Genomic DNA, 60948 nt, shown 5'->3' on the forward strand with positions numbered 1-60948 from the left:
GCCATGAGCAGCCAGAGCCGCCAGCCAGCCATGAGCAGCCAGAGCCGCCAGCCAGCCATGAGCAGCCAGAGCCGCCAGCCAGCCAGGATCCGCCAGAGCCAGCCAGCCAGGATCCGCCAGAGCCAGCCAGCCAGGATCCGCCAGAGCCAGCCAGCCAGGATCCGCCAGAGCCAGCCAGCCAGGATCCGCCAGCCAGCCAGGATCCGCCAGCCAGCCAGGATCCGCCAGCCAGCCAGGATCCGCCCCTCAGTCCGGTGCTGCTCCTCAGTCCGGAGCTGCCTCTCAGTCCGGAGCTGCCCCTCAGTCCGGAGCTGCCCCTCATTCCGGTGTTGCCCCTTAGTCCGGTGCTGCCCCTTAGTCCGGTGGGGTTAATTTGGAGGGTGGCCATTTGGAGGAGGCTACGGAAGCGGGGATTGACTATGGTGGGGTGGGGACCACGTCCGGAGCCGGAGCCGCCACCGTGGACAGATGCCCACCCAGACCCTCCCCTAGACTTTAGGTGGTGCGCCCGGAGTTCTCACCTTGAAGGGGGGTTTCTGTCACGTTCCTGACCTGTTTTCCTTGTTTTTGTATGTGTTTAGTTGGTCAGGGCGTGAGTTGGGGTGGGCATTCTATGTTCTGTGTTTCTATGTTTAGGTTCATTGTCTATTAGCCTGATATGGTTCTCAATCAGGGACAGGTGTTTTACGTTTCCTCTGATTGAGAACCATATTAAGGTAGGTTGTTCACACTGTTTGTTTGTGGGTGATTGTTCCTGTGTCTGTGTCTGTCGCACCACACGGGACTGTTTCGTTTTCGTTCGTTTGGTTAGTCTGTTCCTGTTCGTGCGTTCTTCGTGTTTATGTAAGTTCACAAGTTCAGGTCTTTCTACGTCGTTTTGTTGTTTTGTAATTTTCCAAGTGTTTTTTTGTGTTCGTCTTTGCTTTAATAAATATTCATCATGCCTTCACAACACGCTGCGTTTTGGTCCGATCCCTACTCCTCCTCTTCAGACGAAGAGGAGGAGAGAAACCGTTACACAGTGTATCAAACTTCATCAAAGCATTCAATGTTTTTGGGGAGCATAGCCAGGCAGTTGAGTCAGCAGACCGAGACTCAGCTGAGGAAGCAGTAGAGAAGTTGAATTCCAAGACACATATTCCTTCCTGGAAAATGACAGTGGCCTAGAATATCAACTCCCTCAGCATCAACGGTCAGGGCGTGAGTTGGGGTGGGCATTCTATGTTCTGTGTTTCCATGTTTAGGTTAATTGTCTATTAGCCTGATATGGTTCTCAATCAGGGACAGGTGTTTTACGTTTCCTCTGATTGAGAACCATATTAAGGTAGGTTGTTCACACTGTTTGTTTGTGGGTGATTGTTCCTGTGTCTGTGTCTGTCGCACCACACGGGACTGTTTCGTTTTCGTTCGTTTGGTTAGTCTGTTCCTGTTCGTGCGTTCTTCGTGTTTATGTAAGTTCACAAGTTCAGGTCTTTCTACGTCGTTTTGTTGTTTTGTAATTTTCCAAGTGTTTTTTTGTGTTCGTCTTTGCTTTAATAAATATTCATCATGCCTTCACAACACGCTGCGTTTTGGTCCGATCCCTACTCCTCCTCTTCAGACGAAGAGGAGGAGAGAAACCGTTACACAGTGTATCAAACTTCATCAAAGCATTCAATGTTTTTGGGGAGCATAGCCAGGCAGTTGAGTCAGCAGACCGAGACTCAGCTGAGGAAGCAGTAGAGAAGTTGAATTCCAAGACACATATTCCTTCCTGGAAAATGACAGTGGCCTAGAATATCAACTCCCTCAGCATCAACGGTCAGGGCGTGAGTTGGGGTGGGCATTCTATGTTCTGTGTTTCCATGTTTAGGTTAATTGTCTATTAGCCTGATATGGTTCTCAATCAGGGACAGGTGTTTTACGTTTCCTCTGATTGAGAACCATATTAAGGTAGGTTGTTCACACTGTTTGTTTGTGGGTGATTGTTCCTGTGTCTGTGTCTGTCGCACCACACGGGACTGTTTCGTTTTCGTTCGTTTGGTTAGTCTGTTCCTGTTCGTGCGTTCTTCGTGTTTATGTAAGTTCACAAGTTCAGGTCTGTCTACGTCGTTTTGTTGTTTTGTAATTTTCCAAGTGTTTTTTTGTGTTCGTCTTTGCTTTAATAAATATTCATCATGTCTTCACAACACGCTGCGTTTTGGTCCGATCCCTACTCCTCCTCTTCAGACGAAGAGGAAGAGAGAAACCGTTATAGAATCACCCACCCCCCAAGGACCAAGCGGCTTGGGAGAAAGCAGCAGCAGCGATCGCAGGATTCCTGGACATGGGAGGAAATACTGGAAGGTAAAGGTCCATGGGCACAACCTGGAGAATATCGCCGCCCTCGTGAAGAGCTGGAGGCAGCTAAAGCCGAGAAGCGGTGGTATGAGGAGGCAGCACGGAAGCGAGGCTGGAAGCCTGTGAGTCAAGCCCAAAAATTTCTTGGGGGGGGGGGCTACAAGGGAGTGTGGCGAAGTCAGGTAGGAGACCTGCGCCAACTCCCCGATCTTACCGTGGAGAGCGAGAGTACGGGCAGACGCCGTGTTATGCGGTAGAGTGCACGGTATCTCCTGTACGTGTGCATAGCCTGGTGCGGGTTATTCCACCTCCCCGCACTGGCAGGGCTAGATTGAGTATTGAGCCAGGTGCCATGAAGCCGGCTCAATGCGTCTGGTCTCCAGTGCGTCTCCTCGGGCCGGCATACATGGCACCAGCCTTACGCATGGTGTCCCCGGTTCACCTACACAGCCCAGTGCGGGTTATTCCACCTCCCCGCATTGGTCGGGCTACGGGGAGCATACAACCAGGTAAGGTTGGGCAGGCTCAGTGCTCAAGGGAGCCAGTACGCCTGCATGGTCCGGTATATCCGGCGCCAACTCCCCGCCCCAGCCCAGTACCACCAGTGCCTACACCACGCACCAGGCTTCCTGTGCGTCTCCAGAGCCCTGTTCCTCCTAAACGCACTAGCCCTGTGGTGCGTGTCTCCAGCCCAGTACCTCCAGTTCCGGTACCACGCACCAAGCCTCCTGTGCGCCTCCAGAGTCCTGTGCGTCCTGTTGCTGCTCCCCGCACTAGCCTGAAGGTGCGTGTCCTTAGCCCGGTACCTCCAGTTCCGGCACCACGCACCAGGCCTACAGTGCGCCTCAGCCGGCCAGAGTCTGCCGTCTGCCCAGCGGCGCCTGAACTGCCCGTCTGCCCAACGCCGTCTGAACTGTCCGTCTGCCAAGCGCCGCCTGAACTGCCCGTCTGTCCCGAGCCTTCAAAGCCGCCCGTCTGTACTGAGCCTTCAAAGCCGCCCATCTGTCCTGAGCCTTCAGAGCCGTCCGCCAGACAGGAGCAGCCAGAGCCGTCCGCCAGACAGGAGCAGCCAGAGCCTTCCGCCAGACAGGAGCAGCCAGAGCCTTCTGCCAGACAGGAGCAGCCAGAGCCTTCCGCCAGCCATGAGCAGCCAGAGCCGCCAGCCAGCCATGAGCAGCCAGAGCCGCCAGCCAGCCATGAGCAGCCAGAGCCGCCAGCCAGCCATGAGCAGCCAGAGCCGCCAGCCAGCCATGAGCAGCCAGAGCCGCCAGCCAGCCATGAGCAGCCAGAGCCGCCAGCCAGCCATGAGCAGCCAGAGCCAGCCAGCCAGGATCCGCCAGAGCCAGCCAGCCAGGATCCGCCAGAGCCAGCCAGCCAGGATCCGCCAGAGCCAGCCAGCCAGGATCCGCCAGCCAGCCAGGATCCGCCAGCCAGCCAGGATCCGCCCCTCAGTCCGGTGCTGCTCCTCAGTCCGGAGCTGCCCCTCAGTCCGGAGCTGCCCCTCATTCCGGTGTTGCCCCTTAGTCCGGTGCTGCCCCTTAGTCCGGTGGGGTTAATTTGGAGGGTGGCCATTTGGAGGAGGCTACGGAAGCGGGGATTGACTATGGTGGGGTGGGGACCACGTCCGGAGCCGGAGCCGCCACCGTGGACAGATGCCCACCCAGACCCTCCCCTAGACTTTAGGTGGTGCGCCCGGAGTTCGCACCTTGAAGGGGGGGTTCTGTCACGTTCCTGACCTGTTTTCCTTGTTTTTGTATGTGTTTAGTTGGTCAGGGCGTGAGTTGGGGTGGGCATTCTATGTTCTGTGTTTCTATGTTTATGTTCATTGTCTATTAGCCTGATATGGTTCTCAATCAGGGACAGGTGTTTTACGTTTCCTCTGATTGAGAACCATATTAAGGTAGGTTGTTCACACTGTTTGTTTGTGGGTGATTGTTCCTGTGTCTGTGTCTGTCGCACCACACGGGACTGTTTCGTTTTCGTTCGTTTGGTTAGTCTGTTCCTGTTCGTGCGTTCTTCGTGTTTATGTAAGTTCACAAGTTCAGGTCTTTCTAAGTCGTTTTGTTGTTGTAACGGCTTTCTTCCTGGGATGAAGGAGAGGACCAAAATGCAGCGCGGTTATTGTTCAACATGTTTAATAAGACGATAAACGATGAACATTAACAAATAACAAAATAACAAACGTGAAAGCCGAGACAGTCCTATCTGGTGCAGAACACAAATACAGAGACAGGAAACAACCACCCACAATCCCCAACACAAAACAAGCCACCTATATATGATTCTCAATCAGGGACAACGATTGACAGCTGTCTCTGATTGAGAACCATATTAGGCTGGACACAGAAACAGACTAACTAGACACACAACATAGAATTCCCACCCAGCTCACGTCCTGACCAACACTAAACAAGCAAAACACATAAGAACTCTGGTCAGGACGTTACAGCACCCCCCTCCTGAGGTGCGGACTCCGAACGCACCCCTAAAACTCAAGAGGAGGGTCTGGGTGGGCATCTGTCCGCGGTGGCGGCTCCGGCGCAGGACGAGGACACCACTCCACCACTGTCTTTGTCCCCCTCCTTAGCGTCCTTTGAGTGGCGACCCTCGCCCACGACCTTGGCCTAAGAATCCTCCCCAAGGCCCCCACATGATTTAGGAGGTAGCTCAGGACAGGGAGGTAGCTCAGGACAGAGAGGTAGCTCAGGACAGAGAGGTAGCTCAGGACAGAGAGGTAGCTCAGGACAGAGAGGCAACTCCGGACACAGAGGCAACTCCGGACAGAGAGGCAGCTCAGGACGAATGGCAGCTCAGGACTGAATGGCAGCTCCGGACTGAGTGGCAGCTCCGGACTGAGTGGCAGCTCCGGACTGAGTGGCAGCTCATGACTGAGTGGCAGCTCATGACTGAGTGGCAGCTCATGACTGTAGGGCAGCTCATGACTGTAGGGCAGCTCATGACTGAATGGCAGCTCCGGACTGAGTGGCAGCTCCGGACTGAGTGGCAGCTCATGACTGTAGGGCAGCTCATGACTGTAGGGCAGCTCATGACTGTAGGGCAGCTCATGACTGTAGGGCAGCTCATGACTGTAGGGCAGCTCATGACTGTAGGGCAGCTCACGACTGGAAGGCAGCTCACGACTGGCTGGCGGCTCTGGCAGCTCCTGACTGGCTGGCGGCTCTGGCAGCTCCTGACTGGCTGGCGGCTCTGGCAGCTCCTGACTGGCTGGCGGCTCTGGCAGCTCCTGACTGACGGACGGCTCTAGCGGCTCCTGACTGACGGACGGCTCTAATGGCTCGGGACAGACGGGCGGCTCTGAAGGCTCGTGGCAGACGGACGGCTCAGATGGCGCTGGGCAGACGGATGGCTCAGATGGCGCTGGGCAGACGGATGGCTCAGATGGCGCTGGGCAGACGGATGGCTCAGATGGCGCTGGGCAGACGGATGGCTCAGAAGGCGCTGGGCAGACGGATGGCTCAGAAGGCGCTGGGCAGACGGATGGCTCAGACGGCGCTGGGCAGACGGATGGCTCAGACGGCGCTGGGCAGACGAGCAGTGCAGGCGGCGTTGGACAGACGGCCGACTCTGACCTGCTGAGGCACACAGTAGGCCTGGTGCGTGGTGCCGGAACTGGTGGTACCGGACTGGAGACACGCACCTCAAGGCTAGTGCGGGGAGCAGGAATAGGGCACACTGGACTCTCGAGGCGCACTATAGGCCTGGTGCGTGGTACCGGCACTGGTGGTACCGGGCTGAGGGCACGCACCTCAGGGCGAGTGCGGGGAGAAGGAACAGTGCGTACAGGGCTCTGGAGACGCACAGGAGGCTTGGTGCGTGGTGCCGGAACTGCTGGTACCGGGCTGGAGACACGCACCATAGGGAGAGTGCGAGGAGGAGGAACAGGGCTCTGGAGACGCACTGGAAGCCTGGTGCGTGGTGTAGGCACTGGTGGTACTGGGCTGGGGCGGGAAGGTGGCGCCGGATATACCGGACCGTGCAGGCGTACTGGCTCCCTTGAGCACCGAGCCTGCCCAACCTTACCTGGTTGAATGCTCCCCGTAGCCCGTCCAGTGCGGGGAGGTGGAATAACCCGCACTGGGCTGTGTTGGCGAACCGGGGACACCATGCGTAAGGCTGGTGCCATGTACACCGGCCCGAGGAGACGTACTGGAGGCCAGATATGTTGAGCCGGCTTCATGGCACTTGGCTCAATGCTCAATCTAGCCCGCCCAGTGCGGGGAGGTGGAATAACCCGCACCGGGCTATGCACACGTACAGGACACTGTGCGCTCTTCCGCATAACACGGTGTCTGCCCGTACTCCCGCTCTCCACGGTAAGCATGGGAAGTGGGCGCAGGTTTCCTACCTGCCTTCGCCCCACTACCCTTTAGCCCCCCCCCAAGAAATTTTTGGGTGAGCCTCTCGGGCTTCCAGCCGCTCTGCCTTGCTAGCGCCTCATAATGCCGCCTCTCCGCTTTAGATGCCTCCAGCTCCGCTTTGGGGCGGCGACACTCCTCTGGCTCTGCCCAGGGTCCTTCTCCGTCCAGAATCTCCTCCCATGTCCATTCCTCCTTGTACCACTGCTGCTGTCGCTGCTGCCCGTTGCCACGCTGCTTGGTCCGGGTAAGGTGGGTGGTTCTGTAACGGCTTTCTTCCTGGGATGAAGGAGAGGACCAAAATGCAGCGCGGTTATTGTTCAACATGTTTAATAAGATGATAAACGATGAACATTAACAAATAACAAAATAACAAACGTGAAAGCTGAGACAGTCCTATCTGGTGCAAAACACAAACACAGAGACAGGAAACAACCACCCACAATCCCCAACACAAAACAAGCCACCTATATATGATTCTCAATCAGGGACAACGATTGACAGCTGTCTCTGATTGAGAAGCATATTAGGCTGGACACAGAAACAGACGAACTAGACACACAACATAGAATTCCCACCCAGCTCACGTCCTGACCAACACTAAACAAGCAAAACACATAAGAACTCTGGTCAGGACGTTACAGTTGTTTTGTAATTTTCCAAGTGTTTTTTTGTGTTCGTCTTTGCTTTAATAAATATTCATCATGTCTTCACAACACGCTGCGTTTTGGTCCGATCCCTACTCCTCCTCTTCAGACGAAGAGGAGGAGAGAAACCGTTACACAGTGTATCAAACTTCTTCAAAGCATTCAATGTTTTTGGGGAGCATAGCCAGGCAGTTGAGTCAGCAGACCGAGACTCAGCTGAGGAAGCAGTAGAGAAGTTGAATTCCAAGACACATATTCCTTCCTGGAAAATGACAGTGGCCTAGAATATCAACTCCCTCAGCATCAACGGTCAGGGCGTGAGTTGGGGTGGGCATTCTATGTTCTGTGTTTCCATGTTTAGGTTAATTGTCTATTAGCCTGATATGGTTCTCAATCAGGGACAGGTGTTTTACGTTTCCTCTGATTGAGAACCATATTAAGGTAGGTTGTTCACACTGTTTGTTTGTGGGTGATTGTTCCTGTGTCTGTGTCTGTCGCACCACACGGGACTGTTTCGTTTTCGTTCGTTTGGTTAGTCTGTTCCTGTTCGTGCGTTCTTCGTGTTTATGTAAGTTCACAAGTTCAGGTCTGTCTACGTCGTTTTGTTGTTTTGTAATTTTCCAAGTGTTTTTTTGTTTTCGTCTTTGCTTTAATAAATATTCATCATGTCTTCACAACACGCTGCGTTTTGGTCCGATCCCTACTCCTCCTCTTCAGACGAAGAGGAAGAGAGAAACCGTTATAGAATCACCCACCCCCCAAGGACCAAGCGGCGTGGGAGAAAGCAGCAGCAGCGATCGCAGGATTCCTGGACATGGGAGGAAATACTGGAAGGTAAAGGTCCATGGGCACAACCTGGAGAATATCGCCGCCCTCGTGAAGAGCTGGAGGCAGCTAAAGCCGAGAGGCGGTGGTATGAGGAGGCAGCACGGAAGCGAGGCTGGAAGCCTGTGAGTCAAGCCCAAAAATTTCTTGGGGGGGGGGGCTACAAGGGAGTGTGGCGAAGTCAGGTAGGAGACCTGCGCCAACTCCCCGATCTTACCGTGGAGAGCGAGAGTACGGGCAGACGCCGTGTTATGCGGTAGAGTGCACGGTATCTCCTGTACGTGTGCATAGCCTGGTGCGGGTTATTCCACCTCCCCGCACTGGCAGGGCTAGATTGAGTATTGAGCCAGGTGCCATGAAGCCGGCTCAATGCGTCTGGTCTCCAGTGCGTCTCCTCGGGCCGGCATACATGGCACCAGCCTTACGCATGGTGTCCCCGGTTCACCTACACAGCCCAGTGCGGGTTATTCCACCTCCCCGCATTGGTCGGGCTACGGGGAGCATACAACCAGGTAAGGTTGGGCAGGCTCAGTGCTCAAGGGAGCCAGTACGCCTGCATGGTCCGGTATATCCGGCGCCAACTCCCCGCCCCAGCCCAGTACCACCAGTGCCTACACCACGCACCAGGCTTCCTGTGCGTCTCCAGAGCCCTGTTCCTCCTAAACGCACTAGCCCTGTGGTGCGTGTCTCCAGCCCAGTACCTCCAGTTCCGGTACCACGCACCAAGCCTCCTGTGCGCCTCCAGAGTCCTGTGCGTCCTGTTGCTGCTCCCCGCACTAGCCTGAAGGTGCGTGTCCTTAGCCCGGTACCTCCAGTTCCGGCACCACGCACCAGGCCTACAGTGCGCCTCAGCCGGCCAGAGTCTGCCGTCTGCCCAGCGGCGCCTGAACTGCCCGTCTGCCCAACGCCGTCTGAACTGTCCGTCTGCCAAGCGCCGCCTGAACTGCCCGTCTGTCCCGAGCCTTCAAAGCCGCCCGTCTGTACTGAGCCTTCAAAGCCGCCCATCTGTCCTGAGCCTTCAGAGCCGTCCGCCAGACAGGAGCAGCCAGAGCCGTCCGCCAGACAGGAGCAGCCAGAGCCTTCCGCCAGACATGAGCAGCCAGAGCCGCCAGCCAGCCATGAGCAGCCAGAGCCGCCAGCCAGCCATGAGCAGCCAGAGCCGCCAGACATGAGCAGCCAGAGCCGCCAGCCAGCCATGAGCAGCCAGAGCCGCCAGCCAGCCATGAGCAGCCAGAGCCGCCAGCCAGCCATGAGCAGCCAGAGCCAGCCAGCCAGGATCCGCCAGAGCCAGCCAGCCAGGATCCGCCAGAGCCAGCCAGCCAGGATCCGCCAGAGCCAGCCAGCCAGGATCCGCCAGCCAGCCAGGATCCGCCAGCCAGCCAGGATCCGCCAGCCAGCCAGGATCCGCCCCTCAGTCCGGTGCTGCTCCTCAGTCCGGAGCTGCCCCTCAGTCCGGAGCTGCCCCTCATTCCGGTGTTGCCCCTTAGTCCGGTGCTGCCCCTTAGTCCGGTGGGGTTAATTTGGAGGGTGGCCATTTGGAGGAGGCTACGGAAGCGGGGATTGACTATGGTGGGGTGGGGACCACGTCCGGAGCCGGAGCCGCCACCGTGGACAGATGCCCACCCAGACCCTCCCCTAGACTTTAGGTGGTGCGCCCGGAGTTCGCACCTTGAAGGGGGGGTTCTGTCACGTTCCTGACCTGTTTTCCTTGTTTTTGTATGTGTTTAGTTGGTCAGGGCGTGAGTTGGGGTGGGCATTCTATGTTCTGTGTTTCTATGTTTAGGTTCATTGTCTATTAGCCTGATATGGTTCTCAATCAGGGACAGGTGTTTTACGTTTCCTCTGATTGAGAACCATATTAAGGTAGGTTGTTCACACTGTTTGTTTGTGGGTGATTGTTCCTGTGTCTGTGTCTGTCGCACCACACGGGACTGTTTCGTTTTCGTTCGTTTGGTTAGTCTGTTCCTGTTCGTGCGTTCTTCGTGTTTATGTAAGTTCACAAGTTCAGGTCTTTCTAAGTCGTTTTGTTGTTGTAACGGCTTTCTTCCTGGGATGAAGGAGAGGACCAAAATGCAGCGCGGTTATTGTTCAACATGTTTAATAAGACGATAAACGATGAACATTAACAAATAACAAAATAACAAACGTGAAAGCCGAGACAGTCCTATCTGGTGCAGAACACAAATACAGAGACAGGAAACAACCACCCACAATCCCCAACACAAAACAAGCCACCTATATATGATTCTCAATCAGGGACAACGATTGACAGCTGTCTCTGATTGAGAACCATATTAGGCTGGACACAGAAACAGACTAACTAGACACACAACATAGAATTCCCACCCAGCTCACGTCCTGACCAACACTAAACAAGCAAAACACATAAGAACTCTGGTCAGGACGTTACAGTACCCCCCTCCTGAGGTGCGGACTCCGAACGCACCCCTAAAACTCAAGAGGAGGGTCTGGGTGGGCATCTGTCCGCGGTGGCGGCTCCGGCGCAGGACGAGGACACCACTCCACCACTGTCTTTGTCCCCCTCCTTAGCGTCCTTTGAGTGGCGACCCTCGCCCACGACCTTGGCCTAAGAATCCTCCCCAAGGCCCCCACATGATTTAGGAGGTAGCTCAGGACAGGGAGGTAGCTCAGGACAGAGAGGTAGCTCAGGACAGAGAGGTAGCTCAGGACAGAGAGGTAGCTCAGGACAGAGAGGTAGCTCAGGACAGAGAGGCAACTCCGGACAGAGAGGCAACTCCGGACAGAGAGGCAGCTCAGGACGAATGGCAGCTCAGGACTGAATGGCAGCTCCGGACTGAGTGGCAGCTCCGGACTGAGTGGCAGCTCATGACTGAGTGGCAGCTCATGACTGAGTGGCAGCTCATGACTGTAGGGCAGCTCATGACTGTAGGGCAGCTCATGACTGAATGGCAGCTCCGGACTGAGTGGCAGCTCCGGACTGAGTGGCAGCTCATGACTGTAGGGCAGCTCATGACTGTAGGGCAGCTCATGACTGTAGGGCAGCTCATGACTGTAGGGCAGCTCACGACTGGAAGGCAGCTCACGACTGGCTGGCGGCTCTGGCAGCTCCTGACTGGCTGGCGGCTCTGGCAGCTCCTGACTGGCTGGCGGCTCTGGCAGCTCCTGACTGGCTGGCGGCTCTGGCAGCTCCTGACTGACGGACGGCTCTAGCGGCTCCTGACTGACGGACGGCTCTAATGGCTCGGGACAGACGGGCGGCTCTGAAGGCTCGTGGCAGACGGACGGCTCAGATGGCGCTGGGCAGACGGATGGCTCAGATGGCGCTGGGCAGACGGATGGCTCAGATGGCGCTGGGCAGACGGATGGCTCAGATGGCGCTGGGCAGACGGATGGCTCAGAAGGCGCTGGGCAGACGGATGGCTCAGAAGGCGCTGGGCAGACGGATGGCTCAGACGGCGCTGGGCAGACGGATGGCTCAGACGGCGCTGGGCAGACGAGCAGTGCAGGCGGCGTTGGACAGACGGCCGACTCTGACCTGCTGAGGCACACAGTAGGCCTGGTGCGTGGTGCCGGAACTGGTGGTACCTGACTGGAGACACGCACCTCAAGGCTAGTGCGGGGAGCAGGAATAGGGCACACTGGACTCTCGAGGCGCACTATAGGCCTGGTGCGTGGTACCGGCACTGGTGGTACCGGGCTGAGGGCACGCACCTCAGGGCGAGTGCGGGGAGAAGGAACAGTGCGTACAGGGCTCTGGAGACGCACAGGAGGCTTGGTGCGTGGTGCCGGAACTGCTGGTACCGGGCTGGAGACACGCACCATAGGGAGAGTGCGAGGAGGAGGAACAGGGCTCTGGAGACGCACTGGAAGCCTGGTGCATGGTGTAGGCACTGGTGGTACTGGGCTGGGGCGGGAAGGTGGCGCCGGATATACCGGACCGTGCAGGCATACTGGCTCCCTTGAGCACCGAGCCTGCCCAACCTTACCTGGTTGAATGCTCCCCGTAGCCCATCCAGTGCGGGGAGGTGGAATAACCCGCACTGGGCTGTGTTGGCGAACCGGGGACACCATGCGTAAGGCTGGTGCCATGTACACCGGCCCGAGGAGACGTACTGGAGGCCAGATATGTTGAGCCGGCTTCATGGCACTTGGCTCAATGCTCAATCTAGCCCGCCCAGTGCGGGGAGGTGGAATAACCCGCACCGGGCTATGCACACGTACAGGACACTGTGCGCTCTTCCGCATAACACGGTGTCTGCCCGTACTCCCGCTCTCCACGGTAAGCATGGGAAGTGGGCGCAGGTTTCCTACCTGCCTTCGCCCCACTACCCTTTAGCCCCCCCCCCCCCCCCAAGAAATTTTTGGGTGAGCCTCTCGGGCTTCCAGCCGCTCTGCCTTGCTAGCGCCTCATAATGCCGCCTCTCCGCTTTAGATGCCTCCAGCTCCGCTTTGGGGCGGCGACACTCCTCTGGCTCTGCCCAGGGTCCTTCTCCGTCCAGAATCTCCTCCCATGTCCATTCCTCCTTGTACCACTGCTGCTGTCGCTGCTGCCCGTTGCCACGCTGCTTGGTCCGGGTAAGGTGGGTGGTTCTGTAACGGCTTTCTTCCTGGGATGAAGGAGAGGACCAAAATGCAGCGCGGTTATTGTTCAACATGTTTAATAAGACGATAAACGATGAACATTAACAAATAACAAAATAACAAACGTGAAAGCTGAGACAGTCCTATCTGGTGCAGAACACAAACACAGAGACAGGAAACAACCACCCACAATCCCCAACACAAAACAAGCCACCTATATATGATTCTCAATCAGGGACAACGATTGACAGCTGTCTCTGATTGAGAAGCATATTAGGCTGGACACAGAAACAGACTAACTAGACACACAACATAGAATTCCCACCCAGCTCACGTCCTGACCAACACTAAACAAGCAAAACACATAAGAACTCTGGTCAGGATGTTACAGTTGTTTTGTAATTTTCCAAGTGTTTTTTTGTGTTCGTCTTTGCTTTAATAAATATTCATCATGTCTTCACAACACGCTGCGTTTTGGTCCGATCCCTACTCCTCCTCTTCAGACGAAGAGGAGGAGAGAAACCGTTACACAGTGTATCAAACTTCATCAAAGCATTCAATGTTTTTGGGGAGCATAGCCAGGCAGTTGAGTCAGCAGACCGAGACTCAGCTGAGGAAGCAGTAGAGAAGTTGAATTCCAAGACACATATTCCTTCCTGGAAAATGACAGTGGCCTAGAATATCAACTCCCTCAGCATCAACGGTGTGCATGTCACCTGCTGAACCTCATTGCAACAACAGATTCAGCGTTGGCAGGAACAAATGGTGATAGCTACAAAAGGTTGCCCAGGTGTCTTGCCAAATGCCAAGCCATGTGGAATAAAACAGGGCGGTCAATTTTAGCTGCTGCGGTTGTAGAGAATGAGTGCAAACTGCAGTTGATCCATCCAAATCAAACACGTTGGAACTCAACTTACCTGGCTGTGGAGAGGATCATACATATCATACAAGAGAAGGGGGAGGATGCCATAATAAATATGTGTGAAGAATTAAAAGTGAAAATGTAAGTAGTGTCGTGGAAAATTGCAAGATTATGGTATAATGCTTGTATTACATTATAAGGGTTGTTTTATTCGACAGAATAGAGTATTCTGTTAACTATTGTGTGTGTGTGTTCTACTGAGGATGGGCCTCTATGAGATAACACTGACAGAGGAGATTTACGATGTCTTTGGGTGATAAAACCTAAAGAGCATTCCAGAGAACATGAGCTAATGGTTCTGTTCTATGCCGTACCAGGGAGAGGCGGTTCCCTTTTGGAGTAAGAGGGCCAGACACTGGTCTTTACAATGAAAACTGTTGACACAGCAGTAACTGTCTGCTATGTTTTATAGATATCTTTCACACAAATCATAACCTTTGTGAACTGTTCCTAAGATCTGTGGTTCGTCATGTAGGTTGAGAGAGGTGTATCTTGGCTATAAAATATCTTTGTAATTTTCTGTAGTGACTTCCAATGGTTCATTAGAAATGGTGCATCATTGAAAGTCAAAATGCTATTGCAAAGCTTATTATTATTAAAGATGTAGTTTAAGTATAACTCTGACTGGTGTGTGAAGTTTGTCTCTCTCCTCATTTGGTAATGCAGAAATATGCAACCACAGTACTGCATCAGATGACCTGGCCTCCACAATCCCCCTACCTCAACCCGGGCTCCTCAGCCAGTCCAATGTGCGGGGCAGGAAAGGACTTTGATGAGGGCCTCCATCTGTGGGAAATGGGTCAGCTGGGTGCAGACGAGCCCCTCACACCCTTCAGTGTGAGTCGGCTGTAATAAAGGGTCATCAAAGTCAGGACTGCAGTCTATTCCTTCAATCAATATTCCTCTTGCACTAAAAGAGTACTCGTTTGGATTCATGTAATCAAATAAACAGTGTTTTTTTTTAAAACATTGTGTTAAACATAGGACTTTCTTGCTTGTTGGGCAGAAAGTAATATTATAATTATCCCAGGAATGGATTCATAATATTTTTAACCACTTGGTCTAAAAATTAGATTGAATGGCCATATACATTTTTTTACTGTGTTTCTCCCAACGTGTTTAGCTAAAACCAACTGGTATTTCTTAGATATAGAATACTAATACTAGCTGATCTAAAGCATACCTTCCTGTCACCTAATTAACATACCCTGTGGTCACAAAGGCCAGGGTTCAGAACCAGAGCACTCAGTTCTTCTTCATATTCAGAGGAGTAGTTTTCATTGCACTCATATGGCACAGAGTGGAATAACATGGCAGTTGCTGTGCAGGGACTCTGCTGTGTATGTACTGTATGTTCAGAGATTAGCTTTTCATTCATTAGGTTTACTGTGCCTGCTGCTTCCTGTGGTGTGCCAATGTCTATTTTTCATTAAATGTTCATGAGTTGGAAAATCAAGGTAATACATTTTTTTTGTTATATGCTAATATCTTTGTAGCATTGTATTTATCAGTCAGTCAGCTAATATCAGTTTCATCATAAGCATCCTATTTTAATTAGATTAGCAGTCAAGTATGAATCGACTTGACCTTCAATTATGCTGGATCTTGTCTATATTGATTATTTCACTACAACAACAAAAAATAATTTTGGGGCTGAACAGTTTCAAGATGACCAAAGCTGAAAGAAAAAATGTTGCAACTTCTGGTCTAACAATATGCACTTTTTAAAATATTCCCATTAGAATACCACAGTATGAGTCATAATACCCATAAAACATAGCAGTCAAACAGGGAGTTTGTTCCAATCGTTTTTCTACCATTCATTTTAGAAACTCTTAAAACAAAGGTTGAGTGTCGTGTAGACTTACTCCGGAGTGACGTTTTGATAACTGTGTAAATCTCTCTAGGACAAGGTGACTTTTATCAATATATTTGCCTGTATTTACCCGCAGAAAATGAAATGCTAAATAGCTGCTAATGTGGCTATCATAAAGAACTACAAATACCATTGTTTTCTGGACGAAACTGCCGAATCGAGGCAAAGGTAAGGATCTCTGGATTTTTTTATTTATTTGTTTTATTAGGATCCCCATAAGCCGACACCAGTGGCGACAGCTAGTCTAACTGGGATCTGACACAACGAAAAAGACATTACAGACAAAATACTTTACAATTTACATACTGTACATTGAAAAACATTAACATGTAATGTGTGTGGGTGTGTGTCCATCTATCAGTTACACATACATGTCAGTACATACACACAAGAAGTAGGTCATTTGGGGGAGAGACGTTATGCCATAAGGTGTTGCTTTATTAGTTTTTTTAAACCAGGTTTTTCTGTTCACTTGCGCTATAAAAGATGGAAGGGAATTCCATGCACTCATGCCTCTGTATAATACTGTACGTTTCCGTGAATTTGTTCTGGACCTGGGGACTGTGAAAAGACCCTTGGAGGCCACTGTGTTCTTGGGGACTTTCAATGCTGCAGACATTTTTTGGTACCCTTCCCCAGATCTGTGCCTCGATGCAATCCTGTTTCGGAGCTCTACGGACAATTCCTTCAACCTCATGGCTTGGTTTTTGCTCTGACATGCACTGTCAACTATGGGACCTTATATAGACAGGTGTGTGCCTTTCCAAATCATGCCCAGTCAATTGAATTTACCACAGGTGGACTCCAATCGAGTTGTAGAAATATCTCAAAGATGATCAATGGAAACAGGATGCACCTGATCTCAATTTCGAGTCTCATAGCAAAGGGTCTGAATACTTATGTAAATAAGTTTTTTTTTTTTTATACATTTGCAAAAAAATATTTAAACCTGTTTTTGCTTTGTCATTATGGGGTATTATTATGTGTAGATGAGGATTTTTAAAAATGTAATCAATTTTAGAATAAGGCTGTAACGTAACAAAATGTGGAAAAAGGGAAGTGGTCTGAAGACCTTCTGAATGCACTATATATAGTTTAATTAAATACTATAGCTACTGCATAGTGTCACTGTTGAAAATCAACCCCGATAACAAATGCTTGTATATTTTAAATTTCAGAGTTGTAATTTTTAAACATATTTTCACTAATTGCCATTCTGTTTTTGAGGTATTATTCTTATCCGTACTATTTCTGTATTTATTATGTAACAGTTGATGTGGTGCATTTCCTGAAAAAATATAATTTAATCTCAGTGGATAAATAGAGCCAACTGTTATTGTAAATCCTCGCCTTCTATCCGTAATGTGTGTGTGCTATTTAAATAGTATAATTAATGGGAAACTGAGAGGGGTGTTTACGGACATATTCAAACTCTCCCTATCCCAGTCTGCTGTCCCCACTTGCTTCAAGATGTCCACAATTGTTCCTGTACTCAAGAAAGCAAAGGTAACTGAACTAAATGACTATCGCCCCGTAACACTCACATCTGTCATCATGAAGTGCTTTGAGAGGCTAGTTAAGGATCATATCACCTCTACCTTACCTGACACTCTAGACCCACTTCAATTTGCATACCGCCCCAATAGATCCACAGACGATGCAATCGCCATCGCACTGCACACTGCGTGCTCAGCCCACTCCTGTACTCCCTGTTCACCAATGCCTGCGTGGCCACGCACACCTCCAACTCAATCATCAAGTTTACAGATGACACAACAGTAGTAGGCCTGATTACCAACAATGATGAGACAACCTACAGGGAGGTGAGGGCCCTGGCGGAGTGGTGCCAGGAAAATAACCTCACACTCACACTCAATGTCAACAAAACAAAGGAGCTGATCGTGGACTTCAGGAAACAGCAGAGGGAAGCACGCACCTATTCACATTGTGGAGAAGGTGAAAAGCTTCAAGTTCCTCAGCGTACACATCACTGACAATCTGAAATGGCACACCCACACAGACAGTGTGGTGAGGAAGGTGCAATAGCACCTCTTCAACCACAGGAGGCTGAAGATATTTGGCTTGGCCTTTAAGACCCTCACAAACTTTTACACATGCACAATTGAGAGCATCCTGTCGGACTGTATCACCACCTTGTACGGCAACTGCACCACCCGCAACCGCAGGGCTCTCCAGAGGGTGGTGCGGTCTGCCCAACGCATCACCGGGGGCACACTGCTTGCCCTCCAGGACACCTACAGCACCCAATGTCACAGGAAGGCCAAAAAGATAATCATCAAGGACATCAACCACCCTAGCCACCCGATCAACAGCCTGTTCACCCCACGAGCATCCAGAAGGTGAGGTCAGTACAGGTGCATCAAAGCTGGGACCGAGAAACTGAAAAACAGCTTCTATCTCAAGGCCATCAGAATGTTAAATAGCCATCACTAGCAGGTTCCCACCCGGTTACTCCCGAGTGGCACAGCAGTGGATCTCAGTGCAAGAGGTGTCACTACAGTCCCTGGTTCGTATCCAGGCTGTATCACATCCGGCCGTGATTGGGAATCCCATAGGGTGGCGCACAATTGGCCCAGTGTCGTCCGGGTTTGGCCTTCATTGGAAATAAAAATACTCAACCTGCACCTTAGAGGCTGCTGCCCCTAAATAAGCTCAGCAAAAAAAGAATGTCCCTTTTTCAGGACCGTGTCTTTCAAAGATAAGACTCGTAAAAATCCAAATAGCTTCACAGATCTTCATTGTAAAGGCTTTAAACACTGTTTCCCATGCTTGTTCAATGAACCATTAACAATTAATGAACATGCACCTGTGGAACGGTCGTTAAGACACTAACAGCTTACAGACAGTAGGCCACATTAAGGTCACAGTTATGAAAACTTAGGACACGAAAGAGGCCATTCTACTAACTCTGAAAAACACCAAAAGAAAGATGCCCAGGGTCCCTGCTCATCTGCGTGAACGTGCCTTAGGCATGCTGCAAGGAGGCATGAGGACAATAAATTGCAATGTCCGTACTGTGAGACACCTAAGACAGCGCTACAGGGAGACAGGACGGACAGCTGATCATCCTCGCAGTGGCAGACCACGTGTAACAACACCTGCACAGGATCGGTACATCCGAACATCACACCTGGGGACAGGTACAGGATGGCAACAACAACTGCCCGAGTTACACCAGGAACGCACAATCCCTCCATCAGTGCTCTGCAATAGGCTGAGAGAGGCTGGACTGAGGGCTTGTAGGCCTATTGTAAGGCAGGTCCTCATCAGACATCACCGGCAACGACGTCGCCTATGGGCACAAACCCACCGTCGCAGGACCAGATAAGGACTGGCAAAAAGTGCTCTTCACTGACGAGCCGCGGTTTTGTCTCACCAGGGGTGATGATCAGATTCACGTTTATTGTCGAAGGAATGAGTGTTACACCGAGGCCTGTACTCTGGAGCGGGATCGATTTGGAGGTGGAGGATCTGTCATGGTCTGGGGCAGTGTGTCATAGCATCATCGGACTGAGCTTGTTCTCATTGCAGGCAATCTCAACGCTGTGCATTACAGGGAAGACATCTTCCTCCCTCATGTGGTACCTTTCCTGCAGGCTCATCCTGACATGACCCTCTAGCATGACAATGCCACCAGCCATACTGCTCGTTCTGTGCATGATTTCCTGCAAGACAGGAATGTCAGTGTTCTGCCATGGCCAGCGAAGAACCCGGATCTCAATCCCCTTGAGCATGTCTGGGACCTGTTGGATCGGAGGGTGAGGACTAGGGCCATTCCCCCCAGAAATGTCCGGGAACGTGCAGGTGCCTTGGTGGAAGAGTGGGGTAACACCTCACAGCAAGAACTGTCAAATCTGGCGCAGTCCATGAGGAGGAGATGCACTACAGCACTTAATGCAGCTGGTGGCCACACCAGATACTGACTGTTACTTTTGATTTTGACTCAGGGAGACATTATTCCATTTCTGTTAGTCACATGTGTGTGGAACTTGTTCATTTTATGTCTCAGTTGTTGAATCTTGTTATGTTCATACAAATATTTACACATGTTAAGTTTGCAGAAAATTAACACAGTTGACAGTTAGGGGACATTTCTTTTTTTGCTGAATTTACATAGACATGGAATCACTGGTCACTTTAATAATGGAAGACTAGTCACTTTAATTAATAACGTTTACATACTGCTTTACTCATTTCATATACTGCTTTCTATTCTACTGTGTTTTAGTCAATGCCACTTCGACATTGCTCGTCCTAATATTTACGTATTTCTTAATTCGATTCTTTTTCGTTTAGATTTGTGTGTATTGTTGTGAATTGTTAGATACTACTGCACTGTTGGATCTAGGAACGCAAGCATTTCGCTACACTCGCAATAACATCTGCTAAATATGTGTATGTGACCAATACAATTCTATTTGAGAGAAGTAGCTAGTGTTCGCCTGTTCAAAACCATCCTTCAGTGCGGGGTTGGTTGGGCCTTGGACAGGTTTAGCTTCATTCCATATGGGGCGGATTCGAGATTCCCATCTCGTTTTCTGCCCAATCTCTTTCCTAGTCCCATGCTCTTCAACCTACCTGTTTTTATTCATCTCTATGAGCGTCTCAACTCGCGCAGTGATGGACGTTGTCGAACATCCAACCCCATCCATTAGGTCTTTCAAACCGACCAATCACCATCGTGTTTAGATCCAAACCGAGCATCACGGTTAGTTGTATCTCTGTTTTGTGTGCCATGGACTCAGCCCAGTAATATTGACAATAGGGTGAAAAGAGATTACCCCAAATAAAACACTGTTTAAAGAAAATTAACCTAAAGTACAGAGGTGTGGTGTAAACAAGTGATTTCCTTCATAACTAGGGAATGTGATTGACTCAGCTTAATATTTTTATACATCCGTATTTTGTTATTAATGGGACTCGGAGGATTATTTCGTTAGAAGGTAAAAGGTGCTCGTGGGTTTGGCTGTCTAATAAAGGCCAAGATAGCCTTTTCTGGTGTTTTTTCCGCTACTTGCGAGAGGCTACTTGTACGAGACTGGAAGCATTTTAGTTTAATATCGTCTAATACAGGATAACTACTTGCCACCGTCTTCGTTTCGAACCACAGAGCCTCAGAGGATCAAGGTAATGTACGATACGGCTCATTCTCGTTCGTCTGCAGCTATCTTGTTTCGGGTACGTGTGGTTCCAGTTAGCATTAGAAGCTAGCTAGTTTCCATATCGAGAGATGTGTGGGATTAATGTTCAGCTCGTTTTCACAACTTGATGTCAGTAGAATACATATTAGAATACATATTTTTGCTAAATTAAATCGTTTTTAAAATGCTAGATAGCTATACAACGTTATGTAACACACACAGTACTCATTCCTGCAACGTTCATGTAACTCGCTAACATTAGTTAGCTACCTAGCTATGACTGGCTGACAAATTTAGCTAGCGAACGACCCAACATCGCAGCTGGCTAACCGTTAGCTAACTTTCTGTCGTTACTAGCCATTAAATAACGATAATCTTATATTTTGCTCATATTACTACCAATATTACCAGTATTAAATTATATTGTGTTAAGACCAAAACAGTATATTGTAAGTACAGCTAGCTAACGACAAACACTGAAGAGGACGCTTGTTTTAGGTGGAAATGTCGGATGGCTAGGTTGCTAACTAGCTAACGTTAGCACCAATTACTGTGATCTTGACTTCGCTAGCTACTATACGTGTTTGTTCAACATAAATAGAGAGAGAGTTGATGCTGAGCCTATGCTATCCACTAGTTATTATTATAGCAATACAACCGTCAACACTTGCATTGCGTTACGTTACATTGGTGTTGACGGAATGTCTCAACAAAGGTCGTTAGCTAGGTATCTTTGAGATGGATATGGATTAGCATATGTTTTCACGCTCTGACTAGAGATAGAGAGAATTTACACTCGGTTTCCAGCTGACAGGCGAATGCAGTCATTATGTAGTGGTCAGGGTGTGCTTCATCGAATTTGTTATCAAACCATGTTCCACCAAAGAAAGCATGGGGCAATTGGCAGGTCCATGTGAACAAGTACATGTTCCTAGCTAGATTGGTTTTTAATATGTATTTGTTTTATAGCTAGTTCGTTAAATTTTACCCATGCGTATTTTAATATTTATCGGTGCATTTTAATCAACAATCGTGGTTAACCCGGTTTTAATAGAAGTTTGTGGGCTAACTAACCAAGGGTTTCCTAGATGTGCATAATGTTAACATTAATCCATTTGTTGTTGTGGAGGCTTGCCCAGAAGGCCAGGTTCAGAGGAAATGTAATCGTCATCATACATACATTGTCCCTGTTTGATTGAGGAATACTGTGACATTTCTGAGCCTTGCCGTTTGGAATGAAGATTTTGACAACCCATGTGTACTGTTAGAGTCCTTGGCCAGATGTTCTCCAGTGGCATATTTGGTGTGGTCTTTATTTTGTTTATGAAAGCATACAGAAAAGGGTGGCTTGATTGAGATTTCATTTGAATGGTGTTTTTTTGTTATTTCTGCAAAACATGTTTTTCTTAGAAAATGCATAAACCCAGTGAATCATCTTGAACAATTTATTCACACTGTAGGTGTACATGATTGTGATTTAAGCATCCTGCCAATCTTGCTGGAGTAGAAGCACAGGTGTGTGCCAGTATTTGTCTCTCGTGTGTGTTTGAGTGAGCGTGCGTGTGTACACACAATTTTCATGTGTCCCACCGGGTCATTCTGAAGGGTTTTGAATGTCACATTGAGGAAGGTAAACATCATGTCCCAGCCAAGATAACTTAGCATCCAAAGTCCCCTGTATTTATGATGGGAGTAAGTGCCTATGCCATGTGCCTGACTGTAATATAGCCCAATTCTTAGTCACTGTTCCCCCACCTTATCAGCCTTCTCTGGGCGCCTGCCAGTTTGGGCTTGGTGCATTATGGGATTGCCTTGCTTTATGATGTGCCTGAGCTCTGTGCAATCATTATAGACTATCAGGAACTGACCGGGTCATAATTTTATGTCACCTGTCAGTTCTCATGATTCAGTATACATTCGTTACTAGGAAAAGTCCGGACTACTGTCTAACGCCTATCCTCAGTTTAAATGCAGAATTAGGATTAAACTATTGTGATTACAATACCACTTCCCTTTCCCAGAAACGTTCTAGATTTTAGTTTAGCCATAGTAAGCAGGTCCTATTTTCAGGTCCTTTGCGCACCGGTTTACATGTACACTGAACAAAAATGTAAACGCATCATGCAACAATTTCAAAGATTTTACTGAGTTACAGTTCATATAAGGAAATCAGTCAATTTAAATAAATTCATTAGGCCCTAATCTATGGATTGCACATGACTGGGCATAGGCCCACTGGGGAGCCAGGCCCAGCCAATCAGAATGAGTTTTTCCCCACAAAAGGGCTTTATTACAGACAGAAATACGCCTCAGTTTCATCAGCTGTCCCGGTGGCTGGTCTCAGATGATCCCGCAGGTGAAGAAGCTGGATGTGGAGTTCCTAGGCTGGTATGGTTACACACGGTCTGCAGGTGTGAGGCTGGTTCGACATACTGCCAAATTCTCTAAAATGACATTGGAGGTGGCTTATGGTAGAGAAATTAACATTAAATTCTCTGGCAACAGCTCTGGTGAACATTCCTGCAGTCAGCATGCCAATTGCACGCTCCCTCAAAGCGTGAGCCATTGTGGCATTTTTGTGACAAAACTGCACACTTTAGAGTGGCCTTTTATTGTGATTGTGCTGTTTAATCAGGTTCTTGTTATGCCATGCTTGTCAGGTGGATTGATTTTCTTAGAAAAGGAGAAATGCTCACTAACAGGGATGTAATCAATTTTGTGCACCACATTTGAGAGAGATAAGCTTTTCTTTTTGTGCTTCTGGAAAATGTCTGGGATATTTTATTTCAGCTCATGAATCATGAGACCATGTTGTGTTTATATTTCTGTTCAATATATATCCACCTATCACACTGACACTTTTGCACACACACTTACTTGAACACACGCTCACATACATGTACTACCCACCACTTATGTTGCTGCCATACTGTTTATTTTTTATCCTGCAACCAGTCACTTTCTCCCAATCCCTGCTTACATGTACATATCTACCTCAACTACTCCAGTATCAGATTCCCTGTACATTGTAAATGTGGTACTGCCACTGACCCTATATATTGCTTCCATTCTCCATTTTTTCCTTCTGCTTATGTGTTATTTTTTGTGTTTTTGTTTTTGAATACTGCACTGTTGGGAAGGGCTTGCACTGTACTTGTGCATGTGACAAATAAAACCTGTAGCTATGCTGGGGAGGAGGTTAATAGGGAGTTTGCAGTATGGCACATCTGCTTGATCCCCTCATCAATTCTGTCCATCCTTTCGCTCCTGTGTTCTTAAGTGTATCCCTCCTGTTTCTTTTCTGTGTTTGTGATTTGTTCTTCTCCAGCTCCCTGGCTGGTAATAAGAGGAGCTTTCTTGGGCCTGCTGATATTTGTTAACTTCCTGTAGTGTGTTGCTCTCTTCTTCCCCATTCTCCCTGCTCCCTCTCTCGCTGTTGCTCTCTCTCCCGCTGTTGCTCTCTGTGTGTTCTCCCTCTGTCTTTAATCCCCCCCAGCCTGTGTGGATGTCATCTGGTCACTTATGTAAGAAGCATGGGAGGGGAATGGCTTTGTGCTGTGAAGCAGCAGCGGCACCCATGCCTCAACCATTAGGGCTTGTTGTTTGGTCAGTGAGTGAGCACTAAGAACTGATGGTGATATGTGGTGAACTATTGCCACTGTCCACAGGTGATTGTAATGTGGAATAGCATGCACCGCTGTGTGCTTGGGTTTACATCGGCTGTAGCCTAAGTCTCCACTGCATGGTGGCAGGTGGTGTTTGCATGGCTTTTTGTAGGCTTTTGTGGCATGTTCTCTGGCTCCAGGGACTCACTTTGTATAATATTTGAATAGGCCTGTCCAGTTTTCAATGGCAAACTATCACAATATTTTTCTGCGGAAAAGGACTTGTTTGTGCTTTCTAGATGTTGTTTTTCTATGGTAACAGGCCTGCGTGGCTATGCAGGTAAGCAGTAGGAACGAGAGTTACGACCATCTGATTAACTATTTCACCCGTGGGTCAGTAAACAGGCTAATAAAGCCATAACTAACAATGCCACTCATATTCTCAGGGCAGGCTACATGACATGATTGTGTGTCTAGTTTCAGGGCTGAGTGTCTTTAGTTTGCTTGCTATTCTCTGTCTCCCTGCCTGTCCCTTGACCAGTTATAATGTGTTAGACGTTGGATGAATTTGACCTGATGGATGGATTCTTGTTAACCCTGCTGCACCACGTCTCTGTCAATGCTGTCCCTCACTCCGCTACGCTGTGGGTTTCTTCTTATTACACACACAGAGTCTGAGACCCGTAGTAATCCAATTATGAATTGCCTAAATTGGTGGATTAAAGGCGGCGCATATGCGCCATTTTGGTTTAGGCTGTATCACAATCGGCCGTGATTGGGAGTCTCATAGGGCGGAGCACAGTTTGGCCCAGTGTCGTCCGGGGTTGGCTGGTGTAGTACGTCATTGGAAATAAGAATTTGTTCTTAACTGACTTGCCTAGTTAAATAATAAAACAAATTGTTGTAGTGCAGTAAAGTTGGTATTCTCTTATTAGTGTTTGCAGGCTGTTGGTTGTGGTTGTGTACAGTGTCTTTCTGGCTTCCCCTCCTGGTGCTCCTAATCAATGACTGAGGCATAATCAGCAACACACACATCACTGGACATTTCCTTAGCTTCCTCTCAGCACAAGAGTGTCTGCACTCAAATGACAGCTTTCAGCCTCACTAGCAGCATTGTTGCTGGTGGTGCTGTTGTGTGTGCATGTAGGTACGGCGTGGACATACACTATATATACAAAAGTATGTGGACAACCCTTTTAAATTAGTGGATTTGGCTATTTCAGCCACACCTGTTGCTGACAGGTGTATAAAATCAAGCACACAGCCATGCTATCTCCATAGACAAACATTGGCAGTAGAATGGCCTTACTGAAGAGCTCAGTGACTTTCAACGTGGCACCGTCATAGGATGCCACCTTTCCAACAAGTCAGTTCGTGTATAAATCGTCTGTCCTCAGTTGCCTTCATTTTGCTGTCCCCCAGGAAAAGTCAGCAGCTAATGGTGATCCATAATAAATAAAAAAACAAACACTCACTACCGAGTTCCAAACTGCCTCTGGAAGCAACGTCAGCACAATAACTGTCTGTCGGGAGCTTCATAAAATGGGTTTCCGTGGTCAAGCAGCCGCGCACACAAGCCTAAGATCACCATGCGCAATACCAAGCGTCAGCTGGAGTCGTGTAAAGTTTGCCACCATTGGACTCTGGAGCAGTGGAAATGCATTCTCTGGAGTGATGAATCACGCTTCACCATCTGTCAGTCTTACATATTAATCTGGGTTTGGTGGATGCCAGGAGAACGTGACCTGCTCCAATGCAAAGTGCCAACTGTAAAGTTAGGTGGAGGAGGAATAATGGTCTGGGCTGTTTTTCATGGTTCAGGCTAGGCCCCTTAGTTCCAGTGAAGGGAAATATTTACGCTATAGCATACAATGACATTCTAGACAATTCTGTGCTTTCCTGTTTCAGCATGACAATGCCCCCGTGCACAAAGCGAGGTCCATACAGAAATGGTTTGTTGAAATCTGTGTGGAAGAACATGACTGACCTGCACAGAGCCCTGACCTCAACCCCAAACACCTTTGGGGTGAATTGGAATGCCGACTGCGAGCCAGGCCTAATCGCCCAACATCAGTGCCCGACCTCACTAATGCTCTTGTGGCTGAATGGAAGCAAGTCCCCGCAGCAATGTTCCAACATCTAGTGGAAAGCCTTCCCAGAAGAGTGGATGCTGTTACAGCAGTGAAGGGGGTGACCAACTACGTATTAATGCCCATGATTTTGGAATGAGATGTTCGACGAGCAGGTGTCCACATACTTTTGGTCTTGTAGTGTACTTGCACATGCACACTGTCTTGTGTTTTTTATGTGTTGCTATATGTTAAGCAGAGACTTACAACATGTTATCTCCCCTCCTACAGCAGGGCTATGTCCTCGGCAGCCACCACACCTCCATCTGTGGACAAAGTGGACGGATTTTCACGGAAGTCTGTCAGGAAGGCCAAGCAAAAGCGGTCGCAGAGTTCGTCCCAATTCCGGTCTCAGGGCAAACCCATCGAGCTCACGCCCCTGCCTCTGCTCAAGGGTAAGTGTTTAATTACGAATACCTCAAATCTTCCCACATAGTCTCTATCCATAATCCTCCATCTAACCTTCATGCTAACTTGTGAGTGGTGTGATGTGGGAGTGTGTTTAGTAGTGAATGCTGATACCAGCATGGTAGGAAGAGAACAGAAAGATGTCATCGATTCTTGTTCATCCCTTCTCTCTGCAACTCTTTTCATGAGCCCAATGCCCGGTGAATGAATGAGTGTGTGTGAGCGAGTGTATGTTTATCACAGTCCCTGTATCAGGGATGCAAACTCGTCACTTTTTGACGATATTTCCTGTTTTGAGCTTAAAATAGGTAATCCACGGGAATCGTGTAGATCCATAAAAATAACTTTTGTGGTGGTGGGGGCTCACAAAGTGCGTGGACGCAGTGTATCACCTGTTGAACTATAAAAGAGAGGTGCGAACGGATCTTCTCCCTGTGTGATCACCACCAGAGATACTGGATATAGTGATGAGATGCTTGTGTCTCCGCCCTCAACAATGGGATTCGTTGTCCACAGAGCGGAACGGCGGGCTGTCAAGCTCCCGCCTGTTCTGCTCTTTTTAGGGAGGGATAATTCTTGGGCTGCTGCGTAGTCACAATGGGAACTCTTTCTAGAGCACCCGGTTAAATTGTGCATAACAGTAGGGTGTTAGGTGACGTAACAAACAATGAACGCTATACGATAATTCTCCAAAAAAACACAGGCTAATCAAATCCATTTAAAACTAAATGTCAATAATGTGATCATCAAAATACATAGTAAATAATTTCAAAACACAAGCATGTTTTAAGTCTAAATGGTTAATGTAGTGAGAAATATGTGATTATTGTAAAAGGTTGTGAGGTTGCATCATTTACTATCATCCTGAATTAAAATATGGAATCATTTTTGCCGTATTAAATAATTTTATATATGCTATTTTCCTTGATGTGGACAATGTGTGTTACTACATTACACAAGCTCACGTTTTGAACACATCAAATTGGGGGAATTACTCATCCTTTTTACATCAGATTGGTGGTGATAGTGTGAAAGTTTATAGTCATCGATTTGTTGTAAATGTTTCCTACCGCTTATTTTGTGATTTTACATTTATATCGTGGAATCATACATGCCATCTCACATTGTGGTACATAGTGTATTACAATTTGAGGCATTTGCATGGCTAGGAAAGTGCAAAGATATTTAATTAAAACAACTCAATCTATTTGTGTGCGCTTGTATGTGTGTGGGAGGGGGGACACTGTATGCTACTGACCTTGTATTGACCTTAATCCCCAAATAACTGCCAGGTGTGTGTTTGAAGAGGGTGGTGGGGTGTCTGTGTTTACTTTTGTATCTATGTCACTGGCTTTCATGATCTGCTTTAATGTCTGTATTTTATCCAATGAGGTGCTCAATGTGCCCCACTAAACTAATGCACTGCCAGGGATAGCTGTCACTTTGGTTTGTGGGAAGAAGATGGCACACGGCAACAGTGCTAGTATGGAGGTAGATAGTATGAAGGGTAGGGGAAGTCAGGATTTTGCTAGTGCGTTTTGATTTGTCTATTGAAAGGCCATGTAAGGTTAGTGTTGACTAATGGCATAATGCTGGTGAGCCGGGCACAGCCAGGCTCGGGTGATTGTCCCATGGTCCTGAGTTTACAAATCAGCAAAGGTACTGTATCAGATGTTGTTTTTGAGAAACTTGGTGGGTCACAGGTTGACAGGCTACCAGGTCCAACGCTCTGTAAGTGGGCTTACATGGTTTTGTTGGCACATGTTTCATTGCAACGTGGTGAAGAAGATCTGGTTGGAGAGCTGCACTACTGTCTGCTTCCCATGTTGAAGGAGTACGTTATGGTTTCCCAGGTGCGTATTTTCACATTTAAAGTGAATTCTAAATTCCTTTTGGATAAAAAAAAAAATGATATACTAGGCCTACTCTCTAGGTCTCATCAGTTGGAAGGACATATAAGCAGAGCATTTGCCCTTAACTGCAAACCATCTCTCTGTGTGGTCATAAAATAGTCTAATTTTCCTTTAACATGCCATAATTAATTTACAGGACAGCCAAACCCTTGTCCACAAGCTGCATGACAAGCAGCTTGAAGTGATCACCACTTTCATGGCATGCTTCCTCAAGGCTGAGCATCACCACACCCAAGAAGCTCATGGAGATGGACTTCATTGACAAGATGCTTCCTTCCAGAGAATTGTATGTTGGACCAGTGTCTGAGAAACTTAAGACAGAACATCCAGGACACCCTGTTAGTAAATTTATAATAATAATGAGAAATTCAACTTAAAACACTTTTTCGCTTGGTAAGATGTTTTCATTTACAATCTATTGTCATAATGTTTTCCAGATTTTGCAGAAGTTTCTTAACGCGGTGAAGACCGCATACATGACAACTGCAGCCTACATGCAGAAGAAAATGCCCCTGGACAGCATGACCCTGCAATTGCTCTCTGCACAGGACCCAGTGGTGAGAGGCCATTCACAGACTGGCATCCTGTTGAAGCGGCTTGCTAGGATGATGTTCCATCCGGATTTCAGCTTCCACTGGAAGTCGTGAAGTTTAATGTGGACTCTACCCTTCCCCCTTACAAGGATGGTGAGGACAACATGGTCAAGTGTTGGGGCCTGAACCAGATTATACTAGTGTCTCCCTCAATCTTCCATGGTCCTATGGTGGAGTCTTCGTTTAATGTGATCAGAGACATCATAGATCAAAAGAGCATGAACATGGCTACCTTCAATGCAATTCATACCACCAAATAAATCCACAGGTCCAGGAGTCTGACTGTCTTACAGATGTTCCAGAGAGATGATGTCAAGTGGAGCAAGGGACTCTAAGAACATCCGCACTGCAGGAATGAAGGATAAAGCTCAGAGACAGGAGAACCTGATGAAGAGGGAGGGGTATGGTTGCCAGCCAACATCCAGTGCCCAACAGACCAGGAAGACTGCAGTGGAGGAGGAGAAGCAGGCCAGACAGGACACAGCTAAACAAAGGAAAAGAGCAAAATAAGTTTTAGTCGAAGCTAAAAGGAAGGAAGCTAAAATGTGGACTGTAGGTGAGAGTAGGCTAGATGTGAGTGATAACCTGTTACTGTTTATTTTGAGCTTCAAAATAAAATAATTTCTTAAAAATGAGTTGTGTGTGAGTTATACTGACAGGTCAGATTTTACTAAGAGGAGACTGAGTTGTGCTTAATGTTGGCTAAGAATTTATTTAGCAGATGGGTAGGCCTAGTCCTTGACCTTCACCTTGCAATGCTTCATTAAACCCACTGGAAAATGTATTTCCTCAAGAAAATAAGCAAATCCTAACTCTGTCTGGGGAGACTGAGATTTATCATGTCATGATAAACCATAAACCAAGACCAAAGAGCACAACCCACTTTTCTACCCCAGGACACTATGTTCTCTGTCTATTGTGGTTTGGAAAGTTAGGAGTATTGACAGTATTCCACTATGTATTATGCACTTGATACTCTCTGAGAATATGCAAATTCTATGCAAAAAAAATCGCCTTTTTGGACAGTCACCAGTTTGCATCCCTGCTCTATGCTCGTGTAGCGTATACGCCAGTGTGTATGCATGCTGCTGGTTGTATGTGAACTGCATGCCCAGACAGGGAGGCAGCCTGTTGCTGATTCACAGGTGGGGTCAGTCCTCTGCTGCCTGCCTGGTTCTATACAGAGAGGTTGAGACTAGAGTGACGGACGGAATGCAGCCTGACAGGAACCAGAGCCTCAGCCAGGGTGTGTCCCTCCCTCCTGAAGGTCTGTCTGCCACGCGAGTGCCCTATTGGGCGTGGGTGGCATCACTTCACTGTCCTCTCTCTTCTCCACTCAGGGCCACTCTTTAGTTTGCTTGCCTGCCCGTGAGTGAGTCACACTTTCACCATTACCAGCCAGTGCCGCTGCAGAGCAGAACACAGCAGAGCTCTGGGCGAGCAGGGTGCAGTAGTCCGCTCCGCTCAGGTTATGTTCTGTTCTTCCTCTCTCAGGACGAGGTGAGTTGCTGTCTGCTGTTGACGTCCTGTAGTTAGAGCGTGACTGGCCTTTTATCATTCTGACTATGTTCTGCCTGTGTGTCTTGCTCTGCATTCAGGCCCAAGTGAGGAGGATGTGGTCGGGCAGCACTACTGTGCCCTGTGTGCACTATATTCCATCCATGTTCTTATATAAACACCTGCATAATAAAAGGCGCAAATCTGATCTGACATAATGTGATTTTCTCATATTGGACACCATTTTAAATGGTTAAACCTAAATATTGTTGTCTTTGTAAGTGCCTTTTTAAACTGTGATTCCATTTTAGTGACAGCTTTTTACCTGTAATCTCCTCTTTAATTAAAGGGGATGAGCACTAGAGCTCTGCTCCCCTCCCCGAGTCCGACGGACCCCGACATTATACATCATGCTAGGGCCAGGCAGGGCCTGTTATTTTCTTCAATAACAACAGTACGGGCAGGGCATGGGTATACTAACATTTTGAAGCTCAGCCATTTGCGTGTGCTGTGCTGCGCAGTACAGTCATATCTGTTTAAGATCATAACATGGTGTCAGAAGTGATTCAACCTCACGACCAGAGAGATTATTTCACAGAAAATAATAATGTTCCTTGAGTTTTGTAAGAGTTTAGTGTGACAAAGTAGCTAACAGCTAACTGCTCTCTCATGTCTCTTCATTGAGCAGAGCAGCCCAAGCGGAGCCGTTACTATGGATACTCAGAACCACCATGAGCAGAGCACAGGGAGAGAGTGACAGAGAGGAGCAGCAGCAAATGGATTTACTAACAGAGGAAGTTATTTCTGGTTTCGGGCAGGGCTGGGCCTTAAATTTGGTAGAAGCAATCAGGCCTGAACGTTGTGGCCATGGGTAGGTGTTCGGGCTTAAATTCATGCCCGTTCATTGCTCTAACGAGCACATCACCACAGTGAAACGCAGAGCCTTAATACATTGAAATGGTATCTACCATCCTGTGACGTGATCACAGATCTGACATGACTGGATTGATGAAAGCTTTGTGAAACCCTTCTGATTTCACCTCTCAATTCATGTTGGATCTTTGCACACTTGGAATACTTACAAGGAGTAGAGGAAGGATGCATTTTCAAATGATTGTAGTCGCGTCTGGGACCATGTAGACAACAGGAGGAAGTAGCTGTTGGCTGACTGAGGAGGTGTGTGTAGTTGCCTGGTGTTAGGTGAGCTGCACTTATTCTATCCAACCATGTGGTGGCGACTGGCGATGCCTCAACCCTCTGTGCGGCACCACACGCCCTCATCTATCATCGACTGACTGACCTCTGACCTCTGAGGAGCACTCTATGTACGCAGTCAGTGAGAGTGAAGAGACTGAGGGTGGCCTTTCAGACTTCACCTGCTAGTCACAGCCAGGGAAATATGTTTTTCCTGTAACTAGATCTGAGCCTCCTATGTTGATTCAGTTTGTTTAAATTCTTTTGCTATTTCTTGAAGGTGGAAAGGGGACAGATTTTCACCCCATGTCAACAAAGACAATAGAAATAAGCATTCATAGTTTGCTAGGCTGCAGAGCCCATGGTCCCAACAAGGGAGACTTTTTATTCCTAAATGTTGTTTCAGGTAGTTGTTCCAGGCCTGCGTGGATGTCTCCCTCAGTGTGCAAGTCAAGAGTTGTGGCAGAGGAAGAGGAGGACGAAGAGGAATTTCCAACGCTTGGCCAGGTCATGGCAAACCCTTTCCCGTCCTTCCACATCTACTAGGTGGAGTGGAGACTCCCTCTGTTTACCGGAATCTTCAAGGTGGAGTGATGCCTACGTTAAGGATGTGCGCTGGCGAGATGCCTGTTTTTTAGGACCACCTCTGTGTAGTACGGAAGACAGATCGCTCTCTCTGACTTCGTGAGCCGAATTTAAAAAAAGAGGGGAGTAGAAATAGAATGAAGACCGGGACATGGTGAAAGGGGAGTTAGGGGAACAGCACTGGCCGTAGAGCTTCTGCCAGCCCCTCTGTCTGGTGGTTCCTGGTCTCTGTTTGGTCAGTGCGGCCCCCCCAACGCTCCCTCTCCCCCCTACGCCCTCCCCTCAGGGGTAACCTGATCCACCAGTTGTCTCTTTATAGATTTCCAGTCCCACTCGCTCCAAACAAGCAGCATAGGGGGGAGTGTGTGCCCACTACAACAAACTACTATTTTTCACACCATCAATATTTGAATAATTTTGCCCCAACAGAATATTTTTTGGGGCTGGTGGACTCTACAGAGGAACAGAAACCAGAGAGTGAGTGTCCGTGATTCTGCTGGGGGTGGAGGCGTGTTATAATTAACCTACTAAGGGCCCTCTCGGAGGCTTGGCTGGCTGTGTTGGTATGTCTGTCTGTGGGGCTGAGTGGAGAGTATATAAATGGAGTGGTAATGGCAGGGGGACATGGAAAGAGGGTTTGACTGAGCTTTTGAAGTCAGATGTAGGATAAGGGTGGAGCGGCCTGTGCAGCAATCATCTCTAAGGAGTGCTGCTGTAGAGATGTGCAGTACTGTGGATGAGCAGTGCAGTAGCTTCGCCATACAGCAGCCTTCCTTCTGTTGGCTTTCTGTCTGCCAGAGGATGTTGTGGTAGCCAGGCAGGTGTTACAGCAGGCAGCATATTGACTGTGTTGTCATGGTCAGTGCCACTGATTGCAGGGGTTTTCAGAGTTATGCTTGTTAAGGGCGTGGTGTGGTGGCTATTGCTGGTGGAATGCTTGCTATGTGATTCACCTGCGCACGCTGCTGCTGGCCCTCTCTCACCTGACCCTGTGTGTGAAGAGTGCCTTTGTATGGACAGCCCCAGATTACCCACACTGCCTTTGAAAGGAGGCACACGGAGAAAGACTCTGCTCTCTGCTACCAAGAGGTGACCGTAGCTGTACAATGCCTGGGAGGCTTTCAATGTCCAAAGTTAAAATGACTTGTATGAACTCCGTCGGCCTTGTTACTTTAGTGGAGAGCAAAGTTAGCACAGTGTGATTACATCTGTCAATGATTGACAGTACATGGCAGTGTAGTTCATAATGAGGCTCCTTGAAGCTGCCATATGAGAACACAGAGAGAGAACAGAAAATAATGTCTCAACTTCTTTCATGGTGTCATTCCATTGTAAAGCATACTGGTTGATTAAATTAACAAGTAGTAGGAACTTGTTTTTAAAGGAATTAAATATTTTGATTATAGAAAAGTCTGAATGATGAGATGGATACAAAGATGGGCACACAAACAGGAAGGGCTCAGGTGGGAATTTAATCCCTGTGGTCCAGAGTTGGTTGCGTTTCTGCCAGACCATACTCCGACCAACCATTACCTGGTTTGTTGTCTAATCTTCAGCTCAGACGATGCAGACGGTGTGTGTGGTTCTCCATCTCTGACACAGTGTTGATGTGATGGTCTGCCTCCCTGTGTATACATACAGTACATATCATACATATCGACCTTCAGTCTCTGACAGTGTTGGCCTGGTCACCTGCTGAGCCCATCTGTTGGAACCGCTCACTCTCTCCTGCAACCGTAACCCAAGCCCGCCAGAGTGTATAGTGTGGCCAGGGTTTTCCCCTTAGACAAGCAAGCAGGCAGACTTTGTGTGTGTGTGTGTCGGCTGCTCTGAGGGACGTAATTGTTACTCTATACCTACACTCACTTCCTGGATTTGTGTTTCCATCTAAAAATGGTGACCACTAAGAATAGTCTGCTACGTTCTGAGTAAACTCCACGGATGATGGGTTTTTATTAAGTCCTGAAGCAAAGTACTTGGTTTGAGTCTTAAGACCTGGCAAAGTGTCCATTTGCGTTACTTCCATGTGAATTTCAACTCATAGTGTCCGTTAGCTTTAGCATCACATGACTAACACTGCTGGTCGTTCAGTTACAGGGATGGCCTCCCAGTTACAGTATTATGGAGTACTCTGTACGGTACTACGGAGTGCTCTGTACGGTACTACGGAGTGCTCTGTACGGTACTACGGAGTGCTCTGTACGGTACTACGGAGTGCTCTGTACGGTACTACGGAGTGCTCTGTACGGTACTACGGAGTGCTCTGTACGGTACTACGGAGTGCTCTGTACGGTACTACGGAGTGCTCTGTACGGTACTACGGAGTGCTCTGTACGGTACTACGGAGTGCTCTGTACGGTACTACGGAGTGCTCTGTACGGTACTACGGAGTGCTCTGTACGGTACTACGGAGTGCTCTGTACGGTACTACAGAGTGGTCTGTACGGTACTTAGAAATGTTGCTACTGCCGTTGCTATTGGATTTTCTCTGCCTGCAGGTGTCGTTGTTTAACCTATCTTTTTCAGTCCGGTAAAAAAGGTGACTGTTGGGCAGGACAAGGGGACTGTGACACATTGGGCTGAGATGGGTATGTCAATCATGACTGATGTCATATTACCACGCGGTAGAGCAGCATTGCACAGCAAATCCAAGTCTCCACATAGGGCTCAGAGACACCAGTAGTGTTTGCTGGCCGAGAGTACTTGGCACATCTGGATGTCATTTGTGAACCGAGTGGGCACCAATTTTACATATAGAATCGTGGGAAAATGTCGCCAGTCAGACGTCTACCTCGGGTGGTCCTTAAAACACAGCGCGCTGAACGATCGGCAGACGACCGCTGGATCCACATTGGGTGAAATGTGTGCGAGCTTTTAGAGTACGTGATGTTCCTGAGGCTCCAGTCTCTCATCAGTAGATGTCCTATGAGAGGACCCTGGTTATGTGGATATGACGAGAGGCTTGCTTGCACCCTGCTCAACAGCTTTAAGTGATTATGAAATTTACTTCGAACATTTCCTGTGGTGAGCCATTAAACGACTCTCTCTCTCTGAGAAGCTCAGCTTTCTCCACATTAATTAAGCAGCAGTGTCTTTATTTAGTCTGCCAGGGGAGCTGTGATGATGCTCCCATCCCTGTGCTGAGGCTTGTCAGAGTGTGCTAGACTGAACTATTCTGTGCAGAGTGCTGACCTAGTCTGGGGCTGGGAAGGGTGATGTGGTTTGCTGTGCTCAGTTCTGCTGGTATGGGCTTAGCATCTGAATTGTAGATGTCATTATTTTAGATTTGAAGGTAAATGTTAGGGAATCAGGCTAGATTACATGGTGCTGAATGCTGATCTTTCCTATGTTGTTTCTTTGGGACAATTGGGATTGAGACCTGCTGAATGCTTCTTCAGTGGTTTGAGTCTGGGCCCAGCAGCCCAGGGTTGTACTAGGGTAGTCTGACAGGGATGGGTTGGACTCTCACCTATTTTCTAAACTATACATACTTTATTACACATTGGAATTGTGGACTTTACTTGTGTTGGTGTGTGCCAGGGGCTGGGCAGAGAGATGTACTCAGTATTGTGATGAACTGGTATCTCAATTGTGTTGTCCAAGACTGGGTGCTCCATGTCGTTTTAGGACATGCTCCCTGTCATGGTCTGTCGTGGTCAACTGAGCCGTGTGCTCACTCCTGGTTGGGCACTGTATACTGTATTGTTATGGATAGGGCTGTCGTGTTCAGTGCTGTTTTAAAAATATTTATTAGGATTTTTATTATTTTCACCCTACCACCCCTTCCCTGATTGGAGTAAACTAACGGACAACAACACTTCTGGTACTTAGAGCTATTTTCGCTCACATGTACTGTACATGTAGATAAATAATTATACATATATTCCTCATTTCCTCTTTCTGCAAGTCTTAGATTTTCACCGACTGGCCAATCCACCATTTATTTTGATCTTAACCCCAACCCTCAGATGTCCACAGACAGGTTCATCTTTCCCAGTACACTACCATTTTGCTATTTCCTTTTGCATCCCTCCATTTTACTGTGATGTCTTACGAGGGCCCTGAACCTTCCTATTTGTAACATTTCTACTGATATTGCCCCAAAGATAAGTGCTTTACCCCAGGAGCATATTGATATTTCCCATTGACTGATCGTGGGTTTTCAGATCCCCTAACAATACAGTTTGCAGGTCCATCTAAACCCTGATATTATGACATAAAAACCATTCCTGGACCTGACTGCAAAAACGAGCTATTAGATAAAAATGTTGCTACAAAAATAATGCTCAATATATGGGGAATTGAACAGTCAGCCTTGTGCAGACTCTGCCACGAAGAAACACTCACTAGAGCATCTTTAATGCTCCTGTCCATCGGTGGCTCGCTTTTTCAGTCAGATCCAGGAATGGTGGTTTTATGTCATATCAGGGTTCAGATGGACCTGCAAACTGAGAAGCAGAAAACATGCTCTGGTGAGTCTGTTTCTTCATAGCAGAATCTGCACGCGGCTGACTGTTTAATTCCCCATATGTTGAGCATTGATTTTGTGGCAAGTTTATCTAATAGCTTAAATTTAAATGAACGGATTGATGTCGATTGTTGTTTTATATATCAGTTCATAAACCTGATGCCAAGGTATTGGTAGATCAGAGACCTGTTTCCCAACGGACTTGAATTTTATGCAGCACTGCGGTCAAACCTGTTGACTTCGATTTATACTAATAAGTATAAGCCATTTGTTTTTTAATGGGTGGTAATGCGTAGTAGACAGACTCATTCTTTCATTTCTTCTTTAAGTAAGTGCCTCTTAGTTGCTTTTGTGAAAATGTTACTTGTTTACAATGTCCTCTTAGTTGCTTTTGTGAAAATGTTACTTGTTTACAATGTCATTCATGAATATTATACCCTTGAAAATGTTTTCAGTAAATTGGAGTTTAGCCATATTATTTGCTGTAATATTTGATCTGCCTTTTCTGGAGGATTAAATTTAAATTGTAGCCAACTCTGTATGGCTTCATTTAAAAGGAGGATACTTCAAACAGGGATCCTTTGGGCTCTTTGCCTTTTTGAAGATTGACAATCTTAAACAGGATGGGCCTCTTTTAGTAGCCTGCTGGAAAACTAGTTTGGATTAGGATATAATGTTGGTATAATGGAGGCTTTAAAAGGGGTTTAACCTTTACTTAATATCCATCCCGGATCCGGGATCCTCATCAAAAAAGCTGACTAGCATAGCCTAGCCTAACGGGACAGGGATATCATATAATATAATTTTCATGAAATCACAAGTCCAATACAGCAAATGAAAGATAAACATCTTGTGAATCCAGCCATCATTTCCGATTTTTAAAATGTTTTACAGCGAAAACACTATGTATTTCTATTAGCTAACCACAATAGCCAAAGACTCCACCGCATATTTTCACCATGTTTCTACCGCATAGGTAGCTATCACAAAACCGACAAAATAGAGATATAATTAGTCACTAACCAAGAAACAACTTCATCAGATGACAGTCTTATAACATGTTATACAATAAATTTATGTTTTGTTAGAAAATGTGCATATTTGAGGTATAAATCATAGTTTTACATTGCAGCTACCATCAAAAATATCACCAAAGCAGCCAGAATAATTACAGAGAGCAACGTGAAATACCTAAATACTCATCATAAAACATTTATGAAAAATACATGGTGTACAGCAAATGAAAGATAAACATCTTGTGAATCCAGCCAATATTTCAGATTTTTTAAAAAGTGTTTTACAGCGAAAACACAATATAGCATTATATTAGCTAACCACAATAGCCAAACACACAAACGCATTTATTCACCGCATAGATAGCATTCGCAAAAACCAGCAAAAGATATAAAATGAATCACTAACCTTGAACAACTTCATCAGATGACAGTCTTATAACATCAGGTTATACAATACACTTATGTTTTGTTCGAAAATGTGCATATTTAGAGCTGCAAACCGTGGTTATACATTGTGAAAATGTAGCAACATTTACCCAGAATGTCAGGAGCTATTTTGGACACTCACCTAATCTGACCAAAGAACTCATCATAAACTTTACTAAAAAATACATGTTGTACAGCAAATGAAAGATACACTGGTTCTTAATGCAACCGCCGTGTTAGATTTGTAAAAATAACTTTACCATAACAAACAGCTTGCGTTATTGCGAGACAGCGCCCGCCAAAACGGCGGAGAATAGAAATAACATTTTCCACAGAAATACGAAATAACATCATAAATTGTTCTTACTTTTGCTGAGCTTCCATCAGAATCTTGTACAAGGAGTCCTTGGTCCAGAATAAATCGTTGTTTGGTTTTAGAATGTCCTTTTCTCCTGTCGAATTAGCAACCTTAGCTAGCCATGTGGCGCGAACATGCCCATCTTCTCTTGACGCAAAGAACGGAAAATTCCAAAAGTCCCAATAAACTGTGAATAACCTGATAAAACTCGGTTGAAAAAAACTACTTTATGATGTTATTATCACATGTATCAAATAAAATCAGAGCCGGAGATATCCGCCGTGTATGCCGAACGCTTATCAGAAGACAATGTCGACGTACTTGCGCCAGAGAAGACAAAGAAATTTCCAGACCTGTCACTCCAAAAGCTCTTGTTCGGCCTCAGATCAAGCTAGACACCCCATTCCACCTTCCACTGCCTGTTGACATCTAGTGGAAGGCGTATGAAGTGCATGCATATCGATAAATATAAGGCAATTGAATAGGCAGGCCCTGGAACAGAGCATCGTTTTCAGATTTTTCACTTCCTATATGGAAGTTTGCTGCAAAATGAGTTCTGTTTTACTCACAGATATAATTCAAACAGTTTTAGAAACTTGAGAGTGTTTTCTATCCAATAGTAATAATACTACTGACAAAGCAAAAACAGGTTTTTAGACATTTTTGGGAAGAAAAACAACTGACTAATCACATTTAAATAAGTATTCAGACCCTTTACTCTGTTGAAGCACCTTTGGCAGCGATTACAGCCTTGAGTCTTCTTGCGTATAATGCTACAAACTTGGAACACATTGTACTAGACTAACCACGCACTCACCCTGATGGTCCTAGCTATCTGTGATTTAAACTTGGATTGGTATAGGAACAAGAGACTGTGTAGATTTATATTTTCAACCATCAGCTATCAGGAAGTAACTCTGATTTTTTATTTTTTTAAAGTCACACTTTTACAGTGTTAGTTTCATCGGCTGTTGTACAATATGATACAAAACACAGAAACTGAATTTGGACTCCACTGGGCATTTAAAGATGTCCTCCAGCAATTTTACTTTTACTGTTGGAAACGATATCCCAAGTATAAATACAGTAAACACACTAAAGGATTACAAGGCTACTATTCTTTTACAGGCCTGGTAGACTTGTTCTGTAACACTGGCCTCTCCTGTGCTCTGTCTTACCCATGCTGCTTGGCTGGCTGAGATATTGCCCTGTGTAATGTCATGTTGACAGAAGCTTGGCCGAGGAAGTCCGGGTAGATAGTTGGTGTCTTAGCGATGGTCCATGATAAGGTCACTTTTAATAATACTGCCTGTGTGTTTTATACCACCTGTTTAAACTGCAGGAACAGACTACCGTAATGCACTATGTAGGAGACTCAGAAGACTAGACTACCTAGATATAAGTACTAGTACATATAGCCTCAGTTGAAGCTCTTGGGCAAACTGGTCTCTGATGGAAACCTCTTTACATTATTACATTTTTATTGATCAGTTTCCCATTCCTCTGGTCTGTATGGTCTTTGTTCTTCTACCTGTGCTACACTGTTTACTGTGGATGTTACTCTTATACATGTTGACTAGAGCCACATTCTGCAGTGATGAGTGACCTGTAGGGTCAAGTGGTGTGTGCATGCGTGTGGGCACAGAGATTATCAAATGTTATTTGTCACATGCTTCATTAAAGGTCTCCATCTCTACTCCAGCTTTCTTTTATTATTGGTTTCAGGGCTCTGTTCAGGTATCCTCTCATGTGATTGCTCTGTTTTTGCCATGTTGTCCTCTTCCTCTCTGCTAGAAGTCTCCCTATTCTAATAGGCCTCTCTCTCCTGACATCTCTTTCTCTCCCTGTGTGTAGACGTGCCGGCATCGGAGCAGCCGGAGCTGTTCCTGAAGAAGCTGCAGCAGTGCTGTACTGTGTTTGATTTCATGGACACGCTGTCTGACCTGAAGATGAAGGAGTACAAGCGCTCCACGCTCAACGAGCTGGTGGACTATGTCACCGTCAGCAGGGGCTACCTGACAGAACAGGCTTACCCGGAGGTGGTCAAAATGGTGAGGCTACAACACACTAAACAGAACATGCACTCATGCCATAAATATACTCGCGCCCAGCCAATTTAAGTTAATATTTATCATTTATCAACAATGAACCTTAATCAACGTTTCTGTTTCACATCCATGTTGAAGTGCCTGAGTTGCCTATAAAACAGATTTTCATATTACTCACTCCATTCACATGTCCACTGCCTTAATCTCCAGGGAAGTCAGTTGATTGTGTATTGTTCTCTGTCCTGTCTCCCAGGTGTCTTACAACATATTCCGGACCCTTCCACCCAGTGACAGTAATGAGTTTGACCCAGAGGAGGATGAACCCACACTGGAGGCCTCATGGCCACACTTACAGGTAACACTGAGGCTACAATTGATGGGTGTGCGTGTGTATGTACTGCCTTCTATTGGAGACTGAGTGTCGTTCCCCTCTGTAAAAACCTACCTGGAATCCTTGGTATCTTGATGTTTATCTTTAATGCATGATGATGTGGCCGGTGACACTTTGCTTCTTGAAAGTCCAATATCTAGAAAACTTGACTGCTGACAGGCATAACATTTTGGGACTGTATCAACAGTGGACTAATAAAAAAAAAATATATATATATAGTTTTTGAGTTGAGTTCCCCTTTAAGTCCTGGCTCTGACAGTCCCTTGTATGGTTAAGGTATGGCTACAGGTCTAGTGTCAGGGGCTCTATCTCTCACCCCCTTTTCTGTGTACCTGCTGCTGTGCCTCCCAGGACTCCTTTAGAAATGAGATGAACATCTCAAGGAGATTCTTCCTGGTAAAACTTTTCATTTAATTGTATTTATCTTATAACATTTCCAAAAACAGCCAAATTCATTTAACCAATTTAAATAATATATATATTAACCCGCCTAGTCATACCCCCCCCCCCCCCCCCCCCCCGGCCATCATGTAACCCTGGTTACCACTAAAGGTAATAAGGACCCTACCCAAGGTGTGCCTCTGACCTTTGACCTCCTGTAACCTATTGACCTCCCAGTCTGTCCTGCTCCAGTCTCCATAGCCTTACCTTTGCGTTATGAAGACTCCGTTCCTTAACCTCTTCCACCGCTCTTTCGCTTTCTCTGTGTCATAGCTGGTGTATGAGTTCTTCATACGATTCTTGGAGAGTCAGGAATTCCAGCCCAGCATTGCCAAAAAGTACATAGACCAGAAATTCGTTCTACAGGTGAATGATGTTTTAAAATTATTATTATTTTACATTGGAGATGCTGTAGAGATGCACTTCAAAAATGTAGACTAATGTTGTACAAGTTTGAGTAGTTTGTAGTTGTTTAATCTCTCGTTCTCTCTCGCTCTCTGTAGCTCTTGGAACTCTTTGACAGTGAGGACCCTCGGGAGAGAGACTACCTGAAAACAGTCTTACACAGAATCTATGGGAAATTCCTGGGGCTGAGGGCTTTTATACGAAAACAGATAAATAATATTTTTCTACGGTAAGACGGCGCTCTTCATTCTCACTATATTCATACTGACATGGTACTTTCACGGATGTTTCACTAAGGTTTATTCTCTCGCTCTCTCTCTCTCTCGTAAAGTTTTGTTTATGAGACTGAGCATTTCAACGGGGTTGCTGAGTTGCTGGAGATCTTGGGAAGGTATGTGACACTGGTTTGACCTGTGGTTAGTTCTGACGCCTTTGTTCTTTGGCGCTGTCTTAATGGAGTAAAACATGTTTTACTTCTTCATCCTCCCTGGGCACTGTAGTCAAGGCTAAGGCTTGTTGGTTACCTTGCATGAAGTAGCTACAGTACCTGTGTAATTTGTTGGCCCATGTAAAGCGATTGATCGTTAATGTATGTTGGCCTCTGTCTTGGTAACATTTGATTCTCCAGTAGACTCAATAGTATATTCTGGCCTCTTTGTATGGACATGTATAATTTGCCTTACTGGCTTAGCTCTGCTTTTCTCCTCTCTCTCTCTCTCTCTTGCAGCATAATCAATGGTTTTGCCCTGCCGCTCAAAGCAGAGCATAAACAGTTCCTGGTCAAAGTGTTGATCCCCCTCCACACTGTCAGGAGTCTGTCCCTCTTCCACGCACAGGTAGTGTGTGTGTGTGTGTGTGTGTATGCGTGTCTGTATGTCCAGGTGTGAAATCATGATAGTGTTGGTAATGTTCTACATGATTGAGTCTGTCTCCCAAATAATGTACGTCTCTGTCCAGTGAGTTGATCCTAATTAGTATTTTCCAACTATAACATTGACAATGTGTTCACATCCTTTTCTTTATTGTGACCTCCTATTTCCAGTTGGCGTATTGCATTGTACAGTTTCTAGAGAAAGACCCAGCATTAACAGAACCAGTAAGTGCCCCCCCCCCCCCCCATGGTCACACCAACCCTCTAATCAGAAGGAACTTTGAATGATCAGGATTTCTCACTGTCTCCATTCATTCATCTACTTCCCCCATCTCTCGCTCTCATCACAGGTCATCAGGGGCTTACTGAAGTTCTGGCCAAAAACCTGCAGTCAAAAAGAGGTAAGAGCCCTGGCCGTTGTCCTAACTGGGGCTGGAGCAGTCACCTGCTGCTGCTGGGAAGTGTTAATGGGAGTTTAGATGTGGTACCTGGATAGTAAGGATGTGTGTGTGTTGTCCTGCTCATGTGTGTATGTAACTGTGTATGTTCTCAGGTGATGTACCTGGGTTAGGGTGTGTATGTAACTGTGTATGTTCTCAGGTGATGTACCTGGGTTAGGGTGTGTATGTAACTGTGTATGTTCTCAGGTGATGTACCTGGGGGAGCTAGAGGAGATCCTAGACGTGATCGAGCCGACACAGTTCGTCAAGATCCAGGAGCCGCTCTTCAAACAGATATCCAGATGCGTATCCAGCCCACACTTCCAGGTCAGTCAGTCTACACAGAAGAACACATCTTGTCAGTTTTTTTAGGGTTCATCTCAGTATATCTATGACTGTTTGTGCTGTGTAGCCTACTCCTATGATCGTTATCTTGTCATGACAATGACCATAGGAGTTTGCTCGACAGCACAACACTGATGATGGTGAAGACATCAAAACTATTAAATAACACACATGGAATCATGTAGTAACCAAAAAAGTGTTTTAAAAAATCTAAATATACAGTGGGGAGAACAAGTATTTGATACACTGCAGATTTTGCAGGTTTTCCTACTTACAAAGCATGTAGAGGTCTGTCATTTTTATCATAGGTACACTGTGAGAGACGGAATCTAAAACAAAAATCCAGAAAATCACATTGTATGATTTTTAAGTAATTAATTAGCATTTTATTCCATGACATAAGTATTTGATACATCAGAAAAGCAGAACTTAATATTTGGTACAGAAACATTTGTTTGCAATTACAGAGATCATACGTTTCCTGTAGTTCTTGACCAGGTTTGCACACACTGCAGCAGGGATTTTGGCCCACTCCTCCATACAGACCTTCTCCAGATCCTTCAGGTTTCGGGGTTGTCGCTAGGCAATACGGACTTTCAGCTCCCTCCAAAGATTTTCTATTGGGTTCAGGTCTGGAGACTGGCTAGGCCAATCCAGGACCTTGAGATGCTTCTTACGGAGCCACTCCTTAGTTGCCCTGGCTGTGTGTTTCGGGTCGTTGTCATGCTGGAATACCCTGCCACGACCCATCTTCAATGCTCTTACTGAGGGAAGGAGGTTGTTGACCAAGATCTCGCGATACATGGCCCCATCCATCCTCCCCTCAATACGGTGCAGTCGTCCTGTCCCCTTTGCAGAAAAGCATCCCCAAAGAATGATGTTTCCACCTCCATGCTTCACGGTTGGGATTTTGTTCTTGGGGTTGTACTCATCCTTCTTCTTCCTCCAAACACGGCAAGTGGAGTTTAGACCAAAAAGCTCTATTTTTGTCTCATCAGACCACATGACCTTCTCCCATTCCTCCTCTGGATCATCCAGATGGTCATTGGCAAACTTCAGACGGGCCTGGACATGCGCTGGCTTGAGCAGGGGGACCTTGTGTGCGCTGCAGGATTTTAATCCATGACGGCGTAGTGTGTTACTAATGGTTTTCTTTGAGACTGTGGTCCCAGCTCTCTTCAGGTCATTGACCAGGTCCTGCCGTGTAGTTCTGGGCTGATCCCTCACCTTCCTCATGATCATTGATGCCCCACGAGGTGAGATCTTGCATGGAGCCCCAGACCGAGGGTGATTGACCGTCATCTTGAACTTCTTCCATTTTCTAATAATTGCGCCAACAGTTGTTGCCTTCTCACCAAGCTGCTTGCCTATTGTCCTGTTCACCTACTCTGCGTCTCACAAAGACACGGCGGTTGAAACCAAAAACCTCAAATTTGGACTCATCAAACCAAAGGGCAGATTTCCACCAGTCTAATGTCCATTGCTCGTGTTTCTTGGCCCATTTTATTTGGGCTTTAATCTGAGGTGCAGTACTTCATCACCCTCCCAGATCTGGGATCCTCCTCATCAAAAAAGCTGACTAGCATAGCCTAGCCTAACGGGACAGGGATATCATATAATATAATTTTCATGAAATCACAAGTCCAATACAGCAAATGAAAGATAAACATCTTGTGAATCCAGCCATCATTTCCGATTTTTAAAATGTTTTACAGCGAAAACACTATGTATTTCTATTAGCTAACCACAATAGCCAAACACACAACCGCATATTTTCACCATGTTTCCACCGCATAGGTAGCTTTCACAAAACCGACAAAATAGAGATAAAATTAGTCACTAACCATGAAACAACTTCATCAGAAGACAGTCTTATAACATGTTATACAATACATTTATGTTTTGTTAGAAAATGTGCATATTTGAGGTATAAATCATAGTTTTACATTGCAGCCACCATCAAAAATATCACCAAAGCAGCCAGAATAATTAGAGAGCAACGTGAAATACATAAATACTCATCATAAAACATTTATGAAAAATACATGGTGTACAGCAAATGAAAGATAAACATCTTGTGAATCCAGCCAATATTTCCGATTTTTTAAAAAGTGTTTTACAGCGAAAACACAATATACACTGCTCAAAAAAATAAAGGGAACACTTAAACAACACAATGTAACTCCAAGTCAATCACACTTCTGTGAAATCAAACTGTCCACTTAGGAAGCAACACTGATTGACAATAAATTTCACATACTGTTGTGCAAATGGAATAGACAAAAGGTGGAAATTATAGGCAATTAGCAAGACACCCCCAATAAAGGAGTGGTTCTGCAGGTGGTGACCACAGACCACTTCTCAGTTCCTATGCTTCCTGGCTGATGTTTTGGTCACTTTTGAATGCTGGCGGTGCTTTCACTCTAGTGGTAGCATGAGACGGAGTCTACAACCCACACAAGTGGCTCAGGTAGTGCAGCTCATCCAGGATGGCACATCAATGCGAGCTGTGGCAAGAAGGTTTGCTGTGTCTGTCAGCGTAGTGTCCAGAGCATGGAGGCGCTACCAGGAGACAGGCCAGTACATCAGGAGACGTGGAGGAGGCCGTAGGAGGGCAACAACCCAGCAGCAGGACCGCTACCTCCGCCTTTGTGCAAGGAGGAGCACTGCCAGAGCCCTGCAAAATGACCTCCAGCAGGCCACAAATGTGCATGTGTCAGCATATGGTCTCACAAGGGGTCTGAGGATCTCATCTCGGTACCTAATGGCAGTCAGGCTACCTCTGGCGAGCACATGGAGGGCTGTGCGGCCCCACAAAGAAATGCCACCCCACACCATGACTGACCCACCACCAAACCGGTCATGCTGGAGGATGTTGCAGGCAGCAGAACGTTCTCCACGGCGTCTCCAGACTCTGTCACGTCTGTCACATGTGCTCAGTGTGAACCTGCTTTCATCTGTGAAGAGCACAGGGCGCCAGTGGCGAATTTGCCAATCTTGGTGTTCTCTGGCAAATGCCAAACGTCCTGCACGGTGTTGGGCTGTAAGCATAACCCCCACCTGTGGACGTCGGGCCCTCATACCACCCTCATGGAGTCTGTTTCTGACCGTTTGAGCAGACACATGCACATTTGTGGCCTGCTGGAGGTCATTTTGCAGGGCTCTGGCAGTGCTCCTCCTTGCACAAAGGCGGAGGTAGCGGTCCTGCTGCTGGGTTGTTGCCCTCCTACGGTCTCCTCCACGTCTCCTGATGTACTGGCCTGTCTCCTGGTAGCGCCTCCATGCTCTGGACACTACGCTGACAGACACAGCAAACCTTCTTGCCACAGCTCGCATTGATGTGCCATCCTGGATGAGCTGCACTACCTGAGCCACTTGTGTGGGTTGTAGACTCTGTCTCATGCTACCACTAGAGTGAAAGCACCGCCAGCATTCAAAAGTGACCAAAACATCAGCCAGGAAGCATAGGAACTGAGAAGTGGTCTGTGGTCACCACCTGCAGAACCACTCCTTTATTGGGGGTGTCTTGCTAATTGCCTATAATTTCCACCTTTTGTCTATTCCATTTGCACAACAGCATGTGAAATTTATTGTCAATCAGTGTTGCTTCCTAAGTGGACAGTTTGATTTCACAGAAGTGTGATTGACTTGGAGTTACATTGTGTTGTTTAAGTGTTCCCTTTATTTTTTTGAGCAGTGTATATTTCTATTAGCTCACTACAGTAGCCAAACACACAACGCAATTTACTCCCCGCCAAAATAGCTTGCACAAAACCGACAAAATAGAGATAAAATTAATCACTAACATTGAACAACTTCATCAGATGACAGTCTTATAACATCATGTTATACAATACATTTATGTTTTGTTCGAAAATGTGCATATTTATAGCTACAAATCCTGGTTATACATTGTGAATACGTAGCAACGATTCACCAGAATCTCCGGAGATATTTTGGACACTCACCTAATCTGACCAAAGAACTCATCATAAACTTTACATAAAAATACTTGTTGTATGGCAAATGAAAGATACACTGGTTCTTAATGCAACCGCTGTGTTAGATTTAAAAAAATAACTTTACCATAACATACAGCTTGCGTTATTGTGAGACAGCCCTCACCAACACGGCGGAGAATAGGAGTCAACATTTTACACAGAAATACGAAATAACATCATAAATGTTTTCTTACTTTTGCTGAGCTTCCATCAGAATGTTATACAAGGAGTCCTTGGTCCAGAATAAATCGTTGTTTGGTTTTAGAATGTCCATTTCTTCTGTCGAATTCGCGCCACAATGCTAGCCAAGGTTGCTAACATTCCCATCCTCTCTTGGCGCAAAGAACGGAAAACTCAAAGTCCCAATAAACGTTGAATAAACTGATAAAACTCGGTTGAAAAAACCTACTTTATGATGTTATTATAATATGTATCAAATAAAATCAGAGCCGGAGATATTCGCCGTGTATACCGAACGCTTTTCAGAAGACAATGTCGAGGTCCCTCGCGCGCCGTCGAAGACAAGGAAAATACCGGACCTGTCACTCCAAAAGCTCTTGTTCGGCCTCAGATCAAGCTAGACACCCCATTCCACCTTCCACTGCCTGTTGACATCTAGTGGAAGGCGTATGAAGTGCATACAGATCGATAAATAAAAGCCAGTTGAATAGGCAGGCCCTGAAACAGAGCCTCGTTTTCAGATTTTTCACTTCCTGTATGGAAGTTTGCTGCCAAATGAGTTCTGTTTTACTCACAGATATAATTCAAACAGTTTTAGAAACTTGAGAGTGTTTTCTATCCAATAATAATATGCATATTGTATGATCTAGAACAGAGTACGGGGCCGTTTCATTTGGGCACGATTTTTCCCAAAGTGAAAACAGCGCCCCCGTATTGACAAGAAGTTAACTCTAATGAACTTATCCTCTGCAGCAGAGGTATCTCTGGGTCTTCCTTTCCTGTGGCGGTCCTCATGAGAGCCAGTTTCATCATAGCGCTTGATGGTTTTTGCAACTGCACTTGAAGAAACTTTCAAAGTTCTTGAAATGTTCCGTATTGACTGACATTCATGTCTTAAAGTAATGATGGACTGTTGTTTTTCTTTGCTTATTTGAGCTGTTCTTGCCATAATATGGACTTGGTCTTTTACCAAATAAGGCTAACTTCTGTATACCAACTCTACCTTGTCACAACACAACTGATTGGCTCAAATGCATTAAGAAGGAAAGAAATTCCACAAATTAACTTTAAAGAAGGCACACCTGTTAATTGAAATGCATACGAGGGGACTACGTCTTGAAGCTGGTTGAGAGAATGCCAAGAGTGTGCAAAGCTGTCAAAGGGTGGCTACTTTGAAGACTCATCTAAAATATATATATAATATATTTATAATATAATACTTTTTTGTTTACTACATGATTCCATGTTATTTCATAGTGTTGATGATGTCTTCACTATTATTCTACAATGTAGAAAATACTAAAAATAAAACCTTGAATGAGTAGGTGTGTCCAAACTTTTGACTGGTACTGTACATACACATACACACACTACCGTTCAAAATTTTGGGGTCACAAAAAAATCACATTTTTTGTCCATTAACATAACATTTATCAGAAATACAGTGTAGACATTAATGCTGTAAATTACTTTTGTAGCTTGAAACGGCTGATTTCTTAAAATAAAATATATATATTATATCTGCATAGGCATACAGAGGCACATTATCAGCAACCATCACTCCTGTGTTCCAATGGCACGTTGTGTTAGCTAATCCAAGTTTATAATTTCAAGATGCTAATTGATCGTAAGAAAACCCTTTTGCAATTATGTTAGCACAGCTGAAAACTGTTGTCCTGATTAAATAAGCAATACAACTGGCCTTTAGACTAGTTGTGTATCTGGAGCATCAGCATTTGTGGGTTCGAGTACATGCGCAAAATGGCCGGAAACAAAGAACTTTCTTCAGAAATTCATCAGTCTATTTTTGTTCGGAGAAATGAAGGCTATTCCATGCGAGAAATCACCAAGAAACTGAAGATCTCGTACAACACTGTGTACTACTCCCTTCACAGAACAGCGCAAACTGGCTCTAACCAGAATAGAAAGAGGAATGGGAGTCCCCGGTGCACAACTGAGCAAGAGGACAAGTACATTAGAATGTCTAGTTTGAGAAAGACGCCTCACAAGCCCTCAACTGGCAGCTTCATTAAATAGTACCCGCAAAACACCAGTCTCAACATCAACAGTGAAGAGGCGACTCCGGGAGGAGTTTTTCCCCGTCAATCTACACACAATACCCCATAAAACAGGTTTTTAGAAATTTTTGCAAATGCATAAATATTTTTTTACCTTATTTTACATAGTTAGGTCCATAAATATTTGGATATTGACCAAGTTATTATTATTTTAGCTGTCTACCACAGCATATTGGAGTTGAAATGAAATAATGAATATGAGCTGGAAGTGCAGACTTACAGCTTTAATTTGAGGGTATTTACATCCAAATTGGGTGAACGGTGTAGGAAGTACATTTTTTTTTATTTGTGGTCCCCCTCTTTTTAATGGACCAAAAGTAATTTGACAATTGGCTGCTCAGCTGTTCCATGGCCAGGTGTGTTATTCCCTAATTAGTTAATTTACAAGTAAGCAGATAAAAGGTCTAGAGTTGATTTCAAGTGCAGCATTTGCATTTGGAATCTGTTGCTGTTAACCCTCAATATGAAGTCCAAAGATCTGTCACTGCCAGTGAAGCAAGCGATCATTAGGCTGAAAAATCCAAACAAACCCATCAGAGATAGCAAAATCATTTGGTGTGGCCAAATCAACTATTTGGTACATTCTTAAAAAGAAAGAACGCACTGGTGAGCTCAGGAACAACAAAAGGCCCAGAAGACCACGGAAAACAACTGTCGTGGACAGTATTCTTTCCCTGGTGAAGAAAAACCCCTTCACAACAGTTGGCCAGATGTAAACCATTGGTATGCTTCAAAAACAGTAAGACCAGATTAGAGTTTCCAAATAACATCTCAAAAAGCCTGTACAGTTCTGGAACAACATCCTATGGACAGAAGAGTATGGAGAAGGGAATTAATTGCTCATGATCCGAAGCATACCACCTCATCTGTGAAGAGTGGGAATGTATGGCTGCCAATGGAACTGGTTCCCTTGTATTTATTGATGATGTGACTGCTGACAAAAGCAGAAGGATGAATTCTGAAGTGTTTTTATAGCTATATTTTCTGCTCCGACTCAGCCAAATGCTTCAAAACTCATTGGATGGCGCTTCACAGTGCAGATGAACAATGACCCGAAGCGTACTGCGAAAGCAACCCAATACTTTTTTAAGAAAAAGGAGTGGAATGTTCTGCAATGGCCAAGTCAGTCACCTGACCTGAATCCAATTGAGCATGCATTTCACTTGCTGAAGGCAAAATGCCCCAAGAACAAGCAGGAACTGAAGACAGCTGCAGTAAAGGCCTGGCAGAGCATCACCAGGGAAGAAAACCAGCATCTGGTGATGTCTATGGGTTCCAGACTTCAGGCAGTCATTGACTGCAAAGGATTTGCAACCAAGTATTAAAACTCAAAATTTTAATTTATGAATATGTTAGTTTGTCCAATGACTTTTGAACCCCTAAAATTGTGGGGCTATGTATAAAAATTGTTTTAATTTCTACACGGTTCATACAATAATTTTGACAAAACCTTTAAATTGAAGATTAAAGTCTACACTTAAAGCACATCTTGATTGTTTCCTTTCAAATCCATTGTGGAGGCATACAGAGCCAAAATTATGCAAATTGTGTCACTGTCCAAATACTTATGGACCTGACTAAGGATTCATACCCTTTGCTATGAGACTCCAAATTTAGCTCAGGTGCATCGTGTTTCCATTGATCATCTTCGAGATGTTTCTACAACTTGGAGTCCACCTGTGGTAAATTCAATTGATTGGACATGATTTGGAAAGGCACACACCTGTCTATATAAGGTCCCACACTTGACAGTGCATGTCAGAGCAAAAACCAAGTCATGAGGTCAAAGGAGTTGTTCGTAGATTGGTGGAGTGCTACAGAGATGGTTGTCCTTCTGGAAGGTTCTCCCATCTCTACATTGGTACTCTAGAGCTCTGTCAGTGACCATTGGGTTCTTGGTCACCTCTAACCAAGGCCCTTCTCCCCCGATTTCTGTTTGGCCGGGCGGCCAGCTTTAGGAAGAGTCTTGTTGGTTCCAAACTTCTTCCATTTAAGAATGATGGAGACCACAGTGTTCTTGGGGACCTTCAATGCTGCAGAAACGTTTTGTTACCCTTCCCCAGATCTGTGCCTTGACACAACCCTGTCTCGGAGCTCTACGGACAATTCCTTCGACCTCATGGCTTGGTTTTTGCTCTGACATACACTGTCAACTGTGGGACCTTATATAGACAGGTGTGTGCCTTTCCAAATAATGTCCAATCAATTGAATTTACCACAGATGGACTCAATTCAAGTTGTAGAAACATCTCAAGGATGATCAATGGAAACAGGATGCACCTGAGCTCAATTTCGAGTCTCATAACAAATGGTCTGAATACTTATATAAATAAATTATTTCTTTAAAAAAAATATATAAATGTACAATATTTCTAAAAAACTGTTTTTGCATTGTCATTATGCGGTATTGTGTCTGGATTGATATCCAGACACAAGGTATAATTTAAATGGAAAAATTCCAATGTTGAATCCAGTGTTGTTTTGCATATCAGTTCATAAACCATGTGCCATGGAAACTCTTTTTCAATCTATAGTGCACACGTAAATTTTTTGGTAACTGGTATACTTTTTTACTCATCACAATTTTCTTTAACCAATTTTGGTCTTTAGCTGCATATGTGACAACTCCACAAGTCCTATTCATGGGATAAGTTACAAAGATTATACTTTAAAAAAAACAACAAAAAAAACTGTTGAGTTGAACCACAATATTTGTTTGTATTATTTGTTCTGTCTTTTCTGGTGGATTAAACTGAAATTGCAACCATCTTTCAATGGCTGTTTGTATTCAATCTCTGTGTGTTTCTGTCCCTGGCAGGTGGCGGAGAGGGCCCTGTACTACTGGAACAATGAGTACATCATGAGTCTGATCGAGGAGAACTCCAGCGTCATCCTGCCCATCATGTTCGCCAGCCTCTACAGGATCTCCAAAGAGCACTGGAACCCGTGAGTCCACCTCAGCACACCCCTCACACATAGATTTATCCAATCAGAAAACTTGATTTATCTTCTTGTATTTGGTTGTATATTGTTTAGACTCTTGGCTCATTATAGAAAAAATTAAGTGTAAAAGAGTTCATGTTGGCTGTGTTTTACATGTTTTAAATTTTTCTTGCAGGGCGATAGTGGCGTTGGTGTACAACGTACTAAAAGCCTTCATGGAGATGAACAGTACCTTGTTTGATGAACTCACAGCTACTTACAAGTCAGACCGCCAGCGGTAAGATATGCAGCATCACTAAAGGATCGTATGTGGTGTGGTCAGAGCACTGTTGTAGTTTTTTAAACACCCACTCACTCGTATAGGCCATGCTCACTACACGGGTTCATATCAAACATTTACAGTTTTTTATATACAGAATCTCACTTTCTCTCATATACTGTGTGTGTGTAATATTGTGATTCTTAACTCTGGCAGCATAAGACATTTTGATTGGGTGGTACTTGGCCAAGAGTTGTTGTGGTGGTAAACCCAGTAGTAATCTCTCAGTAATCTGCAGCTAGTCCCCCCTCCCCCCTGTGTGATCTGTACTGTCTGCAGTGAGAAGAAGAAAGAGAAGGAGAGGGAGGAGCTTTGGAAGAAGCTGGGGGACCTGGAGCTGAAGAGGGGCCTTAGGAGCGATGGGATCATTCCCACTTAACGAAGCGCCACACTCCCCTCCCATCCATGTCCACCGGAGCGCGCCCTCTGGAACAACATGGAGCAACCGTGTTTTTTTTTGTTTTTTTCTCCTTTTCTGTATTGTGCGACTTACTTTACGGTAGATTCACACGTCTGTTTCATTATTTCAACATCACTGTAAATAACTTTTTCTTTTTCCCTTAAACTGATATTACTGCGAAAAAAAATATTAAAAAAAGGAAGAAAAAATGAGAAAAAGAACTTGTGTGGGGAAAAAAGACATTGGACAGTAGGACTTGAAATGAACTCTTCTTGGAAAAAAATCTACAGCGAAAGAAAAGATTGTTTTAACCTTGCCCTTTGAGAACCCCACTTTCCCTGAATACAAACCCATTTTCCATCTCTACAAACCCATGCTCTTTCTCTCTTTCACTCTGTCTCCTGTGGTGCTTCTGTACCTCTCTCCCTGTGTGGGACGTCCTGACTGAGTGAGATACTTGGGAGGCTCCGCCCTGACCAAGAGGACACCCCTTCCCTCCATAAGGACCAGCCTCTGACCCCTCCTGACCTGCCTCTCTCCATGCTCAAGCTAAGCTAGTATTATGGACCCATTAGCCATGAGGAAATGAATTGAACCCCTCGTCTTTCTCGACCCTTCCTCCAAGAGGCAAACATGTTAAGGGCCTGTATGTACAGGGAGTTAAAAAGAAACGGTAAAGGGAAGGTCTTCATACACACACTTACATCCACCCTCTCGCACCATTTTCTCCCCACTTCCACATTTTGTTTCTGTTCACTTATCTGTGTGCATCTGGCTCCCCAATGATTGATTGGTTTCTGTCAGTTCAGTTGTCTCTCTTTGGGTTTGTGGACTTTGACGCTGCAGTACCAGGCAGCCTGGTATCAGTCTGGCACTGGTACCCTCCAGCCACACAGCAAATACGAAAAAAGTAAAACGATTGCGAGCTGTAGAGAAGCGCCAAACTCTCCTATTGTGAAAAGGAGCATCTGTCCCGGGTGTACTCTTCACAGTATTTCAAAATTGTATATTGTTATTATATGCAGTACACTGATATCTTGTATCTTGTAGTAATTTAGCATATATTTTTGCTTAGGAACAGTCGAGGAGTATCCAGTATATGAGGTATTATAAAAGGTAAGACTTACTGGTATTTATGATGGTGTTTTCCCCTCTTTCTTTTTTCTCTTTTTGTTTCCTCCTTGGTTTTTAGCTCTCATTTTTGATTTTTTGATTAAGCTTCTTTGACCATCAGATCTTTTTTTTAGTTGTGGAGTGAGTGAGGGCAGGGCAGAGAGAGGAAAGGCATGGAGCAGTTGATATCCTGTTCAAATTTACAGGAAGTTCAGCATTGTTGACCCCATTGTTGACAGAATTAATGTGTGCTTTAGGATGGCCAAGATATATGATTAAAATGAAGAAGAAAAAAAAGGGTTGGAGAAATACAAATGTTTAATTATTTTAAAAAATAAAGAGATATTAAATTAAACCTGTTTTGTGATAAAGCCCAGATGCTGGATTGCCTTATTTTCAGACCGTAGACTGCTGTTTGTTTTGTGCCTGTGTTTGATGGAGAGGTGAAAGGATGAATGAAGGAGTCTTGTGCTTTTGATTGTTGCTAAGTTACTCTGAAATGGTGCTGTGCAGTTCATGACTAATTGATTCTGCTTGTCGCTTGGATAGTCAGCGACAGCTGTAAAGCGGCCTGCAGTCAACGAAGAGCGTCTCAATATCCTTTGATATGACGAATGATCGATTTAGAAGAGTTTACTTATTGTTTGTGTTTAATTGACTTGTTCAACAACAATTAGCAGAACATATGAATTTTGTTTTTCCATTTTCAAGTAAAAATCATTTTACTTGACCACAAATGTAAATCTATCTTGGAGTGCCACAGGAGGGCAGCAAGACTTCACATCTGATGGACCCCATAGCAGCCATTGAGTCACTATGTAGTTGATTGTATCTGCTATGTCATTTGTGAGCTTTTATTCAGCCCTGTTACAATATCAGTGAATAATGTAGATTTCTGCACCAAAGTTATCAAAACACTTAACTAGGTCTGTATTTAATTTGTCATTTAAGGTGTAATGTGATCTGACCTGTGTGGAAGGTGGTTGTAATGTTGACCTGGTGCGCACACACCATCACTCAGACTAGTCATTAGTGTATTGTCCTTGGGTAATCACTGAATGTTTTGCTGTAGATAGCTGGTAGGCAAAGTTTTACGAGGACAATGGAGCTTTACTTTTTAGATTTTCTGCCAAGATCATCCCCAAGGAAAATGCATGTGTGGTGTTTTCATCTACAGGTAAGAGATGATCTGTCCAGTGTTCTATATGAAAATGAGAATAAATTATTATTACATAGGAGCAACCTTTCTCTATTGTCAATGGCAATTTTTCTGGGGAGTTTTTTAGGCAGTCTGATTATTTTGGTTAGATTTCTACTTTTATTTTGGTTATTTTTTACTGTGTGTCTAGTGGTGTTTATCTTTTCCACCGCTATTGAGGCAGAGCTCAGAGTACACCTTTAAAAAAAAAAAGTCTTAGTCCCTAGTTCTGACTGCTCGGTTTGAAAGGGCCAAGCGGCGCTGCTGTGATTGTGATCTGCTCTAAGTGTGGCTCTTGTTTTTCTACTCCCTGTCATTTTGACTGTTCCTAACAATGTTCAACATGGGAACTGGATTCTCTTGGCTTAATCTGCCTGGAATTAGATGGATTCTAGTAGGATTTGGCAGCTGTAGACGGAGAGGACTGTTTTGGCTTAATAACCATGGACAGTGCATTGTCAAAGCCCCGCTCCCACAAGGTAATGCCCTGGGAAACAGTAGCAGGCCAATTAGGAAAGGAAGGGTGACAACGCTTTATCTCATTACCATCACCCAACGGGCACACATCTGGGGGGGGGGGGGGGGGGGGGGGTGTTCTTGAAGGTCCAATGCAGCCATTTTTATTTCAATATCAAATCATTTCTGGGTAATAATTAAGGACCTTACTGTGATTGTTTTCAATTAAAATTGTCAAACATGAACAAAAATGTAATCTTACAAAGACCAATTTCTCAAGCAAGAATTTAGCTTGGACTGTCTGGGAGTGGTCTGAGTGGGGAGACTGTTATTGGCAGAGGTTTGGAACTATCTTATTGGTCTGGTAACTAATTTACTGCCTGGTGATGTCACCAGGCTGTCCAAAACAGGCAGAAATTTCAGCCGGTCTTTTCAAAAAGCTCTTACACTTAAAGGGCATTATCATTTGAACAATTTCACAGAATTATTCCAACCTCAGTGTGGAAACATAAAACACTTATTTATATATAACACAGTAAAATCACGTTCTGACTGCACTGGGCCTTTAAAGACTGCCACCTTTTTCTTATTTTGTCAAAGCAATTACTGGAAGTCGTTTCCACTTCTCAACCCTTGAGTGCACACTTGGCCTGAACTGGGGTGAGGCTGTGACACACTGAGGGCATTGTCATAATTAATTATAGTGCTGATAATTCAGATTACTGATTTGCCCCCTCTTTCTACACACCCAGCTCATTATTACTCTGTCTTGCTCATCAAATGCATGCATCAATGCCCTCTCCTGCAGGCTGTAGGGCAACACCATCATAAATGAATAAAAACAGAGTAGACTAAAAGCATTATATTGTTTACTTCAAACATCCCTTCCTGAGGTTGTTTAACTGGTGATTGTATCTCATTGTTGACTTTTGGAACTCCGCCTTTGTATCCTACAACTATAGATGAGTTTAAATCAGGCAACATCAGCACAGACCTGCGGTGGTGTGTCTTCACCAGGAGGGGGAGTCCCTACTTTACACAGACTCAGGTATGCCAGGTGTCACTCAGAGCCTGTTCAGCCCAAGTGGCAGAGGAGCTAGACGGAGCTCAGACACAGATAGATAGGTTGAGGGTTTTTCCTGAGAGTCATATTTCCATGGATTCACTCCCTTCCTAGACAAGGAGGACATTTCTGCCAATAAACAAGGTATACAGGTGTAAGTAAGATCTAACCTTTTTCTGATGTTCTGTTTGAGCTTTCTGTGTTTCTGTCAAGCCGTCACTCAGCCCTCCCTCTCTTTGCTTAAGCATTACTGGCCCAGTGTATCTATATCATACAATAGGATCTCCATGAGTAATGTATGTAGCCTATTATAATCCCATTCATCCCTTATTGTTCTCACTTCTCAGCTAATCTCGGTCTTCTGCTGTAATGCATGTAGGAGGAAAATAAGTCAAAGATTTAAATCCACATTAATATTCAGTGTAGAGGTATTATGGGAATCTAATGCCATTGATTTCACACTGGGCAGTATATCAATCAAATGTATTTATAAAGCAACTTTAAAATCAGCAGATGCCACAAAGTGCTTATACAGAAACCCAGCCTAAAACCCCAAACAGCAAGCAATGCAGATGTAGAAGCATGGATATCATGTCTGGGAAATAAAATCTGTTTTTGTAAAGGTTTGAAAGTAACAAACCTGTTGGTTTATTTGTGTTTCAAACCATTGTGTAGGTGCTCAGATAATGCAACATAACAAACCCTTACCGTCTGTGTCCAGGCTTTGTTTCATAATATTTGGTGTTTTAAACTCTCCTTCATACAGGAGATTCAGATTATAGCTTTGCCTTTGTTTTCTCAATAATAAGAAAAACAATGCATGATGCGCAATCACCACCCACTTGGGTACCAGAAACAATACAGAGGACCTCGTGCGCCACACCTTCCTACTGCTTATCCATGAGGTAAGTATTGTAGAGAAACTCAATAAACTACTGCTTGTGCAGGAATGGCCACGATGTGCTGTAAAACTACTCATCATAGTGTTTATAGAAGTCGCCCTGTTACCATGACAAAACCATGTTAAGAAAAACAAGAGCTGCTTTTGTCTACAGTCACTGTTGGGTTTGGCTGAGTCTAGAACATTGTGGCCTAACTCAACTGCAATACCCCCCAGTGAAGAGACTTCTATCTGCACTATTTTCAAAGATACATATTTTATGTTCCTGGCAGATTTATACACAAACCGAGTCAAACAAGGGATGAAAAGTGTCAAGGCCAGCAGTAGAGACATTAAGTTTCTCTGTTCGATCCTTTGATGTTAACATCATCCCATTGTATTTGATGTCAGGTATCCCAGGGACTCTCAGGAGATGGTATCCATTTCCATTCATCACATAATGTAGTTGATAACATGTGTTCAGTGAGGTGGTCTGAATGGCTTGCTCTTTTAACTTCATCCCGTAAGCATAACATATTCACGTAGTTTCCTCTCTATGGGCGCAGATGGAATTTATATCTGATATGTTCTCATCAACAGAAAAATATCATGTCACCCTTCCTTTACTACCAATTAACCTTGTGCAGAATGCCAGTCACCTATTATGGCCAATGAGCACAGCTGAATAATACAATTTGATCACGTTTGTTAAACAACCTATGGGCACACCTAGGCAATAATTACCTTGCTCTCTTCTCAGTAATGGGAATACATCTTGTGATGTACTGTATTTAAATGAAGGTTTACTCTTGTTTTTTCCCCCACTTGACTCACAGCAAAAGGTACATCGCTGACCCTCCCTCCCCACCGCCAACCCTCCCCACCGCCAGCAGCAGAAGGCCTGTCATCGGAACCTCTTTCTACGGGGGGGGGGGGGGGGGCTACCGGCATCATAGCATCTGGCTCCGAGGATCATCATCCCTTAGAGACGAGGTCCCTCCCCAAACTATTTTAATAAACGTTCATACTTTCATTTAGTCTTTGTTGTTCATTCAGTTAGCCTGTCATCGATTGAAATTATGTTAAACATGTAGAGGTGGGTATTGGATACTGTCTGCTTAGTAGAGGTGAGGGGAATTATTTACTTGTGTTAGGTAGGTCATAATTTACATGTAGTAAATGTTATTCAAGTATTTGTAAGGTGGTAACTGTATAATTGATGCGTGTACATAGCTCTGAAAGGAATGCTGTGAAGTTGTAGGACCTAACCAGGCCAGTGGAAGTCACAGTGCTACTGTGGCTTCTTTAAACATCTGCTCTTACATCTGATTGGTTCCTCAAAATAAATATTTCAAGACACTAAATGCACAGTGCGGAGGTACAGCCTGTCAGAATATGCTAAATGTTTTCTCTCCCCCCTGTTTACCTTACTATCTAACCAAGGAGCCAGTTATTCAATTGTTTTTCCTAGGGAAAAGGAAGGTCCCGGTAATTTCTCACTTAATCACTTAACTCACCACCAGTGGTTGAAGGAACACGCACCACAAAACACCTCCCACCCTGCCCCATACAGCTCTGTTTTCATGTTGTGCTGATGAGATCTTTGCTTTGAAGACTGTTGGCTACACAGTATGTGACGAAAGGTGTGATTCATATTGCATCTTCTAGATCAAACTTGTGCTCACCGTGACTACTGGCATATGCTTATGCTGCTGTTTCACTGACAGTCTTCAGAGTCTAGTTCCCTAGAATACGCCTCTATGTTGTGGGGTGGAGTTTGACTCAATTAAAGCTGCTACATCATGACTCCAATTAATCAATTATGTATTGTATTCTGACTGGCACAGGGAAGCATGTAAGTCTTTAATACAGACCCACAGACTAGTAGCAGTGTAATTAGCACTAATGAGAAGACATGATATTTGGCAGGTTGCGCTCAAGTAGCACATCCAGTGACAGCTTGCGGCTCAATCTGAAAATTCTCGGTTGTAGTCCTATCAAAGTAGTGATGTTTGCAATTGCAGCTGAAGGAAATACGTTTGAAATGCCATGAACTATGTTGTTATACAAGGAGCAACGATCTGCGGTATCTGGCACACACACACTTTACAGCGAGGAAGCAGAGACATGGGTCATCTGTACACATTGTGTTTGGAGCACATCTCTTACTGACTAATGCAGCAATTTAGACCCATTCAGACTCCCTGAGGGCATAAATGGCAATACTACAGAGAGAATAGTCAAGTTAAACAGTTTGTCTTTCTGATCAATTTACTACACCTACTTTCTGAACTGTTCAGGGAAACCGTTGCATCTTGGGACGTGGGCATTGACTTCTCAATTGAATTGTTTTTCATGGTCTATTTTAGCTTTGATGGAGCTGCTGGCACTCCAGTAGAAGGAAGCAGAAGGGGCCTTGATATCCAATCCTCCTTTTAGCCCAGAAAGGACCAACGAGGGGACCATGGAACAGCTTAATTAATTCTCAGATCAA

General features: G+C 45.5%; 1 protein-coding gene and 1 long non-coding RNA gene across 3 annotated transcripts; both read left to right on the forward strand.

Moving 5' to 3' along the window:
• Positions 1 to 20285: 20285 nt before the first annotated feature.
• On the forward strand, positions 20286 to 55232 carry ppp2r5eb (protein phosphatase 2, regulatory subunit B', epsilon). Of its 2 annotated transcripts, XM_039009573.1 has the most exons (14): positions 20286 to 20676; positions 26656 to 26819; positions 40737 to 40933; positions 41184 to 41285; positions 42036 to 42128; positions 42266 to 42396; positions 42499 to 42558; positions 42895 to 43003; positions 43210 to 43263; positions 43389 to 43439; positions 43686 to 43805; positions 52901 to 53028; positions 53201 to 53302; positions 53624 to 55232. In XM_039009573.1, exons 2-14 carry the CDS (start codon positions 26663 to 26665, stop codon positions 53721 to 53723), a joined length of 1404 nt encoding a protein of 467 aa, XP_038865501.1. In that variant the 5' UTR covers positions 20286 to 20676; positions 26656 to 26662; the 3' UTR covers positions 53724 to 55232. The 2 variants fall into 2 exon arrangements, with proteins under 2 accessions (XP_038865501.1, XP_038865502.1); XM_039009574.1 differs by lacking the exon at positions 42036 to 42128.
• LOC120060347 lies at positions 26826 to 29961 on the forward strand. The gene is made up of 3 exons (XR_005478220.1): positions 26826 to 29083; positions 29183 to 29431; positions 29607 to 29961. It is a non-coding gene; the product is annotated as an uncharacterized LOC120060347 (long non-coding RNA).
• Positions 55233 to 60948: the final 5716 nt, after the last annotated feature.

This window comes from Salvelinus namaycush, chromosome 15 (assembly GCF_016432855.1).
Source record: "Salvelinus namaycush isolate Seneca chromosome 15, SaNama_1.0, whole genome shotgun sequence".
In the NCBI taxonomy this organism is placed as follows: Eukaryota; Metazoa; Chordata; class Actinopteri; order Salmoniformes; family Salmonidae; genus Salvelinus; species Salvelinus namaycush.

Coding starts and splice junctions, on each gene's coding strand:
- ppp2r5eb (XM_039009573.1), top strand. CDS start 26,663: ATGTCCTCGGCAGCCACCACACCTCCATCTGTGGACAAAGTGGACGGA. Junction 43,004..43,209: donor TGTCCCTCTTCCACGCACAG/GTAGTGTGTGTG, acceptor TCCTATTTCCAG/TTGGCGTATTGCATTGTACA. Junction 53,029..53,200: donor TCCAAAGAGCACTGGAACCC/GTGAGTCCACCT, acceptor TTTTTCTTGCAG/GGCGATAGTGGCGTTGGTGT.